Source organism: Myxine glutinosa, chromosome 12 (genome assembly GCF_964187855.1).
Source record: "Myxine glutinosa chromosome 12, kmMyxGlut1.1, whole genome shotgun sequence".
NCBI classification, from domain to species: domain Eukaryota; kingdom Metazoa; phylum Chordata; class Myxini; order Myxiniformes; family Myxinidae; genus Myxine; species Myxine glutinosa.
The window spans coordinates 19,604,719-19,676,807 of NC_136272.1; the positions used below are offsets into that span (position 1 = coordinate 19,604,719).

The 72,089-nt window shown below is 39.2% G+C and overlaps 1 protein-coding gene across 1 annotated transcript; it reads right to left on the minus strand.

Moving 5' to 3' along the window:
• Window positions 1–12,841: 12,841 nt before the first annotated feature.
• On the minus strand, window positions 12,842–24,979 carry LOC144888390 (uncharacterized). Its single transcript, XM_078766250.1, has 3 exons — window positions 24,784–24,979; window positions 20,495–21,324; window positions 12,842–13,023 (listed from the first exon to the last, which is right to left on the minus strand). The coding sequence occupies exons 1-2, from the start codon at window positions 24,977–24,979 to the stop codon at window positions 20,516–20,518; spliced, it is 1,005 nt and encodes a 334-aa protein (XP_078622376.1). The 3' UTR covers window positions 12,842–13,023; window positions 20,495–20,515.
• Window positions 24,980–72,089: the final 47,110 nt, after the last annotated feature.

Sequence of the window (72,089 nt, forward strand, 5' to 3'; positions counted from 1 at the left end):
TATGCGGAGGCATATTGGCGACACAGTCGCGTTGTTCTAGTGTATCATGTCTCAAAAAGGAGGTGGTCCACGAAAATGTTTTCATTGGCCTGGTGTTCCGTGGACTGAAACGACACTGCTCGAGACTATCCTGCCAGCCACATGCATATGATGTATAGCCCTTTCAAGCTAATTGATGTACAGTAGATGGAAAGGTGAGCCTGTGGTCATTGTGTGGATAACTGAGTACACATGATGATAATTATTTTACCCATATATCTCAGGTTCTCACATGAAATACTGTATCTGTCCAATAAATAGCGTTATATACATTCTCGCATCACATTGTACTGTATATTAGTTATCATTGTCCATTCATAAACACTAATTCTCTGTATTTGTTGATAATTTATCGCAAAAGATAAATAACGATTGTTTCAGAGTTTAAAAGAAGATTCTTACATGAAAGAGATTGTTTCAAGCAACATTAAGGCAATTCGTCTCTTACCTTCCATCCTTGGTGCTTGAAACCAGAGAAGCTTCTTTCTGCTGATGTCATGCTCATGTCGGTTTTAGATGGATTCCAAAAAATATTTTAAAACAACAAAAATAGATATCTGATAACACTGATCTGGAACTGCCTACAACCTCGATCGAGTATTTCCAGATTCGCAAGGATTGTCCAAGTCGGCTTGGGGGAGGATGGGGGTGTCAGGATAGGGGGTCATTCATCAAAAGGGTGTGCAGCCTCTCCATCCACTGGCTGGTAGAGCTTTGAACTTCTCACCAGCTCCCTCTTTTCTTTCCCCACAATCTTCCCTCCCCTTTACTTCCCCAGCTGAGATGCGTTCACACAACGGTGGTAGAACTTACTACTGGGGAACCAAAAGGCTCCGGGTTCAAATCCCAGCTCAACCTTTAAAACTCCCCGTTGGAGAAAAAATCTTTCCATCCGCTTGCTAATTGGCATCACTAAAGAGGACTCTTCCAGTGGTTGTGCAGGGAAGCAAAGCTCCACGGAGTAACAACCCTGCTTGTGAAAGGTTCGCCTTAAATCAAAGCATTATTATAGGTTGTTTCTCATGCGGTCCATATACACCTTTTCGTTCATACTCCCATTGCATTTGAGTGTGCTTGGCCTCTCCAAAGTTCGATCCTTCCGAATACATAATATATATATATATATATATACTCGTATATGTGTGTGTGTGTATATATATATATACTATTGGGTTATATTTACACATTGTGTAAGCAATAACAAACCATGCTTCCTACGTAGGTATATAATAAATAGAAGACTTATGATTGTAGGCAAGCATCACGACCTGCTACTAGATATCAATTTGGGTTTATTTATTTAAAATTCATTGAGATTTTTATTTCGCAGTTTAGTTACCGTAATTACAATTTTCAAACGCTACGTGTCGATTGAGGCTTTATTTATTTTTTACGGACGCATTTACGTTTTTTTACGTAAATTTTATTTTACGGATGCTTTTTCTTTTTTCATTTACGGACATTATTGGCCTGTTTATTTCACAGTTTACAGTTATAGAAATTACAATTTCCAAATGCTAGATAGCGATTGAGATTTTTTTTTTTTTTTAGGGATGCGTTTACATTTTTTTAACGGGAATTTTCATTTAGACGCTTTTTCTTTTTTTCATTTACGGACATTATTGTCATGTTTATTTCACAGTTTACAGTTATATAAATTACAATTTTGAAATGCTAGATATTGACGTTTTTTGCATAAATTTTCATTTACAGATGCTTGCTTTTTCATTTTTTCATTTACAGACATTATTGTCATGTTTATTTCACAGTTTACAGTTATAGAAGTTACAATTTTCAAATGTTAGATGTTTATTGAGGTTTTTTATGGACGCATTTAGGTTTTTTTTAACGTAAATTTTCATTTACTGACGTTTTTTTTCATTTACGGACATTATTGTCATGTTTATTCCACAGTTTATAGTTATCTAAATTACAATTTTGAAATGCTAGACATTGAAGTTTTTTGTGTAAATTTTCATTTACAGATGCTTTTTCATTTTTTCATTTACAGACATTATTGTCATGTTTATTTCACAGTTTACAGTTTTATAGAAATTACAATTTTGAAATGCTCGATATTGATTGGGGTTTTTATGGACGTGTTTACATTTTTTAATGTAAATTTTCATTTACGGATACTTTTTATTTTTTTATTTACGGACATTATTGCCATTTTTATTTCACAGTTTACAGTTATGTTAATTACTATTTTCAAATGCTACATATCGATTGAGGTTTTTTGTTATTGATGCGTTTACGGTTCGTTGTGTAAACTTTCATTGAGATGTTTATGTCACAGTTTACAGTTATAAAAATTACAATTTTCAAATGCCACATATCGATTAAGGTTTTTTAGTTACGAGTGTGTTTATGGTTCTTTGTGTCAACTTTCATTGGATTTTTATTTCACAGTTTACAGTTGTAAAAATTACAATTTTCAAATGCCAGATATCGATTGAGCTTTTTTGTTACGGGTGCGTTTACGGTTCTATGTGTAAACTTTCATTGAGATGTTTATGTCACAGTTTACAGTTATAAAAATTACAATTTTCAAATGCCACATATCGATTAAGGTTTTTTAGTTACGAGTGTGTTTATGGTTCTTTGTGTCAACTTTCATTGGATTTTTATTTCACAGTTTACAGTTGTAAAAATTACAATTTTCAAATGCCAGATATCGATTGAGCTTTTTTGTTACGGGTGCGTTTACGGTTCTATGTGTGAACTTTCATTGAGATGTTTATTTCACAGTTTACAGTTATAAAAATTACAATTTTCAAATGCTACATATCGATTGAGGTTTTTTGTTACGGATGCGTTTACGGTTCTATGTGTGAACTTTCATTGAGATGTTTATTTCACAGTTTACAGTTATAAAAATTACAATTTTCAAATTCTACATATCGATTGAGGTTTTTTGTTACGGATGCGTTCACGGTTCTTTGTGTAAACTTTCATTGAGATGTTTATGTCACAGTTTACAGTTATAAAAATTACAATTTTCAAATGCCACATATCTATAAAGGTTTTTTGTTACGGATGCGTTTACGGTTCTTTGTGTCAACTTTCATTGGGATTTTTATTTCACAGTTTACAGTTATAAAAATTACAATTTTCAAATGCTACATATCGATTGAGGTTTTTTGTTACGAATGCGTTTACAGTTATTTGTGTAAACTTTCATTGAGATGTTTATGTCACAGTTGACAGTTATAAAAATTACAAGTTTCAAATGCTAGATATCGATTGAGAGTTTGTATTTTTAGGGATGCATTTACGTTTTTTTACGTATATTTTCATTTACAGACCCTTTCGATGGTTCTTTGATTTTTTTTTGGGTGTACCGGCTTCGATGTCTATTGGCACACCAAGTTTCAGCTTTCTACGACACCTGGAAGGTACCGAACATTAATTTCAGCCAGTCAATGGTTATAATGAGCTTTATATCAGATATATGCATTTATATATTTAAATGGAAGGAGGTTATGCATCCTTGCTTACTTGATCTTGAATCCTTAATGAGCTGATAACCATCTCCAAAGTTGCCATATCGTGCTCTATATAAGAGTTGTACCTGCAAGACGCTCAGGTGTTGCGTTTTTCAAGGTTAATGCACATGGAGCGATGTAAGACTGTCTTTAAGTGGGCATAGCGAGCGGCGAAATGGAGTGCTGAGCCTTCTTGGTCCGCCCTTTGATGTCTCTGGAAAGGAAATGAAGCTCTTTTGTCAGGCCATCACTCGGTGTAGCAACCACACAAAAAGGTTCGAAACATTTCACAGGATGTTATATATTAGCGAAGGGATCTCTTTTTTATCTGCTTCCTTTTTTACGGTTTTGTCCATAACATGACCTTCTGGAAACATCTGTCTGACTTGGTGTCATACCGACCGTTGACGATCACGAGGTTACATCGGCTTTCATCGCAGCCACAGAAAGGGATCAAGGTATGAAGAATTGTTTAATCTACTTCCTAAAAACAACCGTCGTCCCTCGCTCCTGACTCGGTGAAAACTTTTGAATTGAAGAGTGAAAAAGTGACTCAAGAACAATAATAATTCACTTTATTATAGAAAATAGCCTCTGGCCTAACATAAATGTCATTTATGGAACGTAGTTTTTACAACGACTTTGACAAATTTCCTACTTGGTATTTTGGCAACATTTCTAACTCGCTGAATAATCTCTTTAAAAAAAACAGGTATTGAGGCTTTTGAAAGAGGGCAGAAAAAAGGAGCGAAAGGTCAACAGACACAAAGTGGAAAACTGAAATCTGAGGACAAGAACGTTTGGATGAACCACAGTTGAGGAGAGGACTTGCAGATGAATGAGGTCAGGTGTAGCGAAGCTCAGAGGTAGAAATGGGAGTGCTAATATGGTGGTGTTGGTGGTGGTGTTGGTTGGTGGTAGTGGTAGTGGTGGTGGTGATGATGATGGTGGTGGTGGTGGTGGTGGTGGTGGTGGTGGGCAGCAGACTTGAGACCTGGAGTGAAGAACATGAAGCCACTGATTCAGAAATGTTATCTCACATGCAAGAGAATAGGGGAATTGCTGTATTGATGGATCGATGGAGGTGAGCACTGAGTTTCGATTTGGAAAAGGTAACAAAAGGTAGAGTTTTTAATAGAAGCTGTGCAACCTGGAGAGGTAGAGTTTAGGCAACGACAATGCCAATGATAACGACAAAATGTTCGACGACCATTTCCTTTTTTTGAGCAGTTGGTTGAATGATGGCATTCCTCGATCCATACGTATCCATCTATTGCGTTAGTTTCGTGAAAACCCAAACATTCCAGATGTAAACCTCCACCACCAAAGGTGGGTGGAGCTTATGTTTTCACCCCTGTCTGTCTGTCTGTTTGTGAACGAGATATATCAAAGTTGTGGACAGATTCGACAAAATTTGGCAGAGATGTAGCGTATGTGACAAGGACGAAAATATTCGATTTTGGTGAAGATCCGGATTCGGATCCGAATACTATAATTTTTTCAGTGATCCTTCACTATTAGGAGACAGGGCCAAAAACGATACATATCAGGATATCTCAAAAAGTTGTGGACGGATTTGGACGAAACTTGTTGGACAGGTTGGGTGTCTGACAAGGACCATTCATTTCGATTTTGGTGAAGATCTGAATATAGATTCGGATATGAGAATTATTTAATTTTGAAAGTGATTCTGCACCATTGAGTAATCGGGCTAAAACCAACATATAGCAGGATATCTCCAACAGTTATGGACGGATTTGGATAAAACTTGGTGAACAGGTTGCGTGGGTGACAAAGAAGAATCGATTCGATTTTTGTGAAGATCCAGATCCGGATCCGGCTAGTTGAATTTTTAAAGTGATTCTTCACCATTGGCCGATGGGGCCAAAAACGATACATAGCAGGATATCTCAAAAAGTTATGGACGGATGATTTTAAATTAAATGTAATTCTGTATTGTGATTTTCTGGTCTACCCTGGGGCACAAAATGTCAACTGTTCACCTGGCGGAGGTATGCTCTCACCTGAGTGCCGTTCTAGTTCCTGACAGTTTTGTTCCATGTCTTTTTAAGACGTGCTCTTGGCTTTCTTCCTTCCACCATAAGCTTTATTACTTGCAAAACCGAAGATTTTTCAAGTATATTTGTCGGTTGCGTTTGTTATTCGGTCTGTTTGTTTGTCTGTTTGTTTGTTTGTCTGTTTGTTACTTGCAAAATCTAAGATTTTTCAAGTGTATTGGTTGGTTGCGTTTGTGGTTCTGTCAGTCTGTTTGTCACCGACCTACAGGTCACAATTTTCAACCGATCTTCTCGAAACTTCACAAAATGGTAGAGTTGGTCATAAGCAAGAGACCTCTTGTTTTTGGGGTCAAAAGGTCAAAAGGTCGACATAGGCCAAAGGTCACCAACATTGCCAAATTTCTAAAATCCTCAATTTTCATCCGATTGACTTGACATTTGAAGAGGACTTGCATATCTGGTCACTGAATTCAACCACCAAGTATTTTTGAGGTCAACATAGGCCAAATTTCTAAAATCCTCAATTTTTAGCCAATTGACTTGAAATTTCAAGAGATGTTGCATATCTGGTCACTGAATGCAGCCACAAAATATTTTTGAGGTCAACAACAACAACAGGCATTTTAAGGCCATTTTCCCTGCAAGAGCGGGGGTTAGCCTTGCGGTCCCCATGACAATGTTCTCCATTTTGCCCTATTTACTGCATCTCCCCTTGTTAACCCCCTTGCCCGCATTTCTTCTTCCACCATCTTTAGCCAAGTCTTTCTCGGTCTTCCCCGTCCTCTACTTCCTTCTACATTCATTTCCATCACTCTTTTCAACCAGTCACTTTCATCCTTCCTCAACACATGACCAAACCATCTCAACCTGTTTCTCTTCACAGCATCAATCACAGGCTCTATTCCCATCATCTTTCACAATTCATCATTTGTCTTCCCCTCTCTCAACGATACTCCGCACATCCACCGAACCATTCGCATTTCCACCCTTTCCAGCCTTCGTTGCTGCTCTACGTTCATTACCCATGTCTCACTCCCATAAATCATAACACTTCTCACACATGCAGCATACACATTTCCCTTCAGCTTCAATGACACTCCCCTCATCAGCACGCCACTCAGTTCCCGAAACTTCTTCCATGCACATCACTCTAGCAACCGTTGCCGAGTCTGATCCACCTTCTCGATTCAGCATGTCTCCAAGGTAACAAAATGTTTTCACACCTTCCAGCTTCACGCCATCTCCAAGATCCAACTCAACATTTCCTCCATCTGCAGCTCCCTCTGTGCACACCTTACATTTGCATGTAGCTGCCACACTGGTTAATGACCTCTCAGACCACTACATTTTTGATGAACCCACTCAGCGCACATTGTACATTGAATGGAGCTCACTCCGACACCCTTCCTGCACACAGCACACGGCCACTTCCCAGTTCTTTCCACCTCAGCACATGCTTTACCACTTGCCATCACCTTCGTTTTTTCGATATTCACCTTCAGACCTTTTGTCTCCATACATTCCTTCCACTTGTTCATCTTCTCCTTCAGTCCATCCATACTTTCCGCAATCAACACCAGATCATCTGCATACAACAACTCCCATGGTAAACCCTCCTTTACGTTCTGAGCCAGCACCTCCATCACAGCTACAAATAGTAGTGGACTTAGTACCGACCCCTGATGCACTCCCACCTTCACCTCAAACTCACCACTGTTCCCGTCCTTCGTCCTTACAGCTGTGCGCGCTCTTTTGTACATTGCCATCACTACTCTGATCAACCATTCCTCCACTCCTAACTTCCTCAATGCCCATCTCACTACTTTACGTGGAACCCTATCGAATGCTTTCTCCAGATCAACAAACCCAAGAAACAACTTCTTCCTCTTCTCCATATACTTCTCCTGCAACTGCCTCACAATAAAAAGCGCATCTGTCATTCCTCTTCCTGGCATAAATCCAAACTGCATTTCGTCAATCTTCACTTTCTTCCTTATCCTCCTCTCCAACACCCTTTCCAATACCTTCATTCCATGCTCCAATAACTTTATCGCTCGGTACGAGCCACACTCCAGAGGGTCGCCTTTCCCCTTGTATAGAGGGACGAGGGTACTCAGTTCCCAATCCACTGGAAGGAGGTCAACATTTTGAGGTCAACATCGGCCGAATTTCTAAAATCCTCAATTTTCTTCGGATTGACTGGAAATTTGAAGAGCATTTGCATATCTGGTCACTGAATTCAACCACCAACTATCTTTGAGGTCAACATAGGCCAAAAGGTCAGCATAGGCCCAAGTTTCAAAAATCCTCAATTTTGCATCCGATTGACTTAAAAATTGAACAGCATTTGCACATTGAGTCACTAAATAGGGAAACGAACTATTTTTGAGATAAATAGGTCAAAGGTCAACTCAAGGTCAACCTTTCAAAATAATCATTTTTCATCTGAAAAATCGTCACTTTTCTTCCTATTGACCCGAGCTTTGATCAAAATCGTCAATTTTAATCTTGATCAGATGGACAATTTGCTGTATCAATGGAAAACTTTTTTGCGAGGGGTGGGGGAGGGCGGATTTTGCAAGTATCGTGCTCCGCATGACGTCTTCTTGTTTGTTTGTTTGCTTGTTTGTCACCAGCCTACAGGTCACAATTTTAAACCAATTGTCACTAAACTTCACCAAGTTGTAGAGGTTGTCCCAATTGAGAAGCCTGTTGATTTTGAGGTCAAATGTCAAAGGTCATCTGGAGGTCAAATTTCTAAAATCGCCATTTTTCATCTGATTGACTTGAAAATTGAACAGCGTTTGTATATTGAATCACTAAATTGGAAAACCAACTATTTTTGAGGTCAACAGGTCACAAAGGTCAACTCAAGGTCAAACTTCTAAAATCATCAATTTTCATCTGAAAAACCATCACTTTTCATCCTACTAACCTGAGCTTTGATCAAGATCGTCAATTTTAATCTCGATGAAATGGACAATTTTAAGGATCAATGGCATCCTCTTTTTTTTGGGGGGGGGGGGGGGATTGATTTTCCAAGTATCGTGCTCTGCATGACGTCTTCTTGTTTCTTTATTCACCACTTCATCTTCCGATGTCCGTTGGGCATGACCATAAACCAAGCAAGTCTTCTCTACATCGGTTCTTCTTCACTAGTATTGGTTTTCAATCTCTTCCTGATTTCTTAGCTTGGTATTATTTCTTTCAGAGACAATGCATTCATCCATCCTATCATTCTCATCTATGTTCTTTCCATTAATTTTACATCTTCGATCCGCATTACCCACGTTTCATCAATACCTGTGTATTACAGGTTTTATCAAATCTAACTTATATGAATAATGGAATGTTTCTGCGCTTCATAATACCACCTTGTTTTCTCTATTTATTATTCCAGGCTTACTTTATTCTTGATATAATGCTTAATTCTGCTCTTCCGGATGCCTCTTGCATGTCTGCAACAAACTTTTGACCTTTTCTAAATTGAATTCTGAGCTCAGAAGGGTTTCTCTTTGTTCTTCATCTTTTTCTTGAAATGATTGATCATCACATCTTTTACATATAAAAAATCCCAGCTTTTGTTATCAGATTCCTAGTGATACCACTGCACCTCTTGAGACAACATCGATAAATTAACCACTGCCTACATTGAATTAAATTCCATCTAAATCCTTTTCCGCATGTTGATCAAGGCCACGTTTTTCTTTTCTTTCTTTGTTCACTCACTATAAGCATGGCTTTATTAATATAGACATATAAACCTTTCTTCTCTATTACACTGTTCCATTTTGTAAACATCTCTTTTGCTTTCAGCATTCAATGCAAAGTCATCAGCATGGAATAACTCGCATGGGAATCACAACCTTTCATTCTTTGTCAATTCTTCCATCATTATTACAAACATCAGATGAATAGGAGGAACAAGACCAGAATAGATGTATTGAAAAAACCGAATGTATAACTACCTGCCTACAGTGAGTCAATTTTACCAACCTCACCTTGATTCGACTTTTATATTTAGGCCTTCATACTTTTACATTGCAAGAAGCTATAACTCAATTACATATACCGAGGCATGTACAGTGCCTTCAGAAAGTATTCACACCCCTTGCCTTTTGTCACATTTTGTTGTGTTACAGCCTGAATTTAAAAGATTCTATTGAGATATATTTTGTCTATTTTGTCACTGATGTACATATAATCAAATGTTTTTTTTACATAAACCAATCCCCATAATGCCAAAGTGGAATTTTTCTTTAGAAATTTCTACAAAATAATTAAAAATGAAACACACTAATATATAATTTACTTAAGTATTCAATTCCCCATCCCCATCACTTCCCCTGCCCCCCAACCACTCAGTCAAAATTACAGCTTCGAGTCTTCTTGGGTATGTCTGGATCAGATCGGCACATCTGGATTTGGGAAGATGCTCCCATTCTTCCTTGCATATTTGCTCAAGCTCTGTCAAGTTGGATGGGGAGCATCGGTGAAGAGCAATCTTCAAGTCTTTCCACAGATTCTCAATGGGATTCAAGTCTGGGCCACTCAAGGACTTTCATGTTCTTATTCTGAATCCATTCCATTGTTGCTTTGGCTGTATCCAGGGGGTCCTTGTCCTGTTGGAATGTAAATCTTTGCTGCAGTTGAAGGTCTTTTGCACTCTGAAACAAGCTCCTCTCAAGGATTTGCCTGTATTTGGCTCCATTCGTTTTTCCCTCGACTGTCCCTGCTGCTGAAAAGCATCCCCATAACATGATGCTGCCACCACCATTATTTATGGTAGTGATGGTGTTAAATGGGTGATGAGGTGTGCTCGGTTTTCGTCAGACGTATCATTTTGCATTCAGGCCAAATATTTCAATTTTCGTCCTATAAGACACACATAATATTTTGCCTCATGCTCTCAGAATCTTCCACATGCCTTTTTGCAAACTCCAGGCATGCTGTCATGTGCCTTTTTCTCAGGAGTGGTTTCCATCTGGCCACTCTCCCATATAGCCTAAATTTGTGGAGAGTCTGTAGTCATTCTGGCAGGTTCTCCCATCTCAGTCAAGGAAGTCTGTAGTTCTGTCAGAGTGAGTATTGGGTTCTTGGTCATCACCCTGACCAATGTCCTTCTTGACCGGTTGCTCAGTTTGCTTGGATGATCAGTTCCAGAAAGAGTCTGGGTAGTTCCATATTCTTTCCATTTCCTATTGATGGAGCTCACTGTGCTCTTGGGAACCCTACAACACACAAAAAAATGTTTTTGTACCCTTCCCCAGATCAATGCCTCCTCACCAGTCTATCTTGGAGTTATACAGACAGTTCCTTGGACTTCATGGTAGAGTTTCTGCTCCGACATGCACTGTCAACTGTGGGACCTTATACAGAAAGGTGTGTTTCTCTCTAAATAATGTCCAATCAATTGAATTGGCCACAGGTGGACTCCAATCAAGCTGTAGAAACATCTCAAAGATGATTAAAGGAAATTGGATGCACCTGAGCTCAATTTGGATCGTCATACAAAGGGGTTGTCCACTCATTGACTCAAGACATTTCAGCCTTTAATCTTTAATTGATTTGTAAGAAAATTCTAAAAAAAAAAACACTTTGACATTATGGGGCATTTTGTGTAGATCAGTGACAAAAAATCTCAATTTTGTTCATTTTAAATTCAGGCTGTAACACAACAAAATGTGAAAAAGTCAAAGGGTGTGAATATTTTCTAAAGGCACCATTGTAAGTGCAAATATATTTAAGAGGGGAGAGGGGGAAGAGGCAGGAGTGAGATTGAGAATGAGAAAATAAAAATTGCATCTTATTAAACAATAAACACCTGGATGCAAGTATTTTTCTTTTCTACAGTAGTCATTCTGGCAGGTTCAATAAACAATATTGAACAATAAACACAAGAACGAGGCTCATTGAAGATCAAGACATTTGGACATTTGCAGGAATCATGTGTAGCTGTGCAGGAATTTTTGAATTTATTCAGGGTGCCGGTGATAAGTCACCTCCTACTCTTTGTCGCAGCACACTTTGGGATCTTCAACATCCATCCACAATAATGGTGATGACGGGTCCAAAACCTGAAGCCAATCAGAATCAAATGCAGACTAGACAGCTCAAAGGTAAGTGTGCTACATCTGCACCCTCATTGTGGACAAGGGAGGAGGAGTGAGAAGAGATTTTTTTTAAAGAAAGGTTGCGTATGTAATATATATATGGCCCCAAAAATACTGTGAATTTCAATACCCCTCTTGTGCCCGTATTCCCTCATAATTGTTATCATGCAAATGAATATCAACCGTAATTGTAACGATGTTACGAGGTTGCGTGACCGGAATCTATCGCTGCATTAAATAAGTTGTAAAAAAATATATATATATATATATACACGACGACTTCTAACTAAATGTTGAAAGGTTGATTTGTTTTCACCATAAATCACTCAACCAGGTATACAAAAGGCCATTCTTCATTTGTGGGATAAATTTGTAAAAAAATTAATACGTTTGTACTATGGCTGTACTGTACGCAGCTTGCGTTTGTATAAAACCAGTCTAGGCAAGGGAAGACTGTTTGTGCAAAAGCAAACAAACCCCTAAAGTTTTCCTTTCCCTAGTGTCTAAACGACACTGTTATCTGTGCGGCCTTTGAACATTTTCAAAGAATCTTATTATGTGACAGTTTATTATTATTTCAATGGATTTTCCCCAATCCATCCATCGACACCCATTGTTTGTCCATGCTAGTCTATCTTTTCCTTCAATGCATCTGTTGGTGTTTCCCCCCTCTCTCAACTGTTCATTTTGGCCTGTTGTGTCCTGATCCTTTCAGTGTACCAGCTCTTCCACGAGCCTCGACTGTAAAAAAGGATCCAAAGCCATGATCTTTTCTACCCTCATTAACTCCTCGCCCCAAGGCTTCCTATTTCCAAATTTCCATTTTCCCCCCTCCTGCGAGTTTCCTTCTATATATTCATCTTGTCCACAACATACATCCTTTCTAGTCTAGTAGGAAGACTAGGTCCCCCTGCACCCCCCGGAGATATACTTCTAATCAGTGTTTCTAGATTGGAGAAAATGTGTAGAAAATGACTAGCTATGGCCCCAAGCTGAAAACATGTCCCACATACCATTTTTATGCAAATTACTGCTGCCATTATCAAAAAAACGATTTTTGACATATCTCAGCCAATATTGCAGATAATTGAAAAATGAAGGTGTCTAGACCCATGTTTTGAAGGGCATAGATCATGATAGAACTATTCATAACATGATTACATGTGTCTATGGTATACTAGTATGCTAATTAGTGCTTTATTTACAAAATAATCACAGTTTTACGAAATAATAGACTCATATTAAGGTCCGTCTACACAGACGTTAACACAAAGTTTTATTTTTCTAAATATTACAACTGTCAAAATAGTCCTAGCACTCAATGTGACCACTCTTCTCTTGCTTGTTTTAGATAAACATCATTATGTTACGTGGTCCTCCCGGTAACTACCTGGTCTTGGTGACCCCCGGACCGTGGGAGGGACCCCGCCAGAAAGATATATGGTTTATACGCTTTCGTAACGCAATCAATATGAATTCCGGTCAAGAAGAAACCCCACACCAAGGATCCGGAATAATCAATAATATATTCACTGAGCAATCAACAACCATCAACAATGCACAATCAATATTACAACCATGTGAACTCATCTACACAAACTCTAAGATGGCCATCTTAATCTTATACATTCCTCACGTGAGCCCCACTCCTGACTCCCTCCGTGGTCAATGTCTCTCCTCTCCGCACACGGGCGGTTGAACGAGCCCCGGGCGGACGTGCTCTAAACGTGCCGTCTCGGACTGGGGCCGCGGCTGCAGCGCACCTCCTTGCCAAGCCACGGGGCAAACCCAGCGCGGCGTCCAACGTGCGCGAGGCCCCAAGTGCGACTCTTACGCGTCCTTGTAGATGGGCAAAAACCCAGCGCGGCTTCCGACGCGAGCGAGGCCCAACGTGCGGACCCGTACGCGTCTTTGTAGACGGGGCAAAACCCCGCGCGGCTTCCGACGCGAGCGAGGCCCAACGTGCGGACCCGTACGCGTCTTTGTAGACGGGGCAAACTGTCCCGGACGCTTGGTTTCGTGCACGAACTCACAGTGACTGGACGTGTCCAAAGGTATTTACCGCCCAGGTAACTCCTCTCGCCAGACGTTTCGCAACGGCGCGTTTTCCGCGCAGCGTAAGGTCGATTCCACCTTCTCGTCGTCGCGGGGCGAGGAAGAAGAAGCACCGTCCTTTTCTCTCCTCGTGTCTTTTTCTTCTTCCGTTTCCGGCCACTTCCGTTTCCGGCCACTGGTTCCGAAGGGCTCCTGACCCTCCCATCACAACAACCCTTAATATAATACACACGGATAAGCAACCTGAATGGTAATTTACATACATTCACCTAAATATGTAACACTCCCCCCCTTCAAGAAAGAAAGTTTGAACCCAGCGAAACTTTCTTTGCCGGCCAATTTGGAGAAACAAACCAGATCACTCAACCCCCCCCCCCCCCCCAGATTAACTCAATCTGGACAAAGCGTCCGCCACGACATTGTCCCGGCCCCGTACATGTTCAATTTCCAAGTTGAACCCCTGCAAAGCCAAACTCCATCTCATCAACCTCTGATTTTTATTTTTCATTCTTTGAATGAAGGTTAAGGGGTTGTGATCCGTAAAGACCTTTATGGGAAAGGACGTGATTCCTAAATACACCTCATAATGTTGAAGCCCTAGCAGGAGAGCCAGGGTCTCTTTCTCCACGGTGGCATAATTTACCTGATGTTTATTGAACTTTTTGGAGTAGTAGCACACGGGGTGGTCCACCCCATCCTCATCTTCCTGTAACAAGACCGCTCCCGCCCCCACATCGCTTGCATCTACGGCCAACTTGAAAGGTGCCTGAAAGTCCGGAGCGGTTAGGACCGGAGAGCTCATTAGTATCGCTTTGACATGGGCAAAGGCCGCCTGACATTTGCCATCCCAAACGAATGGGGTCTCCTTTCTCAACAAACTCGTTAAAGGGGCTACCACATCCGAAAAATTCTTACAGAACCGCCGGTACCACCCCGCCATCCCTAAGAATCTCATCAGCTCTTTCTTCCCCTTTGGGACTTGGAAGCGATCGATAGCTTCTACCTTGGCGGTCACTGGTTGTACTTGACCCTGCCCTACTACATGGCCGAGGAACACTACCTGTGCTCTTACAAATTCACTCTTGGCTAAGTTGATGGTCAGACCTGCCTCGGACATCGTCTGAAAAAATGCATGGATTTGCTTAATATGGTCTTCCATGGTCATGGTGTGGATGATTACATCATCCAGATATGCCTCCACCCCCTCCAGGTCTGCAATGAGCCTATTAATCAGTCGTTGAAATGTCGCCGGCCCGTTCTTCAACCCAAAAGGGAGGACCTTGTACTGATATAACCCGTTCGGAGTGACCAAAGCTGAGATTTCTTTGGCTCTATCGGTAAGAGGGATCTGCCAATACCCTTTCAGCAAGTCAAATTTGGTAACAAATTTAGCTGGGCCTATTCGATCAATACAGTCGTCAATCCTCGGGAGCGGATAGGAGTCGGTCTTGGTCACTGCATTCACCCGTTTTAAATCCGTACAACACCGGAAGCTGCCATCGGGTTTCGGAACCAACACACATGGGGAGCTCCATTCACTGTTGCTTGGTTCGATGATGTCATTGTCCAACATATATTGCATCTCCTTCCGAAGGTACTCCATCTTTACCGGGTTCATCCGATAGGGGTGTTGTTTCACTGGAGTGGCCTCCCCCACCTCGATATCATGATATACTAAGTCCGTACGACCAGGTACATCTGTGAACAAATGTTTAAATTCGAACATTAGGCTGGACAGTTGTCCTTGCTGTTCCCTTGTTAAATGACCTAACTTCTCATCCAAATGATTCAACACTTCGGTGTTCGTCAATTTGGGGCAGGCCTGGTCATCCAAGTTATCAAACTTCACACCGGCGTTTCCGTCCATTGTCACTGGTACGACCGGTGAGACAGGAACTACGTCTTCCACCGGTTCCCTCTCATGATATTTCTTCAGTCGGTTGACATGACACAACTGTCGCTTTTTTCGTCGGTCGGGAGTGGTCACCACGTAGTCTGTCTCATTCACCCTCTCCTCCACTGCATAAGGACCGAAATATCTAGCCTGGAGGGGCTGACCTGGAACGGGCAGCAATACTAACACCCGGTCCTGAGGACTGAAATTCCTTATCTGCGAGGTCTTGTCATGTCTCTCCTTCATTTTCCCCTGGGCCCTTCTCAAGTTCCGTCGTGCCACCTCACACGCCTTTGCCAATCGGTTTTTTACTGTGGCCACATACTCCCTCATCGGTGTCCGGGACTCCTGTAGTAACCACTGTTCTTTCACCAATTTCAACGGTCCCCGCACTGCGTGTCCAAACACCAGTTCAAACGGGCTGAATCCCAAGGAATCCTGCACGGACTCCCTCGCCGCAAACAACAATAGGGGTATCCCTTCATCCCAATCCTTGGCACATTCAAAACAATACGTTCGGATCATATTCTTTAAAGTCTGGTGAAACCTTTCCAGGGCCCCTTGGCTCTCGGGATGGTAGGCGCTGGATCTTACTTGTTCCACCCCCAACAGGTGTACCACTTGCTGGAACAGTGTGGACATGAAATTGGTCCCCTGATCCGATTGAATGATCCTAGGTAGGCCAACCCAAGTGAAAAATTTAATCAAGGCCTTTGCAATAACTGCCGCCGTTATTTTCCTCAGGGGCACTGCCTCGGGGAACCTGGTGGACGCACACATGATGGTCAGTAAGTATTGATGTCCAGCTTTGGTTTTGGGTAAAGGGCCCACACAGTCCACAATGACTCGGCTGAATGGCTCTTCAAAAGCTGGAATTGGCTTTAACGGGGCGGGGGGAATTTTTTGATTCGGCTTTCCCACCAGCTGACAAGAATGGCAGGACTTGCAGAACTCCGCCACATCCCGTCGCAGTCCCGGCCAGAAAAAATGTACTAATATCCTGTCACAGGTCTTGTTCACTCCCAGGTGCCCGGCCCAAGGGGTCTCATGTGCCAAACTCAAGATCTCCTTCCGGTACAGCGGTGGCACCACAATCTGATAGTGAACTTTCCACTCATCGTCTGCGGGTACCTCCGGGGGCCTCCATTTCCTCATTAGGGTTTCCCCCTTCATGAAATACCCCACAGGTATCTTCGTAGCCTCTTCTTCCGTAACGGCTTTCTCCATTAACCTCTGGATCTCCGAGTCTTCGTGTTGTTCTTCCACTAGTCTCCTCCGGACCAGCGCGGTTTGCTCCACTTCGTTCTCTGCGGTCTCCGACGGACACTCCACGTCCCCTTGCGTTCCAGACGCTACCCTTTCTCGAAATTCCTGGGAATCCCTCCCCTGGTTATTTCCCTGTTCCGAGTTGTCTTCCCGTACCTCTAAGGGTTCCAACTCCCCCTCTCTTTCTTCCTCCTTCTCTTCCGCGTGCTTTCTACCCATAGCCCGAGTCACTGCACAGGATGGAAAGATACCCGGAATCTCCATCTCTAACCGAGTGGTGTTATTTTCCTTACTGGGCTTGTCCACCATTCTTGGATTACCCGAAACTCGCCCCCCGGCCAAATCATTCCCGATAATAAAAGAGATTCCCTCCACAGGAAGGGTGGCTTGTAAGCCTACGGTGACCGGCCCGGATACCAACTCAGAACTCAACTGGATGACATGAAGCGGAGCTTTAACATAGCCCCCGACCCCCTGTAAAAGCACACTAACCCCAGTTGCCGTCTTCTCCGACAATGGCAAAATGCCCTCCAGCATCAACGATTGGTGTGCTCCTGTGTCCCTCAATACCCTAACTGGCTTCTGGTTACTCGGGTCGCCATCCAGCGACACGAACCCCTCTGAAATGAAATGTTTGTAGCCCTCCTGAACAAGGTTCTCCCGGGACGCCGTACCTTTGACAGGGGAATCTTCCCCCAGCTCTGCTCTCCAAGAATGATTTCTCACACTTGCCAGTGCATTCGGAGTCGCACTAGACTGATTCCGTTCCGGGTTCTCCCTTTTTCGGAGGTAACATTGGGACATCAAGTGTCCAGTTTTATGGCAAAAAGCACAAGTAGGCCCGGGGGAGAACCTCGGGGTCGGCCTTGAGCCCCCCGAAAAATAAGTTTGTCTTGGGCCCGTAGCCCTCGGATTTCTAACCGTTGGGGTATCATAGTTGTCCCCATAATCATCTCGAGGCCGCCGCCATGTAAGGTCATTCTCCGCCCCGGGTGTTCCATAACTCCCCTGCTGAAGTCTAGGCGAGGAGTTAGGTTTGTGGACCCCTATTCGGTGGGTTAAGGCATAATCATCTGCCATGGTGGCTGCGTCCCACAACTTCGGTACTTTCTTTTCCTGCAGGTACACTTTGATGTCCTCGTGGACACACTGCTGGAATTCCTCCACCAGGATCAAGTCCCGCAATGTTTCGAAGTCTTTCCCGACTCCTTTTGACTCACACCACCGATCAAACATGTTTTCTTTCACTCTGGCAAACTCCACATGGGTCTCACTCTCCCTCTTCCTGGCATTCCTGAATTTTTGCCTGTAAGCTTCCGGAACCAACTCATAGGCTTTGAGGATGTGCTTCTTCAGTACCTCATAATCTGCACATTGGTCCATTGGTAGCGCCGAATAAATTTCCTGAGCTTTCCCCACCAGCACACTTTGCACGAGTATGGTCCATGCCTCCTCCGGCCAGTTTAATTGTCGAGCCACTTTCTCAAAGTGTGGAAAAAATTTCGCGACTTCTTTTTCACTGAACGGTGGAACCAGCCTCACATGTCTGCCCACATCCCAGGTTTTCTGGTTAGGTGTCGACCCCGTCAGCAAGGGTGGTGCCTCTCCCCGTTCTCTCATTAACTCCAGCTCCTTGAATTTGATTTCTTGCTGAAGCTGCATGTCACGTTCCTTTAATTCCCTTTCCGCTTTTCTCTCCTCTGCTTCGAGGTCCCTTGCAGCTCTCCTTTCCTCTGCTTGTTCCTTTTCTCTTCTTTCCTGGAGTTCTCTTTCCACTCTCCTTTCCTCTGCTTGTTTCTCTTCTCTCCTCTCCTCTGCTTTCCTTTCTTCTTCTGCTCTTTCCTTTTCTGCTTTCCTTTCTTCTTCTGCTCTTTCCTTTTCTGCTTTCCTTTCTTCTTCTGCTCTTTCCTTTTCTGCTTTCCTTTCTTCTTCTGCTCTTTCCTTTTCTGCTTTCCTTTCTTCTTCTGCTAACCTTTCCTGGAGTTCTCGTTCCACTCTCCTTTCCTCTGCTTGTTTCTCTTCTCTCCTCTCTTCTGCTTTCCTTTCTTCTTCTGCTCTTTCCTTTTCTGCTTTCCTTTCTTCTTCTTTTAACCTTTCCTGGAGTTCTCGTTCCACTCTCCTTTCCTCTGCTTGCTTCTCTTCTCTTCTCTCTTCTGCTTTCCTTTCTTCTTCTTTGATCCGTTCCTGGCTCCGTAATTGCAGCTCCAGTTTCCGGAGCTCCACGTCTTCTGGTTCTTCGGGTAGCCACTCCCAGGCTAACTCGTCCCATGTTCCTAATCCCACCATAGATTGTATCACCGTGGCCTGCAACTCTGCCTTCCTCAAATTAGTTCGGACCTCCAAGTTAAAATGTTTGGCCAATTTCAAGAGATCCGACTTTAGCAACGCTCGGAACTGTGCCTCACTCGGGGTTACCCCAAAGTTCTGTGCCACAAACGCCATGGTGCCTATCGTTAACACCTGTTAACCTTCCCCCCAAGACTTTCCCCAATTTCTCAAAAAAAAATATTACCAATTAATAATTAATTAATAAATTTTAATTACCAAAAATATTATTATTTTATTATTTTATACACTTTTAGATCCCGGACGTAGACCCAATTGCGAAACCGCAAATCGTAATTTGGACGAGCCCCCAATTCTGTTACGTGGTCCTCCCGGTAACTACCTGGTCTTGGTGACCCCCGGACCGTGGGAGGGACCCCGCCAGAAAGATATATGGTTTATACGCTTTCGTAACGCAATCAATATGAATTCCGGTCAAGAAGAAACCCCACACCAAGGATCCGGAATAATCAATAATATATTCACTGAGCAATCAACAACCATCAACAATGCACAATCAATATTACAACCATGTGAACTCATCTACACAAACTCTAAGATGGCCATCTTAATCTTATACATTCCTCACGTGAGCCCCACTCCTGACTCCCTCCGTGGTCAATGTCTCTCCTCTCCGCACACGGGCGGTTGAACGAGCCCCGGGCGGACGTGCTCTAAACGTGCCGTCTCGGACTGGGGCCGCGGCTGCAGCGCACCTCCTTGCCAAGCCACGGGGCAAACCCAGCGCGGCGTCCAACGTGCGCGAGGCCCCAAGTGCGACTCTTACGCGTCCTTGTAGATGGGCAAAAACCCAGCGCGGCTTCCGACGCGAGCGAGGCCCAACGTGCGGACCCGTACGCGTCTTTGTAGACGGGGCAAAACCCCGCGCGGCTTCCGACGCGAGCGAGGCCCAACGTGCGGACCCGTACGCGTCTTTGTAGACGGGGCAAACTGTCCCGGACGCTTGGTTTCGTGCACGAACTCACAGTGACTGGACGTGTCCAAAGGTATTTACCGCCCAGGTAACTCCTCTCGCCAGACGTTTCGCAACGGCGCGTTTTCCGCGCAGCGTAAGGTCGATTCCACCTTCTCGTCGTCGCGGGGCGAGGAAGAAGAAGCACCGTCCTTTTCTCTCCTCGTGTCTTTTTCTTCTTCCGTTTCCGGCCACTTCCGTTTCCGGCCACTGGTTCCGAAGGGCTCCTGACCCTCCCATCACAACAACCCTTAATATAATACACACGGATAAGCAACCTGAATGGTAATTTACATACATTCACCTAAATATGTAACAATTAGCATTAGTGATTCTACACTGAGTCAGTCATCATCATTTTCATCGAAATCGTCAGAGTCAAACTCTTCTTCTCCTTCCTCTTCCTCCTCCTCTTCGTGCTCTCCTGTGTTCAGAAGATCCACCAGTGAGGTTGGTAGGATGGGACCACTGGACCACATTGGTTTCAACAGTCCTTCATCAGTCCTTATCCATCCTTGCTCCTCATAAGGTTTTGGCTTTTCGATGATAGGTTGATCGGCTCTTTTGTACAATGCTACGCGGTGGTTCACACGCTGGATGTGCGGCTTCAGGGCAGACTGGCATGGAGGAAGGCGAGCCAGATCAACCTTGGACTTGGATGTGAGGGTCTTGTCCTCTCCCACCATTTTTCGTAGCAGCTTGGCACGGACAATGTCCACTGATGACTCGCGACTCTGGCCGTACATCACACAGGTGAATTTTTCTAACTGCCTCTCCACCTCAGGGTTGGCATCCCAGTTGTCACCCAGTTCACCGAATGCCCTGTGAAACCTGGGATTCTTCTCCAGCTTTTTCAAGGGCCCGACTTTTCCCTTCCCTTTGAAGGCACTGGTGCAGTCTTCTCCGCTGAACACATAGTACCCCAGGAGAGTGGCACAGTAGTCCTCTCCCAGGGATTCTGCCAGCTCAGAGACGTTGACAAGTTGGCGATGCTTCCCTGACCCTGTATCCAGGTACACCGTCAGCTTGATGTTGTGGGCATGGTGGAGCAGGATCAGGAGGATGTCTGTGTCCGGTGTTCTGACTACAGCGTTCTTGTATCCGATCTGTGATCGGTTGGTGGATAGGCGTGCAGTAGTCGACTGTTGATTTGCTGGGTGGGGGAGAACCAGTTGCAGAGGTGAAACCCCCTAGCCCAGGCACAGGCTGCAGGCCACAGCTTCCGATGTATCTGATGAAGAGCCAGATGTAGTACTCTTGCATCGTAGTGGCATAGACTGTGTCATTCTCTGCTGGCGGTGTGAATGATGAGCCTTCAGGGAACTTCGGGCCAACGCGAGTAAAGTGCAAGGGTGGGAGAGTTTTTGGTGTGTCGACCTTCAGGCTACGCTGTTGTGACCTATTGATGGTAGGTAGCATTCGGTCCTTGCTGCTCTCGAACCCGGGCTTGACCTCCTGCACCATGATTCCTCCAGCACTGTTTACAATGTTGCTGCCGTGCACACTGGTAGTGGTTTTATTCAAGTTGTCCCACTCACAGTGGAATACAAGGTTGCCCTCTCCTGTCACAATTTGTGGTGTACGATAAGTTGAGACTTCATCCAGGACCTTGGCGAGAGCAGTTTCCAACTCCAAGGCGAAATCGTAGCTCTCAGAGTGTCCAAGCCTGTGTAGTATTGTGGTGAGCTGTTTGCTTCGGAACAGGTGCCTTACAGTCACACAGAGGAGAATGTGCTTTGGTAACTTCCATTTTCCATCTGACACTGCACGGCACAGATCTTGTCCAATGGAGAAGACCAGACGCTTCACCTTTTCTGTCTCGATGCCCTCCTTGCCAGTCATTAGCACGCTGAGAAAGCGGACAAGGTCTGGAGGTAGGATGTCTTCAGGATTGAGCTCCATGTCTTCAGCTGTTGGTGGCCATGGTTGGTCTTTACACTCTCTGAAAGCCTGTAGAATACCCTGGCGAAGTTGGAGGGCAACATTTTGGTTCTTGTTTGTGCTTCCGAGTGTGAATGCTCGTGCGAGAGCATTGGAAACTGTTATGTTTGAGCTGTGCACAAGCCAGAAAGAAATGACATCACATTTGTCATGATCAACCTTCGTGAAGTGGATATGCTCCTTGATTGGGTCATTCTGTAGGCGTTTCAGTAGTTTCTCTGACCGATAATTTGAGTTCTCATATCCATTCAGTTTCAGTTCCTCGACATAGAGCAAGCGCAAGGAAGAAAGCTGTAGAACTTTATTCTGCTGGATGACCTGGGTTTGAATGTGTTCCAGTACTGAGTTGAATGCCTTTTCATGGGCGGCTGACATGCAAGCCTGCTCCTTTGGTGCTTCGGCTCTGTGAATCGCACGCTCATAGTTGTAGAATGCTGTGCGGAAAGCTTTAAAACATGACGGATGGTGTTTGGCCTCACATGCAAAGAGGTCTTTGTTTTTCACCTTTCGATGGAGTCGATAGAGACCCATTTTCTCAGCCCGTGTTTCGATTTGCTCCCATGCATTTTCTTTGTTTTTAAAGGATGGGAAGGTTGTAGGCCTCTCAGTATTGCGATGAGCATCTTTGGTCTCAACTTTCTCACAAAATATACACTCTGGCGGGAAGATGGGTTCAGCAGAACCTCCTGGTTTACGAGGAGAGTGATGCCATGATGAGGTTGATGGCCCTGGTTCTGTATCATCTCCCAGACGATGAAAGTGGCGGACAAAGTGCTTATAACACTTGCTGTGATATCCTACTCTTTCTAGGTCATCAGGAAGAGTTGCCGGGATCTGATCACATACTGATTGCATACGACATGGGGAGTCATGCGGTTGGTTGAGACGTCTATCCCGGATCTTTTGAAGCAGTTGCAGTTTTTCTGAAGCAGATCCTTTAATTTTACGGAGGGGCGTGAAATCCCCATGATCAGACATGGATGGTACATGAAGGATGCATGTAGGAGGAGAGCTTTGGGCTGCAGGTTCTACACTCCGTTTTCTTTTGGGCATGCTTGCTGTCGATGTCTACCATCACTGTTAAATGACAAATAAGAAATCACGAATGATGTTAAAAGTGCCTGTGAAAGGAGGCTCTGAGTTTTCAGTGAGGTAACAGAGGTTCTGAGTCATGTTCTACACTAGGGTACTTTTTAGCTGACTAAACCATGTTTAGTGGCATCAAAAGTGCTAATAGCTAAAACATCTAAATTCTTCCACACTAACGTTAGCTATCTAGGCCAATGAAACATTGTGCTAAGTTACTGTAGCTAGCTCAGCTGTCGTGCCTCTTTCTGGTTCAATTCATATACAGAAGTCAACAGATATGTCTCATGTTTGGCATTAACAAAAGTTTAAGTTACACCGACATTAGGAACATACTGTACATAGATGAGGCTAGCTTTAACGTTAGCTAACATGGTGCTAGCTGGCTCAGCTGTTATTCTGCCTGTTTATGATTTCATGCAGAAACTGAAGTCAAGAGTGTGAGTAACATTATAGTTAGCATCTTACCTGGCTAGATTGGAGGATGAATACCAAGAACAACACACAGATGGAATGGAAGACTGAACTTTCAACTGAGGTATTCAATAACATCAACGTTACCAATTGATACGAGCGCGCGACATTACCAATTGATACGAGCGCGCGAGCGCGCATGTTACATGGATGGAAATGTAAAATGGCAGCTATAGCAGCACTAATTTGGATCTCTAGTCTGTCATTTCTGCACTGTGATTGGATAACATAAAAAAATATGTTTGGGAGTTAACAGCAGGAGTTGGTAGATTTTACGTGGGCTGGGTGAGAAACCTTTAAATAAGCAAGTGAAAATCTCTCGCAATACAAAGTCAATGGTGGGAAGAAAAGTTGAGTGGTACCAATGTTACTGCCAATGTCCCGCCCCTATGCAAGACTCAGGAGCATCTTGTTGACATTTAACCTTGAAAATACCTGGGTTTAGACCCCTTATGTACCATGTTAAGTTATCTGCAGTATTAACGTATCCTTATCATTTGTAAAACTGATTATTTTGTAATTACAGCATTAATATGCATACTAGTATACCATAGACACATGTAATCATGTTATGAATAGTTCTATCATGATCTATGCCCTTCAAAACATGGGTCTAGACACCTTCATTTTTCAATTATCTGCAATATTGGCTGAGATATGTCAAAAATCGTTTTTTTGATAATGGCAGCAGTAATTTGCATAAAAATGGTATGTGGGACATGTTTTCAGCTTGGGGCCATAGCTAGTCATTTTCTACACATAGAAACACTGATTAGAAGTATATCTCCGGGGGGTGCAGGGGGACCTAGTCTTCCTACTAGACTATTCCTGCCCCCCATTCCTCCACACACCCAGTTAGTCTCTCCCCAAGGGGTTGCGAGACTATTGCAATGCCACTGTCTGTCTGTCCGTGAGTGTCCACATCTATATATTTTTGCTTAAAAAATATTTTTCCTTTTTAACTGCTTGTCTGAATGATGTGAAACTTTAAACATAGGAGAGACTCCCCATGGAGAATATTTTATTGATAATGTTGATGTCATAAGTCACATGATATGGCAGACATATTGGATTAAAGGAAAAAAATTGGACATCGCCAAAACTGCTCAACGAAAAAATCGAAACTTGGCATATGTCATCAGCTCCCCATGGGGTACATTGGGTGAAGCCAATGATGCCATCAGTGAAGTGATAGTCCAGCCATAATTGGTTGAATCGAAATTCTTATCCGAAAAATTTGAAACTTCATTTATATTATCTACGACCTCATGTGAGTGAATAATTACATTTATGACCTCATCAGTCATGTGGTCTGGCGGCCATATTGTATTGAAAATAAAAATGTAAAAAATCTTCTCCAGAACCGCTTAACAGATCGATGCGCAACTTAATACATATAATTGAATAGCCATGGGGGATATACTAGTTTCAATTTTTTATTTTCATATTCACATTCATTGACGCAATTTAGCCTTAATGCGCACAAAGGTGGTTGTTAAATATCCTAATAATCAATCAATAAAGCTACGGATAATGGCAACGTAGGTGACATAATAGGGTGCATGGATGATACCGGTACATGGGCCATAATAGCAGTGTTTTTCATTTAACAATGGTATTTTTGTTCAGAATGAGTGCTCGAGGCAAGACTATGTGCTCTTTTAAGTGCCATTCTAGTTTGTCCAAGTCTCCCTCCATCTTGGCCTTCAACTCTGCCGTTGGTGCCCTCTTCCCTCCCCTCTCCCTCCCCTCCCTCCTCCCCACCCTCAATCTCTATTGTTCCTTTTGTCCTGTTACCTGCTCATCTGATCAGCGTACTAGCTCTTCCACGAGCCTCGACTCTGTATACAAAAAGGATGGAGAGAATCTTTCAATTATTGGTCAACTGTGTGGATGCAATTTCTATTTCAAACAAAACGACACGGCTGGCCTTATGTGGGAGAGGGGGGGGGGGGGGGGGGAGGAGATGAGAAGAGAGCTTTCTATATAATGCCAGCTATTCATACTACGAGTACATGAAAGTATATTTTCAATCAAATGTCCAACGAGGGCCCATTGTGGACTGTTTTCATTGTGGACTGTTTTATGGCTGAAGGCAGGAGACAAAATGTCAGTACATAATAGACTTCTAAAGATATAAATTATAAGTCATCGGGATGTCTTTTCAATGTAGGGCACAATCTGTATGGCTTCATAGGACGACATTCCTTTTGGATATCCTTCCATATGGTGTTCGGCCATGTTTATGCCTTGTCCTCAATGGTCTTCTCGCAGAGGCATTCATTTTTATTTCATAAGTGCCACGAATCATCTCACTACTGTAATTTCCACTGCTTCCTCTCCGTGTTCAGCGTGGGATTCATTTGGGATTTCTCAGGCTCTAAGGGTCAGGACAGGATCAAAACAGTTTGTCATAAGACAAATCTTTTTGTTTGTGTAAGCGTCTCTCATAAAAGCTCGACTCTGAAAAGATTTATATTGTAAGGGTAAATCTCAACGCGTTGTTGTACATGACACGAAGCGAACCATACTGTCGGCGAGATGCAAGATGGAAGTTTTTACCTGTCGACCTTTCAGCGCATGAACATTCGCTCTTTTGACTTTCACTATTTCCAAACGAGAAATGAATGCCTTGTGTTGCGGATTTTCAAGCTCTTTGCAATTACGCCGGTTTGTTATAGGAAGCTTCTCCTGCTTGTCAGATTGACAAAGAGGAAAGAAAACATGTCTGACATCCATTGTCGTTCTTTTATCCGTGATATTTTCGGAAAAGCTTTGGTTATATATTCTTCTTCCTCGTCTTTAACGACCCGAATTATTCTCGCCTTATGCGGTTGGCCAGGGGGTCGGGTGGTGGGGGGAGACAGAGGGTGGTGGGGGACAGACAGGGTGGTGGGAGAGGGAGAGGATGGTGTGGGAAGAGGGAGGGTGGTGGGGTAGAGAGAGGGTGGTGGGGGTAGAGAGAGGGTGGTGGGGGTAGAGAGAGGGTGGTGGGGGTAGAGAGACGGTGGTGGGGGCAGAGGGAGGATGGTGGGGGAGAGAGAGAGTGGTGGGAGAGAGAGAGGGTGGTGGGAGAGAGAGGATGGTGGGAGAGAGAGAGGGTGGTGGGAGAGAGGGAGGGTTGTGGGGAGAGAGAGGGTAGTGGGGGTAGAGAGAGGGTGGTGGGGGTAGAGAGAGGGTGGTGGGGGTAGAGAGAGGATGGTGGGGGTAGAGAGAGGATGGTGGGGGTACAGAGAGGATGGTGGGGGTAGAGAGAGGGTGGTGGGGGCAGAGAGAGGGTGGTGGAGGCAGAGGGAGGGTTGTGGGGGTAGAGAGAGGGTGGTGGGGGTAGAGAGAGGATGGTGGGGGTAGAGAGAGGGTGGTGGGGGCAGAGAGAGGGTGGTGGGGGCAGAGGGAGTGTGGTGGGGGAGAGAGGATGGTGGGAGAGAGAGAGGGTGGTGGCAGAGAGAGAGAGGGTGGTGGGAGAGAGAGAGAGGGTGGTGGGAGAGAGAGAGGGTGGTGGGAGAGAGGGAGGGTGGTGGGGGAGAGAGAGGGTGGTGGGGGCAGAGAGAGGGTGGTGGGGGCAGAGGGAGTGTGGTGGGAGAGAGAGAGGGTGGTGGGAGAGAGAGAGAGGGTGGTGGGAGAGAGAGAGGGTGGTGGGAGAGAGGGAGTGTGGTGGGGGAGAGAGAGGGTGGTGGGAGCGAGAGAGGGTGGTGGGAGCGAGAGAGGGTGGTGGGAGAGAGAGAGGGTGGTGGGAGAGAGAGAGAGGGTGGTGGGAGGGAGGGAGGGTGGTGGGGGAGAGAGAGGGTGGTGGTCTGCATCGGCCAACTCTTTCTGGAACCGGTTGGACAGTTCTGGGATTCGACTGGTCGGAATTCGGAATTTGTTCAGGGTGCAGGAGAACATTCACCTACTCTTTGTGAAAGATACCAACGAGGTCAGGTTCACTGACGTCCCCTATGCTGGCAGACTGGTCATCCAGCGAGACGTCCTTCCGATGGGTCGTGCACACATGGATGCCTCGCCCTGCATGTGAAACACCAGGGTGGTTGTTTATAGCTTGGTCGAGATTCAAAACCATGCATGCAGCTCAAAGGTAAGAGTGCATACCTCTAATCTCTAATCGATCCTGCCAGCCTAAAAATGTTTGCTATATATTACACCTACATACCACAAATTTTTAAGTATTTTGGCCATTGTTTTTGGCAGCTTAATTATTAGTCCGTACCTTCGCTCATCTGGCCTGGCGATGCGGTTTTGCAATCACTTATGTCGTTGGTTGTTATCTCCATGTGTGCGTTTCAGAAGGTGGAACTGTGTCCTCTCAGGTCTCGTAGTATCCGCCTCCGTTTCAGGAAGGCATCATGATTCTTGGACCAGTTTGTGAAGTTTTCTTGTTCTCAAAGTTTTCTTCCGAAGGCTCTTTTGAGGATCATCACCGAGCCCCCACCCCGCTTCCCCTTCCCGAACAGCTTCCAACTGCAGTTCGTTTGCCGTAATATTCCCAGGGATGTTTTTTAAGACCTCTATAATGTTCTTTTTATCATTCCCATTGGTCCAATAATCACTGGTATAATTTTGGCGCTCTTCAGATTCCAGGATCTTTCTACTTAATTATTGAGATTTTGGTATTTGCTTCTTTTTATTGAGTTCTGCATTGTTTAGGCCAAATTCGATGGGTACTGACACCTTCTTTTCAGATGGGTACTGACTGACACCCAGCAATGCCTTCTTTTCTCTTTTTCTACCTCGTTACTATAACTTGTCACAATGTTTGTTTTCTATGTTCACACTCGATGGGAACATCAAGTTGTACATGAGCATTATGTCCTTGTTCTCAATGAATGCTTTTGGTTCGTGTTTCTATGAGTTTTCTGAGACTGGGATGTTGAAGTTTTTGCAGATGTACCAGTGGATTACTTTACATACGTTGTTGTGCCTTTGGGTGTACAGATGTTCTGACATGAGTTTTTTTTTACTTTTTTTACTTACTGATAAATTGGTGACTCGTACTTTCTGTTTCTACCTTGCAGTACCTACACTTGTCCGATTGACTGTCCCACCATTTTCTTAAGGCCATTCTTGTTACCCTGCGCTCGCGAAGTGAAAAACGGAGTGAAGCATTCAGTTGCGTACGCACGTGCGTGTGCCATACGTGTGCTGTATGCCGTGTCGGCATTTTAAAAATTCATTTCCTCGGCAACTGTTGGTCCGATTGACATGAAATTTTCACCATAGGAGGGCCCCCTCCTGTAGAATATTTTAATGAATATTATGACGTCATAGGTCACGTGGTACAGGCTCCATCTTGGAAAAATGTTACACCTCTATATCTCCCAAACCGCTAAATGCAAAAAATGGAAACATGGCTCATTGTCAAGTACTCACCATGGGGAATAAGATATGTTGATGATGAAGTCATCGTTTCCTTAATCATGATGTCATAAATCGACAAGTACATTCCATGATCTTATCAGTATGGAAAAAAAAATTCCTCTGCAATTGTTAGTCCGATTGGCACGAAATTTTCAGAATATGGGCGTCTTCTCCTGTGGAATTTTAAAAATGATAATTATGACGTCATAGGTCACGTGGTACAGGCGCCATCTTGGAAAAATCGAAAAAAGGTTGCACCTCTATATCTCTGAAACCGCTCCATGGGGGAAAAAAAAACCGAAACATGGCTCATTGTCAAGTACTCCGCTTGGGGAATATGATATGTTAATGATGATGTCATCGGTACTTTAATTATGACGTCTTAATTCGACAAGTACAATGCTTGATTCGATCAGTATGAATTTTTTTCTCTGCAATTCTTGGTCCGATTGACACGAAATTTTCACCATAGGAGCGCCTCCTCCTGTAGAATATTCTAATGATTATTATGACGTCGTAGGTCACGTGGTACAGGCGCCATCTTGAAAAAACTTCGCACCTCTATATCTCTGAAACTCCATGGAAAAAATTGAGACCTGGCTCATTGTCACTGACTCCCCATGGGGAATAAGATATGTTAATGATGATGTCATCGGTGCCTTCGTTATGACGTCATAATTCGACAAATACAACACTTATCCATCCGATCATTATTAATTTGTTTCAGCAACTGTTGGTCTGTTGGACATGAAATTTTCACCATCGGAGCGCATCCTCCTTTAGAATATTTTAATGATAATCATGATGTCATAGGTCATGTGTTACAGGTGCCATCTTGGAAAAACCAAAAACCGTTGCACCTCCATATCACCAAAACCGTTCTATGGAAAAAATGGAAACGTGGCTCATTGTAAATAATTCCATATTATATGGGGAATAGGTGTTGTTAGCGAGGATGTCATTGGTGCCATAATTATGACGTCATAATTCGACAGGGACAACACTTAGTCTGATCAGTTTGAAATTTATTGAGCATGATCGATGCAACAATTATATTAGAGAATATAAATTTATGATGTCATCACTCACGTAATCTGGCAGCCATATTGGATCAAAAAAAAAAAGAAACATTCAAAAACAGAAGAGTTGGCTCACACCAAGTTGACTGCGCAGGGTAAGTATTCTATGAATACCATCTAGTAGTTTCTTTGGTCTTGGGCATTTATAATAATTCGTTCTCCATCCCAGTTGTTGAGCTGACCTGTTCTTAGCCATTCCAATGAGCCTTCTTTATCTATGCTCAATCTGTCTAACTCTTTTTTATAAAAATATCTTTCTGCTCTTTTGTCATTCTCCCAGTTGTCAATGTATATTTGTTGATATTTTACTTCATACTTTTCTTACCTCTTTTTCACAGTTGTTGAGGTTGTATTCGTTGCTGTTTTGGTTTCATGCGTGACATCTTCCATTTGCACCTGCATTTAGGATTTTTTGCTCGGTGTGTAGGGATACCTTCTCGGTTTGCTGTCTTTGTGTTTGTTTTCAAATTGGATTCTGTAATCTGTTAAACTTTTCACATATTCAGGCAATCCGACAGTTGTCATTCTGTTCACTTGGTTGAATTCCATCAGGCCGCTACCTCCTCATCTCGGCAATGACATTCTCGGGATGCACTGATTTTTGTAAAACATTTTGTGGATGGTCAGGAGTTTCCTTGTTTTGATATCTAGTTTGTCCATTTCCGCTTGTGGCCAATTTATTGTTCTGCAGCTGTATTGGAATTGTGTGTGTGTGTGTGTGTGTGTGTGTGTGTGTGTGTGTGTGTGTGTGTGTGTGTGTGTGTGTGTGTGTGTGTGTGTGTGTGTGTGTGTGTGTACGTGCATGCGTTTGTTTGTGTGTATGTGTCTAGGGCCCTAGAGTCGAGGCCATAACCATTTGAGCTTTTGTCATCAAATTTTCAATAAACCTTTATTATGAGAATATGGAGAAAATAATTAATATTTGGGTGAAAATGTGAAAGGGCAAAATCATAATAACTATAAACAGCCCTCATTAGCCTGGCTGTATACGCCGCAGGTTTTGGTTTTTTTTGGCCTTGGTGACAAGATCCGGGTATGTGTTTGTGAGGTAAAAATCACTATAACATGGATGCCCCTTCCCGTAAACTGTTTATTTCTCGGCAGGGAAAATGATTAAACACAGAGTGATAGTGATAATGATAATGGTACAATGGTACATAATGACAATGATAATGACTGTCTGTCTGTCCAAGCCATAACATCTTTACCATTTGAGTTTTTGTCATCAAATGTTCAAGCAAACCTTTATTTTGAGAATACGGAGAACACTAATTATTTATTGGGTCAAAATTTCAAAGGACAAAGTCATATTGAGTACAAATATGCCTTATCGGCCTGTCCACAGCGTGTCAAGCATGAGACGCCCCATCTTATTAATCGCTTCTGTGTTTATTTATTTCCTACTAGCAGAAGTACCCGGCGTTGCCGGGAGGGGGAGGGGATGGAGGGGGGAAGAAGGGGAAGAGGTGGAGAGGAGGAGAGGGGGTAGGCAGGAGAGGAAGGGGGTTCATATATATACTGGTGGGTGAATGTGGCGTTCATCATGTTTCTGAGTTAAGTGTGATGCCGATCAGGAAGAAGAAGAAGCCTTACTACCAACTTCGTACACTTCTGGAATTGTTTGATTTATTTGTATTCAAATGTCTGGTGATTGTTTTGTATTTATTTGGTCGATCGCTGAATTAACGCCAGGGCAGCCTGTCATCCTTCCGAGGTCGGCAAATTGAGTACCAGTTCACTGGTAATTCCCTGCTTGTCGTAAAAGGCGACAAAAAGGGTTGGCGGCAGGAAGGGCATCCGGCCGTAAAACATTGCTTCAAAAAGGGGACCGAAAAACAACAACAACCACGGTCCCCGAAAAAGGCCAACCCCCGCTTGCGGGGAAAAATGGCCTCTAAAGGTGGTTTTTATGCGAATGTGTACTTGTATATAAACTGTCATTAATTAAGAAAGGCTTAGGCACTATCAAGCAATTTATTTATTTATTTTACTCCAAAAAAACTAACTTTGTTTTTCTCTATTTTTTTATTTTTTTTATTCTTTTTTTGGCCTAAACACTCCCAGGCACTCACTGATGAACCTATTAAAGTTTGACAAAGATCCGGTCATCCATCTCTGAATAAAACGCGGACACACACACAGACGCGGACACACACCCCCCCCCCCCCCCTTCCCATGCCTCCCCCCCAAAGCCCTCTCCCTCCCACAGTTCTCTCGATGTCTCCATGTCTCTCGGTCCCTGCTCTCAAATGTTGTTTGTGTCCTTCCCCCTCTCTCCCCATCTTGTCTACCGCTCCCGATGTTATTTGTTTTGTGTGTCTGTTTGTCTTTCTGTGTGATTAATGTTCGCTCTTTCACGAGCCTCGATCTTGTATACAAAAAAAAAAACAAAAAAAAAAAAACACAGACAGACACACAGATCTCTCTTATATATTAGATTGAGCTTCAGTTTGTCTGTCCAAGCCATAACATTTTTACCAATTGTGCTTTTGTCATCAAATTTTCAACAAACCTTTATTATGAGAATATAAAAAACACAAATGAATAAAATGTACAAATTTTTAAACTGTCGTTTTCGTCAACTTTAGTTTGTGTCAACTTTAGTGTCACTTTTTAAAGTGTCAACTTTAGTTTGAGTACAAATCGACGTGGATGCTTTCTATATTTTTTAGATGCATTTTCATTTTTTGGGATGCATTTAAAGATGCTTTCTATTTTTCGATTTAGTTTTCTATGTTATTATGTTGAATCGAGTTAAACTTTCAAATTTGCAGTTTTATCGATCGTATATTCACATACTATCAGCATTTAAGAAGAGATGAATATACAACAAGATTCTCTTGTAGGAATGTGAATTTCCTCGTATAACACGACACTTTGGTGATATTGATATGAGGTATTTATTTTCTTTCAAAAACAATTAAACGATTGACCTCGCACAAACAACAACAAAAAATCGGTCATTATTTAGTCCAGCAACCAAATTATTGATTACCCCATGTATAAATGGAGACAGCTTCATCGATATATTGCCAACAGGTGTGGTGCATCATACGAAGTGTTATGATCCTGGGGAAATGAGGAAAATGGAATCAAAGGATAGAATTATGTTATTTGTGAATGAGACACCTGCATCTCAAGATTTATCAGCCACCTTTATGTGAGTTTGAAAATGGCAGCATTATTATAAAGCCTCAGGTGGAGGGGAGCGCACTAGTTATGGGTTGCAGAAACATCCCGTCGGTATAATACATCGAGATCGTTTTTAAGGTCAGGATCATCCAAAAAGGATGGTTCGCATCCATCTGATGGATCACGCGGAATTATTGGTGGTTTTCTACAAATTCTCTAATTGGGGAAATCTGATCATACATCATTTAATTTATACATGAAGACAGGGCAACATGACAGGAGTGGCGTTATTCCAGCCATAGACAAAATATGCCATCCATATACCACGACAGGATAGTGCCCCCATTTTGTAAACATCAAAGTGAGGCAAAATATCCAATCATGTATCACTCCCACACAAGTTCTGTCCATCTTTCAGCAATTGCACATGTGGATGACATGCTTAAAAGCCCCTCCAACTTTGTTTGTAATGATGGAACCAAGTCTATAGAGGACATTACCCGATTCAAGATGATAACAATGCTCCACTATTATTCTGAAGAGCAATGTTAAAAATAAAAACAAAACGGGAAAGCATCTGAAAATGCAAATCATGTCTGCGTCCGTTTGTATTCAGACGTTTTCTTCTTCTACCGTATGCTCAAAATAATGAGAACAGTGGAAAAAAATATACAAAGTGAAAATTCATGATTTTATGCAACCTTGAGCTTTGAGCTTTAAATCGACAAAAATAATCAGCTTCCAGCTTCTGATTAGTGAACCATTAATTCAGTGACCCGATATGCAAATTCTTTCAATTTCAGGTCCATCAGGTGAAAATTGGTGATTTTACGCAATCTTGACCTTTGACCTTTTTATCTAAAAAAAACAATCGCCTTGTACCTTTTGATTGGTGAACCATTTCAGTGACCTAATATACAGATTCTTAAAATTTCAGGTCAATCAGGTGAAAATTCTGCGATTTTTTCTCCCTAGCTTGCCCTTTGATCTATTGATCTAAAAAAAACAACAATCGGCATCTAGCTTTTGATTGGTGAACGAATTATGTGACCCAATATGAAAAATCTTAAAATTAGGTCAATCGGATGAAAATCGACGATTTCATGTGATGCTGACCTTTGACCTTTTGACGAAATTATTAATTTACCTTCTCCATATCTTATTATAGTTCACCAAATGTCTGTCTGTCTGTCTGTCTGTCCGTCCGTCCGTCCCAGGTACCGCAAAAACGGCTGAACCGATCGCAACGAAATTTTGGGTGGGTAATTCCGGGACACCCAGGAGTAAAATAGGCTGTACTGTTTTCCCAATTTTCCAATTTTTCCAATTTTCCAATTTTCCAGTTTTCCCAAACACGATGGAATAATATTTACTGATATGAACAGTGATGTATCTTTTATTGAAATTCTACAAATACTGTTTAGATTTTTATAATTTGCGTGTGATCTGATTTAACGGATGTTTATATGAATCGTTTAAAATAAAATAAAAAAGCCTTCAATTTCCGATATTTTGCCTTTTCATTTGGGCCTCCCAATTGAAACCCCATCGCGTAGGGCGGGTACCGTTGCTATAGTTATCATAATAGAGCTTTGGTGAAAATTTGATGACAAAACTCAAATGGTAAATGTTACGGCCCAGACAGACACCTTTGGAGGCACAGACAGACACACGGAAATGATTGCAAAACCTCGTGTCTTGCTGCGCAGGTGGACGGGCTAACAAAAAAATGAAATGCAAGACCGGCTAGGATGTGTCTATCTGGCCTGACCTGTACACCACATTATTTGCAGGCCATGGAGCAATGAGAGATGCTATCCGCACAATATGATGAGGATTTCAAATTCAAAATAGAGATCCGTTTCAGTGATAGTCATTTCCGTTTTAATTCAGAGGTGCTGGGAATGTTGTGCTGCCAATCGGTTTTCGTCATGACCCTGGTTGATAATATGATTCCGATCACGTGACGTGTAGGCCAAAACCAAAATAGTCAATTGTGAAAGACATGCAGCACGTAAAGCATACCGACCACATGATATCTGCCTGCAAGCTTGTTGGGTGTTCTAGTAAGGGGTCATCTATTTACTACGTACGCACCGAGTATAGAGTGTTTCAATGGAGGAAGTTCCAAAAACAAATTGGACGCTTCATAGGGGTTCATGGAAGAGCTAGAGAAGAATGTAAGGGAACGAAATGGAAGGGGAGAAACACCAACAGCAGGGGAGAATAAAAATCACATTTACCTGGAAAAAGCGAGGGCTTGGGAATGAGGTCATTGGGGGTGGAAGAGAGACAATTGAGAAACTTAAGAGGAGGGAGGATGATAGGAGGTGAGAGGAGTGTGGAGAGAAATAATGGGCAGGGATGGGGTGGGAGAGTTGGGGGATGAAAGGAAACGATGGGAGTAGAAAAATATTTTCTGATACTTAATAGATTATCCCTCGGATTAAGTTGAAACAGCCATTTTCATGTCTCATTGACATCAGATCAGGTGATGTGCATGACATTAGCAGGTAAAAATGCATACAGCGAAAGTAGTTCACGTGACCTATTTTCTACATTATTGAGTCAATTGTTGTTTTGTATGCAGCCCGTGGCTGCTGGTTGCATCATTTTTCTGGAAGTGTGTCTGTGCTGCTGATGCAGTGGCCCCTGTTTCCAGTAAGCTGGTACTCATCTGAGATGTTGAGACGGTCATGATCTGAGATAGTGGTGAACAGCTGTATTGAAGCCCTGGAGGGAAGAATAGAATAAGATTGAAGAGAATGTGGAAGTTGGTCCCACAGGTGGTGGTAGAGGAAGGAATTCTTGGAGGTGAGCAGTGATTCTGGATTTTGGGAGTTTCACCAGAAGGGGATTGATGATGGACCATGTGTGCCCTCCTGAAGAAATCAAACTTACCAATAATGAAATATCTAGTTGTGATAACTTATCACTAATCGATCTCATTGGGAGATGGCACCCGCACTCATAACTTTGTTAATTTAGAGTGACGTCACAAATTATACTTTAAGTAATGGTGAGCTTAAAAACCTTTCGACCAAGTACTAAGTGGAAACATGTTCTTTACTAATTATGACATAATATGGGCAAAATGATTCAATAGTATTCTCAGGAAAAAAAAGTACCTTTGAGGAAATGTTTGTGGAAATTATCTATTGTTTAATGGAACTTCTCGTTTGCGAAATTGTTCTGCCAGGCCAAATAGTTTACATGTTCTATCCACTGATAGGCCGGATCTGGATTCGGACCTGAAGCAAAATCGAATCGGCTTGTTCTTGTCACCTACCCAACTCATCCACAAAGTTTTGTCCGAATCCGTCAATTACTTTTTGAGATATCATGCTATACATCCTCTTTGGTCCCATCCCTCAATGGTGATGACTCGTTAAAAAAATTAAATAATTCTCATATCCGAATCCATTTTCAGATCTTCACCAAAATCGAATATATACACAAAGAATTAAGTTAAGCACCCCCCCCCCCCGTTTTTTTACAACCTCGCACATTACAAGTTTGTTGTCGTCAAAACAGTGTAATATACCCATGATATTGCTATATTTTCTGGAGAAGTGATATTATGGTCACATAAAAACATAACAATCATGCCGTTTTCAATATTTTATTCTGAATAATTTAAGGTGAAATTTTTTGGGAATTTTAGGCATATTTTCACCTCAATTTAAGTATGGAGCTATAGGTCCATCACGGACAGTGTGGATGACGTTTATGTTTTCTAACGTACAGTCATTGTTCTGAGAAGACCTCTAGCGATCTTTGCGTCAATAACGTGTGTAGGACCCACGTGATCGGATCACTGACTCAACCCTACGTCTCATAGACCCTGTAAGCCGTCGTATGCGTTGCTGTGGCAGGTTGAACCCCCTCGAGCACGTTTGGGACATGTTGGGACGACAAATTGCGAAGATGGTCCCTCCAATAGCCAATCTGGATGAATTGGAACGTGCATTACATCGGGAATGGAACAACCTGCCACAGCAACGCATACGACGGCTTACAGGGTCTATGAGACGTAGGGTTGAGTCAGTGATCCGATCACGTGGGTCCTACACACGTTATTGACGCAAAGATCGCTAGAGGTCTTCTCAGAACAATGACTGTACGTTAGAAAACATAAACGTCATCCACACTGTCCGTGATGGACCTATAGCTCCATACTTAAATTGAGGTGAAAATATGCCTAAAATTCCCAAAAAATTTCACCTTAAATTATTCAGAATAAAATATTGAAAACGGCATGATTGTTATGTTTTTATGTGACCATAATATCACTTCTCCAGAAAATATAGCAATATCATGGGTATATTACACTGTTTTGACGACAACAAACTTGTAATGTGCGAGGTTGTAAAAAAACGGGGGGGGGGGGGTGCTTAACTTAATTCTTTGTGTATATTTGTTCTTGTCCGACACCCAACCTGTCCACCAAGTTTCGTTCAGATCCGTCCACAACTTTTTGAGATATTCTGCTATAAATCGGTTTTAACCCTATCTCCCAATGGTGAAGATTCACGAAATTCATGTCTCAGGTATTTATTCCTCATGCCACCCAGAAGGTGGGGAACCTAGAGTATCAGCTCCTCATTTCCTTATTAGTCCCCTACCGGTGTACACCGGAGGGGACTATAGGTTTGCACTCCGTCCCTCCGTCTGTCTGTCAGTCTGTCAGTCTGAAATCTGTCCGTCTGTCAGTCTGTCAGTCCGTCACGCAAATAAGTTTTCTGGACTTTTTTTTTCTAAACTCTTTATGCTAATGATTTCAAACTTGGTACATGGTTTCCTCATGATAAGTTACAGATCAAGTTTGAACTTCACGACGTTTCGATCATTTTTGACAAAGTTATGGCACTTTGAACTTTGGGAATTTCCCCAACAGTTTTCTGGACGATAATTTGGAGTGCAGTAAGTCAAAGCTGTTAATATTCCTTGTTTTAACTCCAATTTACATTCTGTTTCCACTTTTAGTGAGAAGTAGGGGTCTGTGCAACCATTCATAAACTTTATTTGGTGCAAATTGGATAATTTTTAGACGAGTTACCTCAGACCATGAGTTGGTAATTATATAATTCACACATAGTGCAATATGTGCAGGCTGCTGCACGGAGCGACCTTGCCGGCTTATTTTAACTCCGATTTGCATTATTTTTCCCCTTTTAGTGAGAAGTAGGGGTGTGTGCAACAATTCATGAACCTTATTTGGTGCAAATCGGATAATTTTTAGCCGAGTTACCTCAGACCGTGAGTTGGTAATTATATAATTCACACAGTGCAATATGTGCAGGCTGCTCCACGGAGCGACCTTGCGGGCTAATTAGTCCCCTTCCGGTGTACACCGAAGGGGACTATAGGTTTGCACTCCGTCCCTCCGTCTGTCAGTCTGTCAGTCCGTCATGCAAAGAACAGTTTTCCGGACTTTTTTTCTAAACTCTTAATGCTAATGATTTCAAACGTGGTACATGGTGTCCTCATGATAAGTTGCAGATCAAGTTCGAACTTCACGACGTTCCGATCATTTTTGACAAAGTTATGGCACTTTGAACTTTGGGAATTTCCCCAACAGTTTTCCAGATGACAGACTGCCGGTAGGGGACATGTATTGCAGCGCAATACTCAGAATGCTTGTTAGTCCCCTACCGGTGTACACTGGATGGGACTATAGGTTTGCACGCCGTCCCTCCGTCCGTCAGTCCGTCAGTCCGTCACGCAAAGAACAGTTTTCCGGACTTTTTTTTCTAAACGCTTAATGCTAATGATTTCAAGCTTGGCACATGGTTTCCTCATGATAAGTTACAGGTCAAGTTCGAACTTCACGACGTTTCGATCATTTTTAACAAAGTTATGGCACTTTGAACTTTGGTAATTCTGATAATTCTGATGATCCTTAACTCAGTGCCATTTTAAGTTTTAATTTCCTTTAAAAACCAATTTCTCTGCAATAATAGAACCGATTGAGATAACATTTTTACCATATGAGGGACTCGGTCTGTAGAATATTTTATTGGTAATTATGACGTCACAGGTCACGTGGTTCGGTCGCCATATTGTTTTCTTTTTCTCTGCAACGGCTGAACAGATCGAGGCCAAACTTTGCAGGCAGAATCGCATACCCATGACGAACAAAAAAGTCAACGAGCATGACGTCATGCATCACATGGTTTCAGAGTTATGACGTTTTTAAGCATGAAGCTTCAAAACCGAGCCGCTCCCTCATTTTTGATCCAATCGAGGGGATACTTCACAGATCTGTTCAGCACTAGAATGTCCTTTTGGAATTTGCGATAGGGCACGTGGTTTGGCAGATATCGTTAATTAAACGAAAATATTTTTTAAAATGGATATCTCCTGTTGATTCTCGAGTTCTCCTCAAGCCGCACTGCGCGTCCTCAGCCTCGTCTCACGAACGTCAACAGCGCGACACAGCGCGCACTCTCCAGAGGGGCGGAGCCAAGCCGAGCAACATATATATACACATCGATCATTGATCGTGAACCGAAAAATATAATAAATTACTGATGGTTTCAGAGTGATGACGTTTTTAAGCATGAACCTTTAAAACCGAGCTCCTCCCTCATTTTTGATCCAATCGCGGGGAAACTTCACAAATCTGTTCAGCATGTCAGTCTACTAAAATGTCCTTCTGGAATTTGCGTTAGGGCACGTGGTTTGGCAGATATCGTTAATTAAACGAAAATATTTTTAAAAATGGATATCTCTTGAATCGCTAGTACCTCAGACCGTGAGTTGGTAATAATTATATAATTCACACAGTGCAATACGTGCAGGCCGCTCCACGGAGCGACCTTGTGGGCTTATCAACGAGGCGAGGCGTGACACACGTGTCTCAGCATACCTCAGATCAAGTTTGAAAACCAGCATCAACCGTGCATAAATTTGCATATTCGATCATTTTTGACAAAGTTATGGCACTTTGAACTTTGGTAGGGGACATGTATTGCAGCGCAATACTCAGAATGCTTGTTGATTATAGCTCCCTGTTAGCCTGATTAGATCACGGCTGTGATTGGCTGAATTCTTTTTCCATGGCAATTATCTCGGTAACTTAGCTTGTGTACGGGATATTTCAAAAGCCGAGCTGTTCGGGTTTCATATTACACAGATGTATTCCTCATACCACCCAAAAAGCCGAGGATCTAGAGTATTGCTATTTGTTCTTAGCTCACCTGGAACGTAGATCCAGGTAGCTTATGGGAGGGTGTGTCATCAGTCCGTCAGTCCATAAACACTTGCAACTTCTTCTCCGAAACTGCTGATGGGATTGTGACCAAACTTGGCACAAATGATAAATGGTATGTTGAACCTCAAGTTTGTTCATAGTATTAAAATGATCGGGTCTAAAGGGCTCTGTCCCGCAAATATTCCTACAGGTCGCACAAGATCTGCCTGCAACCCTCTTATGGTCAAACTGCCAAAATCAAGACTCTCTGCTCACCTTCACTCCTTCATTCCTCTTTTCTCCCGCCTCTGGAACAAACTCCCTCACTCTCTTCAATCCCACTCCACCCTCCAGGTCTTTAAAACAGCTGTTCACCACCATCTCTTATCTTCCCCCATCCAAAACCTTGATCTTTTCTACCCCCGCTAATTTCACCCCAATTCCACTTTTTTGAAATACCAACTTCTGTCCTGGAAGTCATTGGTGTCCTTGTGTTTTATACTTCTCCCTCCACCCCCCCCCCCTTCCCACGCCTCCTCCCCCCAAGCCCTCTCCCTTCCACACATCTCCCTGCTCTCAAATGTTGTGTTTGTGTGCTTCACCTTCTCTCCCCATCTTGTTTTCCGCTCCCTCTTTTTATATATTTTGTTTGTCTGGTTGATTTGTTTGTGAAGTAAATGTTAGCTCTTTCACGAGCCTCGATTCAGTATACAAAAAAAAAAAAAAAAAAAAAAAAAAAAAAAAAAAAAAAAAAAAAAAAAAAAAAAAAAAAAAAAAAAAGGGTTCTACCTGGGGGGAGGGGTCAAAGTGGGTCCAGGTTTGATCCCCCAAAATAGGTATTTGCTCTCTTGTCCGAAACTGCTGATGGGATTGTGACCAAACTTGGCACAAATGATAAATGGTATGTTGAACCTCAAATTTGTTCATAGTATTAAAATGATCGGGTCTAAAGGGTTCTACCTGGGGGGAGGAGTCAAAGTGGGTCCAGGTTTGATCCCCCAAAATAGGTATTTGCTCTCTTCTCCGAAACTGCTGATGGGATTGTGACCAAACTTGGCACAAATGATAAATGGTATGTTGAACCTCAAATTTGTTCATAGTATTAAAATGATCGGGTCTAAAGGGTTCTACCTGGGGGGAGGAGTCAAAGTGGGTCCAGGTTTGATCCCCCAAAATAGGTATTTGCTCTCTTCTCCGAAACTGCTGATGGGATTGTGACCAAACTTGGCACAAATGATAAATGGTATGTTGAACCTCAAATTTGTTCATAGTATTAAAATGATCGGGTCTAAAGGGTTCCATATGGAGGGAAGGGTCAAAGTGGGTCCAGGTTTGATCCCCCAAAAGAGGTATTTGCTCTCTTCTCCGAAACTACACACACAATTTTGATGAAACTTGATCACAACCTTCATCGCACGTGATGTACCAAAGTTTCTTCACGTCGCTACAAAAAATTCAGGCCCTAATGGGGGGTTGCCCCCCAAAATACGTATTTGCTTTATTCGCTGAAACTACCAACACAATTTTGATTAAAATGGATCGCAATGTACATCACATGTGATGTACCAAAGTGTGTTCACAATATTCGAAGAATCGGGGTCTAAGGTGGTCTATGGGGGCCAGGGGGGGGGGGGGGCGGGGGGCGGGTTATGTTGTTTTTTTGTTTGTTTGTTAAAAGTCTTATGATTAGGTTTTTATGGTTCTACATGCTGGCCCATCTCCTAGCAACCAATGAAATTGGTTTAAAATGCCATGATACTGTTTAAAACACAGTACCTTTAGTCGGTGTAGTATATACTGCTTTATTCTACCAGGTGAATGTCCAGGGGTGATATTGCCCCTATTTTTTTCAATCACAATCACAACACAGGTATCCATATCCAATCGCCCATCTATATCTTAGCTACCTACCATTCCTGCCATTATCCAAGTACCACACTATCCAAGTACCACCCAATGCTTCTAGGTACCTATCTAACTCAAATTTAAACCTAACTACTGTTCCTGCAGTTGCCACTACCTTTCCAAGGAGACTAATCTATCTATCCATCAAATACTGTGAGTGAAAGATCCTTTCCTTACTTATAAAAACAAAATAATACTTGCAGAATGCGTGGACCATCTCCCAGTAATGCGATTCAGCTCTATCTATCAAGTTAGCCAAGCGGTACCTTGTGTGCTTTTAGCATGCATAGTAGCACAAATTTCATTTGGGTAAAATAAAAACATTACAGGTGATAATTTACCCCAAAAAGTCATCATAAATTTATTTCCACTGCCAGGTATGCACGGTAATGCCTTAACTAACAACCAATCGTGTTTCAACGAGACCCTGCATGTGATGCACCAATTTGGCGGAGTTTTCCTGCCAATTACCGATTATTTTGGCTTGAAAACCGAAAACGTAGCAAGACTGGGAAGGCAAGCAATCGGCCATTGCACGAGAAAGATTGCGAGGACGCCATTGCGGAAAACAGAAATAAGCAAACAAAGCACCGCTCCGCTCCGAAGGAGTCGGGGCACAAAGTCAGGGAGATTCTGTATTATTAGGCAGATAATTAAATATTATACTTAGCAATTTGAATTATTTTCAGAGTTCTAACAGTAAATGCAAGCTGGAAAGTTTATATGTTATGTTGCCATGCGATGATCTGCTGTTTGCAAAATATATCATGGGACAATGTCCACAATGTATGTACAGTACTGCTTGACAACACGGAATCTCATATCTGCATGTGTTCCTTTTATTCCAAAATGGCTACCACAGCCCTTCGCACTCAATTAGCTCTGACTTCACTCAGAAACACAGCCCCCCCCCCCTCCGACTAACCATAGCTCTTTTTAAACGCAATATTTTTTTCCCCCTTTTGCAAACATGTTTTTACAACATGTTCAACATCTAAAGCCCACAACTAGCGGGGACGCCTCTTTGTGGTGGTTGTACCACCCAACGCAAATCAGAGGCCAAATCTTCCCCTTTTTTCCCTGTAGCCCGGATTTGTCAGGGCAGCGCGGTCACAATCAGAGTGCCAAAAATTACATGCTTGGTCAGGGTCGCCCAGATAACTCAAGTGGCAGAGCGCTGGTACAGTTCATCAGAGGATCTGGGTTTGATTCCTGGTCTGGGCATGTAATTTTCTCACATGTGTCAATTAAATATATATATATATATATATATATAAATATAAATAAATACAGTCGTGGCCAAAAATATTGGCACCTTGCACTTTTTTCAAATAACTCACAAATTTCTCGAAAAGTAAGTTCAAATTGACAAAAGTATTTGGCCTCCACAATTCCTTATTTCACTGTTAATATTACAGAAACCTTTTTTTTTGATTCAGAACTTAATATATCCTTTTAAATGTTCCTGCCTCACACCTAGCTCGGCTTCACGCTGTTGAAACCAAAGCTTTCAGAATCATTGGAATCTCCCGCGATGAATCTAACTCCAAAGGCCTTTCACTTACTCACCGCAGGCAGGTTGGTGGTCTTTCCGTCTTCTTACCGACTCCTCTCCGGCCTTGCTCCCCCAGCTCTCTCTGTGCTCTGTCCCCCAAATATTCCTACAGGTCGCACAAGATCTGCCTGCAACCCTCTTCTGGTGAAACTGCCAAAGTCTAGGCTCTCTGCTCACCTTCACTCCTTCATTCCTCTTTTCTCCCGCCTCTGGAACAAACTCACCCACTCCCTTCAATCCCACTCCTCCCTCCAGGTCTTTAAAACAGCTGTTCACCACCATCTCTTATCTTTCCCCATCCAAAACCTTGATCTTTTCTACCCCCGTTAATTCATCCCAGATCCACTTTTTTGAAATACTGACTTCTTTCCTGGAAGTCCTTGCAGTGTCCATATGTTTATACCTCTCCCCCCCCCCCCCCCCCCCCCACTTCTCATGCCTCCTCTCCCCAAGCCTTCTCCCTCCCACAGATCTCCCGATGTCCCTGCTCTAAAATGTTGTGCATGTGTGCTTCACTCTCCCTACCTATGTTGTATCTCGCTCCCTTTATCATATGTGTTGTGTGTCAGTTTGTCTTATTGTGATTAATGTTAGCTCTTACACGAGCCTCGATCTTGGATACAAAAATAAAAATCAGAAAATAAAAAGAAATGGCAATGACAAAATTATTGACTCCCTAGACTTAATATTTGGTATTTGGCCTTTGGACAAAATAACTAAACTGCAGTCAAGCGCTTCCTATAGCCATGATTGAGCTTCCTCCACCTCTATACTGACAGTTTGTCCCTCTCTTCTTGTGCAAACTGCTCCAGTTCTCCCAGATTTGAAGGGTTCCTTCTCCCAACTGCTGTTTTCAGATCTCCCCACAAGTGTTCAATGGGATTTAGATCTGGAATCATTGCTGGCCACTTCAGAACAGTCCAGCGTTTTGTCTTCAACCATTCCTGGGTGCTTTTTGAAGTGCGTTTGGGGTCATTGTCCTGCTGTAAGACCCGTGACCTTCGACGGAACGCAGCTTTCTGACACTGGGTTGAACATAATGGGAGATAGGGCTAAAACCAACATATAGCAAGATATCTCAAAAAGTTAGGGATGGATTTGGACGAAGCTTGTTGGACAGGTCGTGTGCATGACAAGGAAGAATTGATTCAATTTTGGTGAAGATCCAGATGCGGATGCAGCCAGTGGAATTTTTTAAGTTATTCTTCAGCATTGAGCGATCGAGTGCAAAGCGATATATAACATGATATTTTAGAAAGTTATGGGCGAGTTATGACTAAACTTGGTGGATGAGAAAGGTAGGTGACAAGAGCAAGCCGATTCGATTTTGGTTCAGGTCTGAATCCAGATCCGGCCTATCGGTGGGATACAAACCGTAAACTGTTCGGCCTGGCGGAGGTACCCGCTCTACCGAGTGCCGTACTCTAGTTTGGTCTGATTTAGCGTCACCACAGCTCACAACGGCATGGCTTGGATAATTGGTTTTGGGCGACCACGTGGTATTCACGACATTACAGTTCACTCACGTTGCAGTATTGTTGATTATAAATGAGCAGCCAAGCTCTCGTGCATTGTATTTTATAGCTTTCTACTTTGCAAGCATAATCACTCTCTCCGATTTTCAGCTGAAATTGAAATACAACGTACGATTTATAAAGACATTTAACTCCAACATTAACATTCAAGATGATGATAATAATCCAAACCCATACTCTTGACAGAGCTTTATAATGTTCATGACAAGCCGAGAAACATGTTAAAGCTCGAAGCAATCCAGGGGAGGTCACCTCTCCGTTTCAGGGTAAACTGGAGCAGCACTGGGTGCAAAGCATACCTTTGCCATGCTAAACAGTTTGCGCTTTGTTTCTCACAAATAGGATTTAAATTCGGACATGAAGCCAAATTTATTCGGCTTCTTCTTGTCATCTAACCAACTCATCCACAAAGTTTTGTCATAACTCGTGCACAACATTTTGAGACATCCTGCTATACATCGTTTTTGGCCCTATCTTTCCCCCCTCACCCCCCCCCCCGTCTTCCCATGCCTCCTCCCCCCAAGCCCTCTCCCTCCCACAGATCTCCCGATGTCCTTGTTCTCTGCTGTTGTACTTGTGTGCTTCCCTCTCTCTCCCCATCTTGTCTCCCGCTCCCTTTATTGTATGTTTTGTGTTGGTTATTTTATTTATTTATTTTTCTCGTGATTGATGTTAGTTAGCTCTTACACGAGCCTCGATCTTGTATCCCAAAAAAATAAAATACTAATCTCTCAATGCTGAAGAATCACTTTAAAAATTCTCAGATCAGTATCCGGATCCGGATCTTCACCAAAATCTAATAATTTCGTCCTCGTCACATGCACAACCTCTCCCCCAAATTTTGTTCGAATCCGTCCACAACTTTTTGAGATTATCCTGTTCACAAAAAAAAAACAAGACAAATAAGGGCAATAACCTTGGACGCTCACCTGGTATAAAAAAAAAAGCGCTATACTACACAGACTAAGGGTATTTGAACAATATAACGGTATTTTAACCCATTTCAATGGATGCTCGAAGACAGCGCAGCATGTAGAATCATACCAACGTAATCAAAAGACTTTGAACAAACAAACAAAAAAAATACCTATTTTGGGGGGCTCAATCAAACCCCCTATATCCTTCTTTCGACCTCCATATTTTTTATGCCGCGAACAAACTTTTGTACATCATGGGTGGTGAAGGTTGTGGTCAAGTTTCATCGAAATAGTGCTTGTAGTTTCAGAGAAGAAAGCAAATACCTATTTTGGGATACCAAACCTGGATCCACTTTGACCCCCTGTAGACCCCCTTAGACCAAGATTTTTTCAAATTCCATGAACAATCTTGAGTTGCTTCATACAAAATTTTCTTTGTGCTAAGTTTGGTCACAATCCCATCAACAGTTTTGGAGAAGAGGTTGCAAGTGTTTACGGACTGACGGATTGGCAGACTGATGGACGGACAACGCGCCATGCATAAGCTTCCCGGAACTACGTTCCAGGTGAGCTGAAAATGTCGTGCAGAGCATGATGCTAGCAAAGTCCATGAAAATTGGCAACATTTCAGACGAATATTGATGATTTTAGAAATTTGACCTCAAGATGACCTTTGCCCTCAAAATAAATAGGCTTCTCGGTTGTGACGACCTCTACAATTTGGTAAAGATCCATGACAATCGGTTCAGATGGCATTATTTTGCCGATCAACGTGTCTCGCTTCACCAGATGTTAAGCTCGATAGAGCCCAAAATGTGTTATATGAAAATTATGTCACTGTCACCTTGAACTTTGACATATATAGTCACTAACATTGACAGCCTCACTTTTTTTCCTTCAGAATTCTCTGGTAGAGTTTGACGAAGATAGCTGAAAGCGTTCTCAAGTTATCACACTCACAGACAAACATACATACAAATGAGACAGACCGACACATGATGAACCTTTTCAATTTTCGTTATAACAAACAGACAGCATGGGTGAAAACATAACCTTCATCCACCTTTGGTGGTGCAGGTAATAACACCAATGATAACAGCATAATATTATTTTTATTACAACACTATTAATACTAATAATATCCCCACTCCCCAAGGGGTTTTTCCACCTTGGACAAACTCCATGTTAACGTGGATAAATAGCTTATTGTGGCATTTCGTGGGAGCACCTCTACCAGAAGTAAAAATATTATAAACCACAAACGTGTAGGATTACCTTTTTAAACAGTCGCTACTGCTGTTTAACACTAAACTGAAATCAATCTGGAGGAATCCCGACCTTTTTGAGGCATTGTATGCTTATCGCGCCCACTACGGACCAAATGACCCGAGCCTAGATCTACTGTAATCTATATACCCCACAGAGTAGAATAACATGACTATTCCTGCCGCTGCCGTAGGGAGTGGGTGCATTAGATAACTTGAATTAAATAATTATCTTACAAGGAACTTAAACGCAGGAGGAGGCCACTAGGCCCATGAAGTCCATGCAATGACTGCCAATCTGTGGCCGTTTGTCTGTGCTCACACAAGGGGTCAGCACGCACCATTTTGAGGGTCTTTGGTCTGACTCGGCCATGGTTGGGTTCGGACCTCTCAGACTCAGTGCCGAAGTTCTAATCGTTGAACCACCAATTGTGGGACCCACATGACCCAAAAACGGAGTGCCGGAAATGCCTCGCATCCTCTTTGCGAAAGACATGGTGCCATCATCCATGTCTACCAACAATCAGTGCTAGAGACGGGACACGCCAGGTTTTAATGTCCTTCCGTAGGATGACGCACGTATGTAAAACACCAGGGTGACAGTTTGGGTCGGGATTCAGACCCAGACCTGAGAGCTCAAAGGGAAAATAATGCTCATACCTCTCTAAGATATCCTGCCAGGTAACATTCAACATCAGAAAAATAATTATATTGTATTTGTTGCTGTAATTCTTGCCTAGATCTAGCAAAATGGTTAGTGGCAGCATGTGGAAAATCGAAATTGCAAAATTATCTGAGAAAATAATAACAAAATCAATAACGCGACAACACATATCTGATTACCAAGGGTTAGTATTAATGTTAGTACCTCCAGATAACAGCAACAACCTCATGCAGAGAAGGAATAATTTGCACGATGGAAAAACATACATGGATTTTATTTATTTTTTCCCCTAGATTTTTTTAAAGCCCAAAACGGGCAAAATAATCATAAATAATAAGAATAATAAATAATCATAAATAATAATAAATAATAATCATAAATAATAATAATAATATTGATGATTATGATGACGAAAGAGGATGCCAATGCACACATCACAATGTTGTAAACAAAATGTGCTTCAGACAGCTGGCTTGTCCATCTTGGGGCTCGAATATGCGGTATTCATTCCGAAATGTCCTCAATACAGCCCCTGTGGTTCTGTATATAATGGTTGTAAAGGAAAGATTGAAATGACTTATTCATTGATTCTGCAGTCATCTTAAATAATAATGATAAAGAGCGGTAAAAATAGCCGTCTTGTTACACAATGGCCCTCTCTGATTGCTGCTGTGGCTTAAGTGGCCTGGTGATTTCCCCAACGCTGGGAGTTATGTGTATTTTGGAGTCTATTTGGCTGTCTGCCTTGTACCAAATCTGCTTGTACCAGGGGGTGCTGATGCAGGCGGAACAGAGAGCCGTGCGCACGCACACAAAAGGCCCGGTAGCTCCTGCTTAAACAAAGCAGACACAGGAAAACGACAAAGTACCAGGATATCACAGACGAGAGGCAGATCAGGCCGTGGAACCTGAGAATAATCGACCAATGCCGGTAGTAATTCGCTGCGACGGGAATAATAATTAAAAACAAGAATCTTTACTGAGTACTTAAAAACAAAGTCCAGGAAATATTACAACGAATTAACTCCAAGTGGGAGCTGCTTGGGTTTGGGTGACGACGTATAAAAAGTCATCGGAGTAGGACTACTGGCAGGTGAATGAGCATCTCAGTTAAAGTTCAAGAATAATAAAATTAAAACAATTAAAGAAACTATTGCATCATATTTGGTGACACCAACACTCAGATGGAAGCCATGGGAAAGAAAAACAAAAACCTCATTTATTCACTTAAAAACCTGATACACAGTACATGTGTATGTATGTTATCATCATCGTCGTTTCTAAGATTCCCATATATTTACATATTTGATGTATTTCGACTATTGTTAGAAAGTTGTTGTTGTTTATTACCCTGTTTGTTTTTGTTTTTTTTGTTTTTTTTGTGTGTAAAAGATCGAGGCTCGTGTAAGAGCTAACATCAATCACAAAAAAAAAAAACCGACACACAAAACATACAATAAAGGGAGCGGGAGACAAGATGGGGAGAGAGAGGGAGCACACAAGTACAACAGTAGAGGACAAGGACATCGGAAGATCTGTGGGAAGGAGAGGGCTTGGGTGGAGGAGGCATGGGAAGGCGGGGCGTGGGAAAGTATAAAACACATGGACACTGCTGGAACTTCCAGGAAAGAAAAAGTCGGTATTTCAAAAAAAAAAGTGGATCTGGGGTGAAATTAGCGGGGGTAGAAAAGATCAAGGTTTTGGATGGGGGAGGATAAGAGATGGTGGTGAACAGCTGTTTTAAAGACCTGGAGGGAGGAGTGGGATTGAAGAGAGTGAGGGAGTTTATTCCAGAGGCGGGAGAAAAGAGGAATGAAGGAGTGAAGTTCATTTTTCTGTTCACCACTTCATCTCTGATTGCTGCTGAAACAGGCCCTCAATCAGAGATGGAATTTTAGTATGTGGCCGGGTACAGCACACAATGGCCTATTCCATTTGAAGGGACTCTGGGGGCATTAACATTCACTAGCAGATGGGACGGCCAGCTTAATGACCACTTAGCAAGATTGTGTACTCACAGATACAACTTCCTGCATGCGAAGCACCAGGATGACCGTGTATTGCCGGGTCAGAAATCGAACTCAAACTCCTGGATCTTGTGTACAGTCCGGATTTAATCCTGAAAATCCTTTTAATCCTGGCAAAAGTGTGTGTGTGTGTGTGTGTGTGTGTGTGTGTGTGTGTGTCATGTTTTTTGTGGAGTTCTACTGAAGCTTTCTGATATGGAATGTGATACGTCAAAATGATCGGCATGATCTCCTGAGTTGATCAGGCTAATTAACTACAAATAGTCCAGAAAAATTACCATGTTTCTAAAGGCGCGCCATGTTAAGGTGTATAGCGCAGTTTTAAAAGCCCTTCCATGGCATGGTATTCCAATTGCAAAATAAATAACAAAAAGTATGACAACATTGTAACAAAGCATATATTAATGAATACTAAAATATTAACAACAATAATAATAGTAGCATCATTTGGCGATAATATTAACGAACGTATAATCTTCTCGTGAAAACTAGCGGCCCGAAAAAAAATTGCATGCATATGAAGGGAACACCAAGGGAGTCAATGAATGAAAATTACGTATTTGGGTAAATTTAAACACCACATTTGAAGATAATTTCGGGGATGCTCATATGAAAAAAAAAAGAGGCTTATGCCCACTTTCTTAGCCCACTGTTTCCTCACTGGGGTCCTAATAGTCAGGTTCACTATGTTTTTTCGTTCAAAATTTTGGTAGATTAGCAAAACTATACATTTTTGGAATATTCAGAGCATGAGGAATCCAAAAATTAATGTTTACATTTGCGTAGACACCTTTGCGAAAATGACACAGGACAGTGATGAAGATCTGTAAAAGCATATTCCTGAACGGTGTAGACCTCGTAGATGCTGTGTATAGGTCTTATAGTTCAATCTGATACAACCTATAACTTCCTATAACAACCTATAACTTCAAAGGACTTGCAATATCATGTATTATGTAATACAGTTATATCACAAATATAAAGACAATGGTTTTCAATTACCTTTGTTTGTTGCTTTTCTATAATCCTGAGCACTATTTTGAGGCCTTTATTGGATTCCTTGACCCAGAAAACATAGGATTAGCATATTTAATTAAGTCTCTCGGTTGACTAGAAGCCGAGATCGCGCAAAATATGTATTTTATGGCGGCCATTTTCAAAATCCAAAATGGCGGCCATGCAGGTGTCTGTGCAAATGCCAACATTGATCTTCAGATTCTCCATGCTCTGAAGATTCCAAAAATGTACAGGTTTGCTAATCCCAAATTTTTGAAAGAAATTATATTTGTTGACATAGTGAACCTGACTATCTTCATCACTGTCCTGAGTGTCATTTTCGCAAAGGTGTCTACGCAAATGTAAACATTAATTTTTGGATTCCTCATGCTCTGAATATTCCAAAAATGTATAGTTTTGCTAATCTACCAAAATTTTGAACGAAATTATATTTGTTAACATAGTGAACCTGACTATGAGCCACCATTTTGTTTCGGCCTATTCATAAACGCCTTGGCAATTTTCCACGATGGCCACTCACAGACGAACTCAAGTAATTTGGCTTCAGATTTTAGGATCGGAGCCAGTGAACTAAATAAGTGTCGAAATCTGGAGTGAAATCTGAAAATTTTAAGAAGTTACTGATTCTTATAACTAAACATACATCTTACAAGTAAGCTTTAAGCAAGGCTGTGCACCTTCCTTCTCCATATTTGCACAAGAAAATGTGAAAATGCAATAGCATTAAACTTAACTTTTTCTACTGTCTGACAATTATATTGAGTGAAGAAAAGATTAAGGAATGTGCCCCAAGTATAACGCCAATGAGCGCAACTAAAATAATGGAGCAGGCTCTGACGCTCTCGTGGTGTGAGCAGAGGGCGTGGCGACTGCGGCTCGGTTCGCCATTGGGTAATTCCCAGTGTTAGGAAGGCAAATAAATTAGAGGATTAGAATGAGTAACGTAACGGGGCCAGTGAACTGCGAGTTCAAGAGAGAATTGAAAAATGTTTTTAGTGGGTACAAAACAATGAATCCTCACACCAGGGCACGATGGCCGAGAGGTACACACACTCGCTCTATGCTGTCTTGTCGGGGTTCGAATCCCTACCCAGCTATAAACTGTCATCTTGGTGTTTCACAGGCAGGGTGATTCATCAATATGTGTGTGCCATCCCTCAGATGGACAATAAACTGAGTGTCACATCTGCTTTTCAAAATCCTCCTCTATCCCCTCCTCACTCTCTCCTCCCTTTCCCCTCCTCTCTCTCTATCTCACACCCCTCTCTGTTCCCCCTCCCACTTTCTCTCTGGACGGTTTGTCCAAAATACCCGACTGTGGATCGGGCCTACAAAATATTCCTTTTTGTGTTCGGAACATTTTACAGAGCACTATTATGAAACAACAAAGATGGCTATAGATATTGTGTTCATCCACCATGTTTAGCAGAAGAAACAGCCGTCGCTCAAAACTATATGGTCATCTCTACCCAGCTATCAGCGCATGTACATGGTTGATATGAGCGGTGAATGAAACACCTGTGTTGACCTGCTGGTGACCGATCTCACTTTACCACCACTCCACTGGGGCAGGACGTTGACATGGACAAGACACAGCACGGACTCGACATGGACACAAGGGTGGGGCACGGACACGACACAGCATGACCACAGACACAAATGGCATTCTGGAAAAGTATGAAGTGGGACGATCCTGTAACATTCAGGTCAGCGTGATACGGTGGGACAGCCATTCATCATCAATTTTGTCAGCGGTATTCGAGTGTGCCTGAGTGCTGTCCGAGTATGCCTGGGTCCATGCTGTGTTGTGTCTGAGCTGTCGTGCCATATTTCTTCTGGATTAACATAGCTGATTTATCAATTAACACAAAATCCCTGATAAAATGTCAATTGAACAGAAACACAAAACCTACCGATCTGCAGTGAACATGCAACCATCATTTTCATCTGCATTACGAACACCGCTATCTTCACTGACACGATGTTCATTTGAATCACTCGCACAAGGCTCGAACCAATACGGCTCCACAATTTCCCCAAAAGCGTTTTCATCACTAATTTTGACTTCATCAGTTTCTTCCAAATTCCATTGATCAGTTTTTCAGAGTTGCCTTCAGAGTTTCTAATGGAATGATGGAGGGATCAGTATCTGAATCCAAACTAGAAATACACTCTTCACTATGTGCAGCCACCAATTGGATCAAGGTGAGTTCATAGTGTGACGTCACTGGTGAAATCGAAAATTGACACTTTAGGGCTTTTTTGACACTTTGTGATTGAAAAAAAATTGAACAAAATATTTCCCCTTGAAATCAAATTAACTGATTAATGATTTTCAATGGTTTTCAGGGGGAAAGGTTTGCATTTACGTTCCCCTTTTATTATCTTCTCGAAGATGTTGGCTCACTCAAATTCCTGGGACTGATTGTCAGCCATGATCTTTCTTGGGCAAACCACATTTCAAAGTTGGCCTCCAAAGCCAGCCACCGACTTGGCATCCTCTGTCATGCAAAGTCCTTCCTCAGCACACTTGAACTCCTATCCACCTACAATGCTTTCATCCACAGCATGATAAAGTACAACTCTCATGGTCTTACACCCTCTGCTATGTTCACTCCCTTTCCCAGAGCTTTGTTCTTCCCCCAACCCCAGGTATCTGTAGGACGCACACTCGGTCAACCAGAAACCCCGTTCTAGTAAAACTTCCAAAATCCACGATCACACATTCTTCTTTCCAACCTGTGGAACCAACTTCCACATTCTTCCTCTATTGGTGAAGCCTCTTTGCGGTGTTTGTACCCCCCAACCCAATGCAAGTCGTGGGCCAAATCTTCCTCATTCTTCCCTGCTGCCCAAATTTGTCAGGGCAGCGAGGTCAGGGTCAGAGTGCCGATTGGTCCCCATGGACCGACCCTTTCCCTCTTCTCTCTCTCTCTCTCTCTCTCTCTCTCTCTCTCTCACTCTCACTCTCACTCTCTCACTCTCTCACTCTCTCACTCTCTCTCTCTCTCACTCTGTCGTGGCCCTGATGTCGTGAAGGCAGGGTACACCATCTTGGATGTGGGGGATCTCTGGGTCACTCCTGGGAGATAGATTGGCTGTCTCGGTGCCGCGGACTTGTTCAAGAGAACTTTCTGTGGCTACACAACAACAACTCCCACATGAAACAAGCTTATCTCCGAGGCATACTCCGAACCTTGCAGGGATTATCTTTGGTGTGCACGGGAAGGCCCAAGCCTTATCTAATCGGGGACACAAAGGCTTATTCCAAACCCACAAACAAAGAAACTAATATACAGGCATGACAAAGAAATGCAATAAATTATGGGTTTAATAAAAGTAAATGCAAATAACAATGAAAAGTGAGGTAAAAACTAGTTCTTACTTTGAGACGTCTCTACTCAGACTCATATACAAACAAGGGAATGATAAAAGAAAATAAAGAATGGTTCTGCAGGCCGGCCTTTAGCTCTGGTCTCAACGAGGGGCTTGACATTCGTCGCCTCCAAACCACCTTGCGGGAAGCGCACAAACTTGCGCGGAGTCGCATTCCTCGACGTCTCAACATGAGGAACTTCTGGCGGCCGGTTCTCCTGCAAGTCCCTTTGCCATCCTGGGGAAGCACAACGCTGGCCCAGTCCACCACCCATGCCGATTCTCTTCCTTGCGATGCCGACTGCGCCGAACCACTCTTGCTCAGTCTTTTTCCACAAGCGCACACGAGCCAAAGATGCGCCACCACCTGCGACCAAGCCAGAGAGAGCTAAAAATGCTGCAACCACTTGATTTGCTGAATGTCAGGACAACGAGAGAGAGAGAGAATGCGACTGCCTCCAGTACAAAGAAAGAGACCAAAATGGCGAGACCGCGACTTCTTGCCATCAGCTCACGAATGTTTGACCACTGACGTGACACTTTGTCCAATCATCGAGCGCTACTCATTCACAAAGGCCGGGGTATGGCCTCCCTGTTACGAGTCGTCGGTGGGCAGAGTGTAGTCGTTGTTTGGGAATGCTCGGATGAGATAGTTCCCTTGCCGATCGGCAAATGCTGTCCCTGTCGGCCCTGATGGCATCGTCAGCGCGAGAGTCCATTTGTTATCGTTGTTGTTTGGTGGGGTTTTTTATTGTAATAATGATGGAGGGAAGATCATAGGGGCAAATTAAACACTGGGGAATTAATCTTTAAGCCCTAGAATGATTTAACACAAAGCTACTCCCCTTATGGCGACATGTAAACACTCTTACCCATACAGACGGCCTACTTAGATACATCGAGATTCCTCTACGCGACACTCAGAGCATTCTAATCTACACATTCTGAACTTTCTTATGGTATTTCATGCCTGCCCCCCCCCCCCCCCACAAACATAACAATATACAGTATATATATATATATATATATATATATATATATATATATATATATATATATATATACATACATATATATATATATACATACATATATATATATATATATATATATATATACATACATATATATATATATACATACATATATATATATACATACATATATATATATATATATATATATATATAGTTTCTATACCCGTTATAAACCACCCTCAACTCCTGATCCGTTCTTCGTTCTAGCTCTTCCACGACGAGTCTTGACTTCCACGAGTATAAAAAGAAAACCCAGACTCGACAGTTCAAAGGCGCAACCTGAGCTCTGTTCCCCTTTGTAAAGGGTCAGAAGGTAATTAATCTGTCACCTGCTTTCTAGCGAGCAATTATTCATCCATTGGATTTGGATTCAAATCCATAGGCCTACCAAGCATATCGCACTTTCAAATGATTTTTTTTGGTGATGTGCACATGGGGGTGCAGCACCTCGGAGTCTGGCCAAGCCACTTTCATTAACTTATGCTTGTTAAGCACTGCATCGCATTGGTGTGCACAAACAACCTTTAAAAATAGTTTCAGGTATTAATGGCAAGCATAAGTCGTTTTGCATGGCGTACAGAAAAGAAGCACGTTGCTTAAACAGATTGGTGTCTGTGACGCAGACCAGACAATCCCATCCCCCTCATTCCCCCCAGGACAAAAGGGACTGGAGGCACTGCTATGCCCCGGAGAAGAAAAGTTTGCCCGCAAGCAATGATGGATTATAATCCAGCAGATCACAGCGTTCCGCTCCTCCTAGGCCTTCCCGCTTGGCCTTTTCGGCCTTCTAATCCAGAGAGAACAAAAACTCGGAAAGTGGTGCTTTGGTGCTGCTTTCACTGCATCGAGTGCTTCCGCACTCCTTTTTTTTGTTTCTCTCCATTTGTCCTCCCCAACTCTCCCACGTCCACCGGCTCGCTCGTGTTCTCGCATCCATTCCTCCAGCCACTCAGATGCCCACAAAGCCCCAGTACAAAGAAATGAGAACGATGATTCAGCTTCAGTGGTTGGAGCAGACAATCCCAGGACATGAGCCGAGCCACCATCCCCACACTCCCTAATCTCTACTGTGTCCGAACCCGTATGTTGCTTATAATGAGTCCAATACACCCTGCACTCACAAACAAGGGCCACAGCTGCCTGCTTGCGTTCATGATCTTAGATCTTTTACAAGCACAAAGGTGAGCACTGGACTATTTGGGGCTCCTTTGTCTGATAAATTGGGTTTCACCGAAACAGGTGGATGTGAAGGACAATCTGGTCATTATTCTCTGTTTACTTTCCCAACTGGAACGTACTGCTCAAGGATTATGGAGGATATTTTAATTTCGAGACATTATGGTCAACAGTGATTCATAGATCACTCTGCACTTCAATCAAGTGGTGGTCTATCTATTACAATGTATATATACATATATATACATATATATATATATATATATATACATATATATACATATATATGATGGAGGTGAGGATGGCAGGTTGCAGTGTCGACAAAATCAAGATAAATAATGATAAATAAATGATGATAATACAATAAATGAAAAAATAATGATAATCCAACAATAAATAAAGAGATAATATAATAAATAAATAATGATAATAATTGTGAAATAATTGAGAAAATCGAAAGAAGGGAGGGTGATAGGAGAAGTAGAGCAGTTGGGAGAAAAAGTAAAAAAAAGTTTGGAGGATTGGAGTAAGGGAAGGGAAGAGGCATGGATGGATCATACAATGTTTGGGGATTGGTGCAGGGATAGGAGGGGTTTCAAAAGTTCCACCAGATTTGCATACGTAATAAATTGACGGCGCCATAAAATCTTTTTTTTTTTTAAATTTTTTATTAACAAAATGCATGGGGATTCAATGTTTGCAGTCATGCATACACCTCCATGTGAACCATTAGATGTGCACATGGGGGTGCAGTATGTCGGAGTCTGCTGTGTTTCAAAGCCAGCGTGCACAAAGGCCCAGTAGCTTGGGTTTAAAACAACCAGAGGGCAAAATGACAAAGTGCCATTATGTCACAGCCGAAATTCAGAAAGCCATGAAACCTTACAATAATCGACCAATACCAGTTGTTATTGGTGCGACAGCAATAATATATTTTTATATATACAGAGTTGAGGCTCGTGGAGGAGCGAGAACAAAAAACAGATCAGGACGTAACAGAACAAAAGGAACCGTAGAAAGAGAGGAGGGGAGGGGTGAGACACACGAACAGCAGGGATGAGGGACAAATAGAGGGAGACTTGGAGAAATAATGGATGTGTGCAAGAATGAGGGGTAGGGGAGGACGCACTGGGTGGACAAGATGGACACAGCCACAAACTCTCAGAAAGGAGAAACTGGAAATTTGGAAGGAGGTCTGCTAAGGGGAGAGAGTGGTGGGTGGTTTAACGGCTACAGAAAATATCATGGTTTTGGATTGGGGACAATCTGAGATGGTGAAGACAATGTGGAAGTTGATTCTACAGGTCAGAGAAAAGAGGAATTAATGAATGGAGGTGTACAATGATCCTGGATTTTAAATCCCAATAGTTTAAATTACAATTTTATAATTTAAAAAGCCTTACTCAATACTTGAAAACAAAGTCCAGAAAAAAAGCATACACTGCTGTATCTCTACAGGGTGGCCCAAAAGTCCCGCCCCACAGGGATTTGTATAAACTAGCGCCCAATACAAAAATGTCATGAAGTTAATCAGCACCAATTCAAACATGTATTATGATTTTTCCTTGTGTTAATTAAAATCACTGTGTATTTCAACATCTATTATGATTTTTCCTTGTTATCATTCAAAATCACCATGTACAGTCACATGAAAAAGTAAGTACACCCCATGTAAAGTTTTGACTTTTTCAACATATTTCAAAATACAGCTATTTGATCTTCATTTCAACAATATTGATAGATAAAGGTGATATAATATAACAAATATCATGAAACATTTACATTTTGTAGTCCATTGTATAATTTAAATAAACATAAATGCAAATTTCGCATGTGGAAAAAGTAAGTGCACCCCGTCATTTATCACTACTTCAAATACCTAAATTTAGAATCAGGTGCACCAGCTCAGGTGCAAATGATTAGAACATCGTCAGAGAGGATCGTGGAGGAACCTGTCTTATTTAAACCTCAGACATTTAGTTTGGTTTGCTCTTTGTTGTTGAAGTGTGAGGCGTCACCATGCCTAGATCAAAAGAGCTCTCTGAGGCCTTCAGAAAGAAGGTTATAGATGCCTACGAGTCTGTGAAGGGATTTAAAAAGATCTCCAAACAATTTGAAATCAATCATTCGACTGTCCGGGAGATCATCTACAAGTGGAGAAGATTCCAAACAACTGCCAACTTGTTCAGGCCAGGCCGCCCCAGCAAGTTCAGCCCGAGCGCAGACCGCAAGATGCTGAAAGAAGTCTCTAAGAACTCCAGAATGTCATCACGGGACCTACAGGTAGCTCTTGCCACTGTTGATGTCAAAGTGCACGAGTCTACCATGAGAAAGAGGCTGCACAAATTTGATCTACATGGGAGGTGTGCCAGGAGGAAACCTTTGCTGTCCAGAAAGAACGTCAGGGCAAGACTAAAGTTTGCCAATGAACACCCAGGCAAAGACCAGCACTTCTGGAACAATGTGCTCTGGACAGATGAGTCAAAGGTAGAGCTATTTGGCCACAGTACCAGAAGACATGTTTGGCGAAAACCAAAGAAAGCATTTCACCACAAGAACCTGATACCAACTGTAAAGCATGGTGGTGGAAATATTATGGTTTGGGGCAGCTTTGCTGCATCAGGGCCTGGGCAGCTCACCATCATAGAATCCACAATGAATTCTTCATTGTACCAGAGGGTGCTTGAGGATAATGTGAGGCCATCTGTCGGCGAGTTGAAGCTCAACCGAAGGTGGACCTTGCAACATGACAATGACCCTAAACATACCAGTAAATCCACCAATGAATGGCTGAAAAGAGAGAAATGGAGGGTTCTGGAATGGCCAAGTCAAAGCCCAGATCTAAATCCCATCGAGATGTTGTGGGGGGATTTGAAACGAGCTGTGCATGTAAGAAACCCCTCAAACATCGCACAGCTGAAAGAATTCTGCATGGAGGAGTGGGCAAAAATTCACCCAGTCGATGTCAGGGACTGGTAGACAGTTATAAGAAACGCCTATTTGAGGTTGTTTCTGCCAAAGGGGTCAATACCACCTATTACAACCAAGGGTGTACTTACTTTTTCCACATGCGAAATTTGCATTTAAGTTTATTTAAATTACACAATAGACTACAAAATGTAAATGTTTCATGATATTTGTTATATTATATCACCTTTATCTATCAATATTGTTGAAATGAAGATCAAATAGCTGTATGTTGAAATATGTTGAAAAAGTCAAAACTTTAGATGGGGTGTACTTACTTTTTCACGTGACTGTATCTCCACATTTATAATGATTTTTCCTTGTTTTCATTAAAATCACTATGTATTTAAACATTTATTATGATTTTTCTTGTATCCATTAAAATTACGATGTAGTTAAACATTTATTATGATTTTTTTTTTTTTTTTTTTTTTTTTTTTTTGTATACAAGATCGAGGCTCGTGAAAGAGCGAACATTAATCACACAGAAAGACAAACCGACACATAAAACATATAACATCGGGAGCAGTAGACAAGATGGGGAGAGAGGGGGAAGGACACAAACACAACATTTGAGAGCAGGGACCGAGAGACATGGAGACATCGAGAGATCTGAGAGAGGGCGAGGGCTTTGGGGGGGGGGGCGGGAAGGGGGCGGTGGGAGAGGTATAAAACATATGGACACTGCCAGGACTTCCAGGAAAGAAGTTGGAATTTCAAACAAGGTGGATCTGGGGTGAATTAGCGGGGGTAGAAAAGATCAAGGTTTTGGATGGGGGAAGATAAGAGATGGTGGTGAACAGCTGTTTTAAAGACCTGGAGGGAGGAGTGGGATTGAAGGGAGTGAGGGAGTTTGTTCCAGAGGCGGGAGAAAAGAGGAATGAAAGAGTGAAGGTGAGCAGAGAGCCGAGATTTCGGCAGTTTAACCATCAGAGGGTTGCTGGCAGATCTTGTGCGACCTGTAGGAATATTTGGGGGACAGAGCACAGAGAGAGCTGGGGGTGCAAGGCCGGAGAGGAGTCGGTAGAAGACAGAAAGACCACCTACCTGCCTGCGGTGAGTGAGTGAAAGGCCCTCAGAGATAGCTTCATCGCGGGAGATTCCAATAATTCTGAAAGCTTTGGTTTCAACAGCGTGAAGCCGAGCTAGGTGTGAGGCAGGAGCACCGGCCCATAGGGGAGAACAGTATTCCATTGAGCTGCGGATGAAAGCCTTGTATGTGGTGAGGAGCTCAGGTGTGCCGAGGAAGGACTTCGCACGACGGAGGATGCCCAGTCGGCGACTGGCTTTGGAGGCCAGCTTGGAAATTTTTTCTTGTATTCATTAAAATTACGATGTATTTAAACATTTATTATGATTTTCGTTGTTTTCATTAAAATTACTATGTATTGAAACATTTATTATGATTTTCCTTGTTTTCATTAAAATTAGGATGTATTTAAACATTTATTTTGATTTTTCCTTGTTTTCATGAAAATCACCATGTATTTAAACATTTATTATGATTTTCGTTGTTTTCATTAAAATTACTATGTATTTAAACATTTATTATGATTTTTCCTTGTATCCATTAAAATTACTATGTAGTTTAACATTTATTATGATTTTTCCTTGTATCCATTAAAATTACGATGTATTTAAACATGTATTATGATTTTTCCTTGTATCCATTAAAATTACTATGTATTTAAACATTTATTATGATTTTTCCTTGTATCCATTAAAATTACTATGTATTTAAACATTTATTATAATTTTCCTTGTATCCATTAAAATCACAATGTATTTAAACATTTATTATGATTTTTCCTTGTATCCATTAAAATTACTATGTATTTAAACATTTATTATAATTTTCCTTGTATCCATTAAAATCACAATGTATTTAAACATTTATTATGATTTTTCCTTGTATCCATTAAAATCACAATGTATTTAAACATTTATTATGATTTTCCTTGTTTTCATTAAAATTACGATGTATTTAAACATGTATTATGATTTTTCCTTGTATCCATTAAAATTACTATGTAGTTGAACATTTATTATGATTTTTCCTTGTATCCATTAAAATTACTATGTATTTAAACATGTATTATGATTTTCCTTGTATCCATTAAAAGTACGATGTATTTAAACATGTATTATGATTTTTCCTTGTATCCATTAAAATTACTATGTAGTTGAACATTTATTATGATTTTTCCTTGTATCCATTAAAATTACTATGTATTTAAACATTTATTATGATTTTTCCTTGTATCCATTAAAATCACAATGTATTTAAACATTTATTATGATTTTTCCTTGTATCCATTAAAATTACTATGTATTTAAACATTTATTATGATTTTTCCTTGTATCCATTAAAATCACAATGTATTTAAACATGTATTATGATTTTCCTTGTTTTCATTAAAATTACGATGTATTTAAACATGTATTATGATTTTTCCTTGTATCCATTAAAATTACTATGTAGTTGAACATTTATTATGATTTTTCCTTGTATCCATTAAAATCACGATGTATTTAAACATTTATTATGATTTTTCCTTGTATCCATTAAAATCACAATGTATTTAAACATTTATTATGATTTTCCTTGTATTCATTAAAATTACGATGTATTTAAACATTCATTATGATTTTTCCTTGTAGTCATTAAAATCACGATGTATTTAAACATTTATTATGATTTTTCCTTGTATCCATTAAAATCACAATGTATTTAAACATTTATTATAATTTTCCTTGTATTCATTAAAATCACAATGTATTTAAACATTTATTATGATTTTCCTTGTTTTCATTAAAATTACGATGTATTTAAACATTCATTATGATTTTTCCTTGTAGTCATTAAAATCACGATGTATTTAAACATTTATTATGATTTTCCTTGTTTTCATTAAAATTACGATGTATTTAAACATTTATTATGATTTTTCCTTGTATCCATTAAAATCACAATGTATTTAAACATTTATTATGATTTTCCTTGTTTTCATTAAAATTACGATGTATTTAAACATTTATTATGATTTTTCCTTGTATCCATTAAAATCACAATGTATTTAAACATTTATTATGATTTTCCTTGTTTTCATTAAAATTACGATGTATTTAAACATTCATTATGATTTTTCCTTGTAGTCATTAAAATTACTATGTTTTTAAACATTTATTATGATTTTTCCTTGTATCCATTAAAATTACGATGTATTTAAACATTTATTATAATTTTCCTTGTATTCATTAAAATCACAATGTATTTAAACATTTATTATGATTTTTCCTTGTATTCATTAAAATTACGATGTATTTAAACATTTATTATAATTTTCCTTGTATTCATTAAAATCACAATGTATTTAAACATTTATTATGATTTTCCTTGTTTTCATTAAAATTACGATGTATTTAAACATGTATTATGATTTTTCCTTGTATCCATTAAAATTACTATGTAGTTGAACATTTATTATGATTTTTCCTTGTATCCATTAAAATTACTATGTAGTTGAACATTTATTATGATTTTTCCTTGTATCCATTAAAATTACTATGTATTTAAACATTTATTATGATTTTTCCTTGTATCCATTAAAATCACAATGTATTTAAACATTTATTATGATTTTTCCTTGTATCCATTAAAATTACTATGTATTTAAACATTTATTATGATTTTTCCTTGTATCCATTAAAATTACGATGTATTTGAACATTTATTATGATTTTTCCTTGTATCCATTAAAATTACTATGTCGTTGAACATTTATTATGATTTTTCCTTGTATTCATTAAAATTACTATGTCGTTGAACATTTATTATGATTTTTCCTTGTATCCATTAAAATCACAATGTATTTAAACATTTATTATGATTTTCCTTGTTTTCATTAAAATTACGATGTATTTAAACATGTATTATGATTTTTCCTTGTATCCATTAAAATTACGATGTATTTAAACATGTATTATGATTTTTCCTTGTATCCATTAAAATCACGATGTATTTAAACATTTATTATGATTTTTCCTTGTATCCATTAAAATCACAATGTATTTAAACATTTATTATGATTTTCCTTGTATTCATTAAAATTACGATGTATTTAAACATTCATTATGATTTTTCCTTTGTAGTCATTAAAATTACGATGTAGTTAAACATTTATTATGATATTTCCTTGTATCCATAAAAATTACGATGTATTTAAACATTTATTATAATTTTCCTTGTATTCATTAAAATCACAATGTATTTAAACATTTATTATGATTTTCCTTGTTTTCATTAAAATTACGATGTATTTAAACATGTATTATGATTTTTCCTTGTATCCATTAAAATTACTATGTAGTTGAACATTTATTATGATTTTTCCTTGTATCCATTAAAATTACTATGTATTTAAACATTTATTATGATTTTTCCTTGTATCCATTAAAATCACAATGTATTTAAACATTTATTATGATTTTCCTTGTATTCATTAAAATTACGATGTATTTGAACATTTATTATGATTTTTCCTTGTATCCATTAAAATTACTATGTCATTGAACATTTATTATGATTTTGACTTGTATCCATTAAAATTACTATGTAGTTTAACATTTATTATGATTTTTCCTTGTATTCATTAAAATTACGATGTATTTAAACATTTATTATGATTTTTCCTTGTATCCATTAAAATTACTATGTAGTTAAAAATTTATTATGATTTTCCTTGTTTTCATTAAAATTACGATGTATTTAAACATTTATAATGATTTTCCATGTTTTCATTAAAATTACTATGTAGTCAAACATTCATTGTGATTTTTTCCTTGTATTCATTAAAATCACGATGTATTTAAACATTTACTATGATTTTCCTTGTTTTTATTAAAATTACTATGTATTTAAACATTCATTATGAATTTTCCTTGTTTTCATTAAAATCACGATGTATTTAAACATTTTTGAATGATTTTCCATATTTTTATTAAAATTACAATTTATTTAAACATTTATAATGATTTTCCATGTTTTCATTAAAATTACTATGTAGTCAAACATTCATTATGATTTTTTCCTTGTATTCATTAAAATCACGATGTATTTAAACATTTACTATGATTTTCCTTGTTTTTATTAAAATTACTACGTTTTTAAACATTCATTATGAATTTTCCTTGTTTTCATTAAAATCACGATGTATTTAAACATTTTTGAATGATTTTCCATATTTTTATTAAAATTACAATGTATTTAAACATTTATAATGATTTTTTCCTTGTATTCATTAAAATCACAATGTATTTAAACATTTATTATGATTTTCCTTGTTTTCATTAAAATTACGATGTATTTAAACATTTATTATGATTTTTCCTTGTATCCATTAAAATCACAATGTATTTAAACATTTATTATGATTTTCCTTGTTTTCATTAAAATTACGATGTATTTAAACATGTATTATGATTTTCCCTTGTATCCATTAAAATTACTTTGTAGTTGAACATTTATTATGATTTTTCCTTGTATCCATTAAAATCACTATGTCGTTGAACATTTATTATGATTTTTCCTTGTATCCATTAAAATTACTATGTAGTTTAACATTTATTATGATTTTTCCTTGTATCCATTAAAATTACGATGTATTTAAACATGTATTATGATTTTTCCTTGTATCCATTAAAATTACTATGTATTTAAACATTTATTATGATTTTTCCTTGTATCCATTAAAATTACTATGTATTTAAACATTTATTATAATTTTCCTTGTATCCATTAAAATCACAATGTATTTAAACATTTATTATGATTTTTCCTTGTATCCATTAAAATTACTATGTATTTAAACTTTTATTATAATTTTCCTTGTATCCATTAAAATCACAATGTATTTAAACATTTATTATGATTTTTCCTTGTATCCATTAAAATTACTATGTAGTTGAACATTTATTATGATTTTTCCTTGTATCCATTAAAATTACTATGTATTTAAACATTTATTATGATTTTTCCTTGTATCCATTAAAATCACAATGTATTTAAACATTTATTATGATTTTTCCTTGTATCCATTAAAATTACTATGTATTTAAACATTTATTATGATTTTTCCTTGTATCCATTAAAATCACAATGTATTTAAACATTTATTATGATTTTCCTTGTTTTCATTAAAATTACGATGTATTTAAACATGTATTATGATTTTTCCTTGTATCCATTAAAATTACTATGTAGTTGAACATTTATTATGATTTTTCCTTGTATCCATTAAAATCACGATGTATTTAAACATTTATTATGATTTTTCCTTGTATCCATTAAAATCACAATGTATTTAAACATTTATTATGATTTTCCTTGTATTCATTAAAATTACGATGTATTTAAACATTCATTATGATTTTTCCTTGTAGTCATTAAAATCACGATGTATTTAAACATTTATTATGATTTTTCCTTGTATCCATTAAAATCACAATGTATTTAAACATTTATTATAATTTTCCTTGTATTCATTAAAATCACAATGTATTTAAACATTTATTATGATTTTCCTTGTTTTCATTAAAATTACGATGTATTTAAACATTCATTATGATTTTTCCTTGTAGTCATTAAAATCACGATGTGTTTAAACATTTATTATGATTTTCCTTGTTTTCATTAAAATTACGATGTATTTAAACATTTATTATGATTTTTCCTTGTATCCATTAAAATCACAATGTATTTAAACATTTATTATGATTTTCCTTGTTTTCATTAAAATTACGATGTATTTAAACATTTATTATGATTTTTCCTTGTATCCATTAAAATCACAATGTATTTAAACATTTATTATGATTTTCCTTGTTTTCATTAAAATTACGATGTATTTAAACATTCATTATGATTTTTCCTTGTAGTCATTAAAATTACTATGTTTTTAAACATTTGTTATGATTTTTCCTTGTATCCATTAAAATTACGATGTATTTAAACATTTATTATAATTTTCCTTGTATTCATTAAAATCACAATGTATTTAAACATTTATTATGATTTTCCTTGTTTTCATTAAAATTACGATGTATTTAAACATGTATCATGATTTTTCCTTGTATCCATTAAAATTACTATGTAGTTGAACATTTATTATGATTTTTCCTTGTATCCATTAAAATTACTATGTAGTTGAACATTTATTATGATTTTTCCTTGTATCCATTAAAATTACTATGTATTTAAACATTTATTATGATTTTTCCTTGTATCCATTAAAATCACAATGTATTTAAACATTTATTATGATTTTTCCTTGTATCCATTAAAATTACTATGTATTTAAACATTTATTATGATTTTTCCTTGTATCCATTAAAATTACGATGTATTTGAACATTTATTATGATTTTTCCTTGTATCCATTAAAATTACTATGTCGTTGAACATTTATTATGATTTTTCCTTGTATTCATTAAAATTACTATGTCGTTGAACATTTATTATGATTTTTCCTTGTATCCATTAAAATCACAATGTATTTAAACATTTATTATGATTTTCCTTGTTTTCATTAAAATTACGATGTATTTAAACATGTATTGTGATTTTTCCTTGTATCCATTAAAATTACGATGTATTTAAACATGTATTATGATTTTTCCTTGTATCCATTAAAATCACGATGTATTTAAACATTTATTATGATTTTTCCTTGTATCCATTAAAATCACAATGTATTTAAACATTTATTATGATTTTCCTTGTTTTCATTAAAATTACGATGTATTTAAACATGTATTATGATTTTTCCTTGTATCCATTAAAATTACGATGTATTTAAACATGTATTATGATTTTTCCTTGTATCCATTAAAATCACGATGTATTTAAACATTTATTATGATTTTTCCTTGTATCCATTAAAATCACAATGTATTTAAACATTTATTATGATTTTCCTTGTATTCATTAAAATTACGATGTATTTAAACATTCATTATGATTTTTCCTTTGTAGTCATTAAAATTACGATGTAGTTAAACATTTATTATGATATTTCCTTGTATCCATAAAAATTACGATGTATTTAAACATTTATTATAATTTTCCTTGTATTCATTAAAATCACAATGTATTTAAACATTTATTATGATTTTCCTTGTTTTCATTAAAATTACGATGTATTTAAACATGTATTATGATTTTTCCTTGTATCCATTAAAATTACTATGTAGTTGAACATTTATTATGATTTTTCCTTGTATCCATTAAAATTACTATGTATTTAAACATTTATTATGATTTTTCCTTGTATCCATTAAAATCACAATGTATTTAAACATTTATTATGATTTTCCTTGTATTCATTAAAATTACGATGTATTTGAACATTTATTATGATTTTTCCTTGTATCCATTAAAATTACTATGTCATTGAACATTTATTATGATTTTGACTTGTATCCATTAAAATTACTATGTAGTTTAACATTTATTATGATTTTTCCTTGTATTCATTAAAATTACGATGTATTTAAACATTTATTATGATTTTTCCTTGTATCCATTAAAATTACTATGTAGTTAAAAATTTATTATGATTTTCCTTGTTTTCATTAAAATTACGATGTATTTAAACATTTATAATGATTTTCCATGTTTTCATTAAAATTACTATGTAGTCAAACATTCATTGTGATTTTTTCCTTGTATTCATTAAAATCACGATGTATTTAAACATTTACTATGATTTTCCTTGTTTTTATTAAAATTACTATGTATTTAAACATTCATTATGAATTTTCCTTGTTTTCATTAAAATCACGATGTATTTAAACATTTTTGAATGATTTTCCATATTTTTATTAAAATTACAATTTATTTAAACATTTATAATGATTTTCCATGTTTTCATTAAAATTACTATGTAGTCAAACATTCATTATGATTTTTTCCTTGTATTCATTAAAATCACGATGTATTTAAACATTTACTATGATTTTCCTTGTTTTTATTAAAATTACTACGTTTTTAAACATTCATTATGAATTTTCCTTGTTTTCATTAAAATCACGATGTATTTAAACATTTTTGAATGATTTTCCATATTTTTATTAAAATTACAATGTATTTAAACATTTATAATGATTTTTTCCTTGTATTCATTAAAATCACAATGTATTTAAACATTTATTATGATTTTCCTTGTTTTCATTAAAATTACGATGTATTTAAACATTTATTATGATTTTTCCTTGTATCCATTAAAATCACAATGTATTTAAACATTTATTATGATTTTCCTTGTTTTCATTAAAATTACGATGTATTTAAACATGTATTATGATTTTCCCTTGTATCCATTAAAATTACTTTGTAGTTGAACATTTATTATGATTTTTCCTTGTATCCATTAAAATCACTATGTCGTTGAACATTTATTATGATTTTTCCTTGTATCCATTAAAATTACTATGTAGTTTAACATTTATTATGATTTTTCCTTGTATCCATTAAAATTACGATGTATTTAAACATGTATTATGATTTTTCCTTGTATCCATTAAAATTACTATGTATTTAAACATTTATTATGATTTTTCCTTGTATCCATTAAAATTACTATGTATTTAAACATTTATTATAATTTTCCTTGTATCCATTAAAATCACAATGTATTTAAACATTTATTATGATTTTTCCTTGTATCCATTAAAATTACTATGTATTTAAACTTTTATTATAATTTTCCTTGTATCCATTAAAATCACAATGTATTTAAACATTTATTATGATTTTTCCTTGTATCCATTAAAATTACTATGTAGTTGAACATTTATTATGATTTTTCCTTGTATCCATTAAAATTACTATGTATTTAAACATTTATTATGATTTTTCCTTGTATCCATTAAAATCACAATGTATTTAAACATTTATTATGATTTTTCCTTGTATCCATTAAAATTACTATGTATTTAAACATTTATTATGATTTTTCCTTGTATCCATTAAAATCACAATGTATTTAAACATTTATTATGATTTTCCTTGTTTTCATTAAAATTACGATGTATTTAAACATGTATTATGATTTTTCCTTGTATCCATTAAAATTACTATGTAGTTGAACATTTATTATGATTTTTCCTTGTATCCATTAAAATCACGATGTATTTAAACATTTATTATGATTTTTCCTTGTATCCATTAAAATCACAATGTATTTAAACATTTATTATGATTTTCCTTGTATTCATTAAAATTACGATGTATTTAAACATTCATTATGATTTTTCCTTGTAGTCATTAAAATCACGATGTATTTAAACATTTATTATGATTTTTCCTTGTATCCATTAAAATCACAATGTATTTAAACATTTATTATAATTTTCCTTGTATTCATTAAAATCACAATGTATTTAAACATTTATTATGATTTTCCTTGTTTTCATTAAAATTACGATGTATTTAAACATTCATTATGATTTTTCCTTGTAGTCATTAAAATCACGATGTGTTTAAACATTTATTATGATTTTCCTTGTTTTCATTAAAATTACGATGTATTTAAACATTTATTATGATTTTTCCTTGTATCCATTAAAATCACAATGTATTTAAACATTTATTATGATTTTCCTTGTTTTCATTAAAATTACGATGTATTTAAACATTTATTATGATTTTTCCTTGTATCCATTAAAATCACAATGTATTTAAACATTTATTATGATTTTCCTTGTTTTCATTAAAATTACGATGTATTTAAACATTCATTATGATTTTTCCTTGTAGTCATTAAAATTACTATGTTTTTAAACATTTATTATGATTTTTCCTTGTATCCATTAAAATTACGATGTATTTAAACATTTATTATAATTTTCCTTGTATTCATTAAAATCACAATGTATTTAAACATTTATTATGATTTTCCTTGTTTTCATTAAAATTACGATGTATTTAAACATGTATCATGATTTTTCCTTGTATCCATTAAAATTACTATGTAGTTGAACATTTATTATGATTTTTCCTTGTATCCATTAAAATTACTATGTAGTTGAACATTTATTATGATTTTTCCTTGTATCCATTAAAATTACTATGTATTTAAACATTTATTATGATTTTTCCTTGTATCCATTAAAATCACAATGTATTTAAACATTTATTATGATTTTTCCTTGTATCCATTAAAATTACTATGTATTTAAACATTTATTATGATTTTTCCTTGTATCCATTAAAATTACGATGTATTTGAACATTTATTATGATTTTTCCTTGTATCCATTAAAATTACTATGTCGTTGAACATTTATTATGATTTTTCCTTGTATTCATTAAAATTACTATGTCGTTGAACATTTATTATGATTTTTCCTTGTATCCATTAAAATCACAATGTATTTAAACATTTATTATGATTTTCCTTGTTTTCATTAAAATTACGATGTATTTAAACATGTATTGTGATTTTTCCTTGTATCCATTAAAATTACGATGTATTTAAACATGTATTATGATTTTTCCTTGTATCCATTAAAATCACGATGTATTTAAACATTTATTATGATTTTTCCTTGTATCCATTAAAATCACAATGTATTTAAACATTTATTATGATTTTCCTTGTATTCATTAAAATTACGATGTATTTAAACATTCATTATGATTTTTCATTTGTAGTCATTAAAATTACGATGTAGTTAAACATTTATTATGATATTTCCTTGTATCCATTAAAATTACGATGTATTTAAACATTTATTATAATTTTCCTTGTATTCATTAAAATCACAATGTATTTAAACATTTATTATGATTTTCCTTGTTTTCATTAAAATTACGATGTATTTAAACATGTATTATGATTTTTCCTTGTATCCATTAAAATTACTATGTATTTAAACATTTATTATGATTTTTCCTTGTATCCATTAAAATCACAATGTATTTAAACATTTATTATGATTTTCCTTGTATTCATTAAAATTACGATGTATTTGAACATTTATTATGATTTTTCCTTGTATCCATTAAAATTACTATGTCATTGAACATTTATTATGATTTTTCCTTGTATCCATTAAAATTACTATGTAGTTTAACATTTATTATGATTTTTCCTTGTATTCATTAAAATTACGATGTATTTAAACATTTATTATGATTTTTCCTTGTATCCATTA

Excerpts from the sequence above, each read along its gene's own strand:
- LOC144888390 (XM_078766250.1), bottom strand. The coding sequence starts at position 24,979 with ATGACTGATGAGGTCATAAATGTAATTATTCACTCACATGAGGTCGTA. Across the intron at positions 21,325-24,783 it reads TGCCAAGTTTCGATTTTTTC|CAAATCAACAGTCGACTACT; the intron begins GTTGAGCAGTTT and ends TCCCCCACCCAG.